The 72,089-nt window shown below is 35.2% G+C and overlaps 1 protein-coding gene across 1 annotated transcript; it reads right to left on the bottom strand.

The window, feature by feature from the left end:
• Nucleotides 1-28,037: 28,037 nt before the first annotated feature.
• On the bottom strand, nt 28,038-28,385 carry LOC116738361 (orexin-like). The gene has a single exon (XM_032595084.1). It carries the CDS (start codon nt 28,383-28,385, stop codon nt 28,038-28,040), a length of 348 nt encoding a protein of 115 aa, XP_032450975.1.
• Between the last annotated feature and the right edge of the window lie 43,704 nt (nt 28,386-72,089).

Genomic DNA, 72,089 nt, shown 5'->3' with positions numbered 1-72,089 from the left:
CTATTGAAAGTATTAAGTGTGAATTTTACAGTATGTTTTAAAAATCTAAAACATACCATATTTTTGCTCAAATTATAATAAAACTTACAGGGTAATATGAATCACATTCCTTTATTATATATGTAACTATATTATAATTATTGTAAGTTTATTAATATATCCCATTGATGGACTGACAATGTAGCTATTCTTTAACTCCATTTATATTTTATTTGAATTTTACTTCCAATGTTATTCTCTTTTTTCTTTTTCTGCACTTCCGTTTTTTGGGCTAATTACCTTTTTGGATTATCTGTTTTTATAAAATGTTATGTGGATTTATCACTAGGAGACAAGAAAGGAAAACACCTTACATGCTTTACTGTCTTGGCATAGACTGAATAACAGACACACATGACTAGTCATTGACAGACTGTGAGATAAGTGACATGATTGATCACGGATCATGATCTGTTATTTAGAAGCAGTTTGTGGATTGAAGAGTTAGCAGTGAAGTTTGTGCAATTACTCACAGTCTTGTTCAACTGAAATTTGAACCATGTTGCTGGGGAACTGGTGGTGTTTGACCAAATAAGCCAACTGAAATTTGTGTGTATTGGAATTTTGAGGGTTGCTTGTATATCATTAAGTGAAAAATGCAAGTTGTTTTTTAAAAATAAAAGTAAATGTATAGTCACAGAAAGCAGTTCTGGAAGGATATATATTTAACCATTAACTATGGTTATTTCAGAAGAGTAAAAGTTCTTTATAGTGTTCTTGTACCCATTGTGTGATTTGAGGCTGTTTTACAGTAAAAGATATAACATCATAGGGGTGCCTGGGTGGCTCAGTTGGTTAACCCGACTTCAGCTCGGGTCATGATCTCATGGTATGTGAGTTCAAATCCCACGTCGGGCTCTCTGCTGATAGCTCAGAGCCTGGAGCCTGCTTCAGGTTCTGTGTCTCCCTCTCTGTCTACTTCTCCTCCACTCACACACTCTCCCTCTCTCTCAAAAATAAATAAACATTAAAATTTTTTTTTTTTTTTATCAGGGCGCCTGGGTAGCTCAGTCAGTTGAGCGTCTGACTTCGGTTCAAGTCATGATTTCATAGTTTGTGAGTTCGAGCCCCATGTCGGGCTCTGTGTTGACAGCTCAGAGCCTGGAGTCTGCTTCGTATTCTGTGTCCCTCTCTCACTGTGCCCCTCCCTCGCTCATGCTCTCTCTCTCTCTCTCAAGAATAAATAAAACATTAAAAAATTTTTAAATAAATAAAAAAATAAATTTTTTTATCATTATATAAAGTATTTGGCATGCCATGAGATACTATGTTATCTGTTAACACCAATATAAAAACCAGACAATAAAAAACAATATGTGATTTGGATATTTGAATTTAAATAGAAAATGGGCATTTTAAGTAGAAAAGGAAATTTATATTATAATTAATACATTGAAGAAATTAGAATTGAGAAAAAAAGGTAAGAGATGGAGAATTTTATCTGAGGCTTGAAATCTTAAAAAAAAAATAACCAAATGGAAATTCTGTAAGTAAAATATACAATACTCCAAATTAAGAACCCCATAGATTTAACAGCTCCTTAGACACAGCAGAAGAGAAGATTAGAGAACTGGATGATAGTAGATAATAGTAAAATGCCACCTGCAGATTTAGAAAACTCTGTAAAACCCAAGTGTGATGAATACAAAGGAAATCACTCCCAGATGTATCATAGGACTACTGAAAAACCAAATGGAAAATCTTAAAGGCAGCCCAAAGTGGTAAAATATCCATTAGTTTCAAAGGCACAGTAATACAATTGGTAGTGGACTTCTCAATAAAAATCATTCTGCCCAAAAGACAAATGAGAATTTAAAGTGCTAAAAGAATAACTAACAACGTAGAATTCTATTCTTCCAAAATATCTTCAAAATGAAAGTGTGAATCTTAAGTGAATTACATTTTAAATGATTTTTTTCTAAGTGGAAGAAGCCAGATTCAAGAAGCTATTGTATTATCCAGTGCATTTATATGACATTCTGGAAGAGACAAAACTATAGGGATGAAAACAAATCAGCGGTTACCAGGTGTTGATAGGGATTGACTATAAATGGAATGCATAAGAGAATTTTTGGGAGTGATAGACCATTCTGTATGGTAAAGTGGTGGTGGAAACATTACTCCACACATCTGTCAAAACCTGTAAAACTAACACCACAAACAGTGATACTATACAGTATGCATAAATACTATACAGTATGCAAAAATTCAGTCAGGATTCAGAAGAATTCCAAGATGGAATGCAGACTGTGAAAATATACGTAGCTGTTTCACTAACATATGACATCACTTCAGGGAAAGAAATGGGTGAGAAAAGAAGTTGACTTAAGTAACTTTGAGAAACTGTATTTTGACTAGATACTACAAGGATAAAACCAAAAAGGTACATAAACACTGTCTCTAGTTGGTAAATTTGTTTCTTGTGGGAGTAAGACTGAAACTACAGGTATGCTAGGGTTGAACAAATTAGCAAACTGTAATGAGGGCTAGGTAGAATGTTTTTCTCTGTTGAAGGAAGAAGTTACACATAAGCAAGAGGAGAGGCTAGAATGAGCTCTGTGGTGCTAGATTAGAGTTGGAGGTCTCACTATGAACTTATGATTTCATTATATGCAGATAGAAACATACAGAATTATAGACATACATATGTACATGGGTTATTATATTCTGCTGGAAAGGCCTAAAAATAGTGACAACTCAGTATCAGCAACTATATATAGTGCCCAGATCTTGGTTCTAAATATCATTATCTAATAAAAGCAACCAGGACTTCTTGGAGAAATGGTTATTCTAGGGTTGGGCATCTTGTAGTGCTGCAAAGTATGAAATAGCATGTCAGAAGGATACAGAGGCTAGCCTGAAAGAGCTCCCCATGGACAAAGCTGGAACAATTTGGGCAATGAAATAAATAAGAATAGTATTGGATTATAACCCAAAGAATAAACTAAATATCCATTATTTCCTACTAATAGAAATAAATGATTGAAATAAATGGGGGAGACAATAAATCTTCTTTACGGGAGATTACAATTAACGTAGGAGAAAGGAGAGAAATAGAATATTGCCCTTAGAACATTACAGTAATAGCGGCACCTGGGTGGCTTAGTCGGTTAAGCATCCGACTTCAGCTCACAGTTCCTGAATTCAAGCCCCACATGGAGATCACTGCTGTTAGCACAAAGCCATCTTTGGATCCTCTGTCCCCCTCTCTTTCTGCCCCTCCCTCTCTTTCTCTATCTCTCAAAAGTAAGTAAACAATAAAAAAATAAGAAAAAGAACATTACAGTAATAATTGCTGCAGGCAGGATCCACTGATGAAGGCTAAAATTAGTGGATGAAACTTATAGGTGAAATAGAATAGTTGTATAGTCACACAATATCTTCCCCAAATGATTTGGTAAGTTAACTGTTTTTTTCCCCCAAGGTTTTATTTATTTTTTAGAGAGAGAGAGAGAGAGAGAGAGAGAGAAAAGGAGGGGCAGAGAGAGAGGGGGGCAGAGGATCCAAAGCGGGCTTTGTGCTGACAGCAGCCTTCTCCATGCAGGGCTTGAACTCAGGAACTGTGAGATCATGACCTGAGCTGAACGCTCAACCAATTGAGCCACCCAGGTGCCCCTACTGTTTTTTTTTTTTTTTCCTTTTTTTAAATTGAAGTATAATTAACATACAATGTTATATTGGTTTCAGGTATACAACATACTGATTCAACAGTCTTGTATGTTACTCATTGCTCACCACAATCAAGTGTCCCCATCTGTCATCATACTATGTTATTACAATATTGTTGACTATCTTCCTCATGCTATACTTTTCATCTTCATGACTTATTTTATACCTGGAAGTTTAATACATCTTAATTCCCTTTATCTATTTCATCTATCCCTCCACCCACTTCCTCTGTGGAAAACACCAGTTTGTTCTCTGTAGTTAAGAGTCTATTTGTTTATTTCTTCATTTGTTTTGTTTTTTAGATTCCACATATAACTGAAATTCTATGGTACTTGTCTTTTGGTATCTGAATTACTTCACTTAGCATAATACCCTCAAACCCATTCACACGGTCCCAAATGATCTCATTCTTTTTTTTACGGCTGAGTAGTAGTCTATTGTATATTCATATCACATCTTTATTTTTTTATTTTTATTTATTTATTTTTTTAATTTACATCTAAGCATATAATGCAACAAAGATTTCAGGAGTAGATTCCTTAATTCCCTTTACCCATTTAGCCCATCCACCCTCCCACAACCCCTCCAGTAACCCTCTGCTCTCCATATTTAAGAGTCTCTTATGTTTTGTCCCCCTCCATGTTTTTATATTATTTTTGCTTCCCTTCCCTTATGTTCATCTGTTTTGTGTCTTAAAGTCCTCATATGAGTGAAGTCATATGATATCTGTCTTTCTCTGACTAATTTTGCTTAGTATAATACCCTCTAGTTCCATCCACATAGTTGCAAATGGCAAGATTTCATTCTTTTTGATTGCCGAGTAATACTCCATTTTACACACACACACACACACACACACACACACACACACACACACACACCACATCTTTATCCACTCATCCATTCATCCGTTCATCCATCGATGGACATTTGGGCTCTTTCCATACTTTGGCTATTGTTGATAGTGATGCTGTAAACACATGGTGCATGTGCCCCTTTGAAACAGCATCCCTTGGATAAATACCTACTAAAACAGTATCCCTTGGATAAATACCTACTAGTGCAATTGCTGGGTTGTAAGGTAGTTCTAGTTTTAATTTTTTGAGGAACCTCCATACTGTTTTCCAGAGTGGCTGTACCAGTTTGCAAAAGTGCAGAAGTGTTTCTCTTTCTCTGCATACTGGACAACATCTGTTGTTGCCTGAGTTGTTAATGTTAGCCATTCTGACCACGTGAGGTGGTATCTCATTGTGGTTTTGATTTGTGTTTCCCTGATGAAGAGTGATGTTGTGCATTTTTTCATGTGTTGGTTGGCCATCTGGATGTGTTCTTTGGAGAAGTGTCTGTTCATGTCTTTTGCCCATTTCTTCATTGGATGATTTGTTTTTTGGGTGTTGAGTTTGGTAAGTTCTTTATAGATTTTGTATACTAACCCTTTATCTGACATGTCATTTGCAAATACCTTTTCCCATTCTCTTGGTTGCCTTTTAGTTTTGCTGATTGTTTCCTTCGCTGTGCAGAACTTTATTCTGATGAGGTCCCAATAGTTCACTTTTGCTTTTGTTTCCCTTACCTCCGGAGATGTGTTGAGTAATAAGTTGTTGCTGTCTTTATTTATTTTTTAATTTTTTTTTTTTACATCTTCTTTATCTTCCTATTAGTGGACACTTGGGTTGCTTCTATATCTTGGCTATTGTAAATATAGTGGTGCATCTGTCTTTTTGAATTAGTGGGTTTTTTTTTTCCTTTGGGTAAGTACCCAGTAATAGAATTACTAGATCTTATGGTATTTCTATTTTTAATTTTTTGAGGAATCTCCATACTGTTTACCATAGTGGCTGCACCAATTTACCTTCCCACCAACAGTCCACAAGGGTTCCTTTTTCTCCACATCCTCACCAGTACTTGTTATTTCTTGTCTTTTTGATCCTAGGCATTCTGACAAGTGTAGGGTGATGTCTCATTGTGATTTTGGATTGTGTTTCTCTGATGATTAGTGATGTTGAGCAGCTTTTCATGTATCTGTTGATCTTTTGCATGTCTTCTTTGGAAAAATGACTATTCAGGTCCTCTGCCCATTTTTTAGTTGAGTTATTTGTGTTCTTTTTGGCTTTGGGTTATATACATTCTTTTAAAATAAATCTATAAATATATGGATTATATATGTAATTAATGTTACACTAGTTTCAGGTGTATAACAGTGATTTGACAAGTTTACTTTATGCTTTGCTCGCTACATGTGTAGCTACTATCTGTCACTATACAACATAATATAAGTTCTTTATATCTTTTGAATATTAACCACTTATTAGATATATTATTTGCAGATATCATCTCTCATTCAGTAGGTTGCCTTTTAATATTGTTGATTTTCCTTTACTATGCAGAAGCGTATTATTGTAGTGCAGTCTCAATAGTTTAGTTTGCTTTTTTCCCTTATCTGAGGAGACATATCTAGAAAGATGTTGCTAAGACTTATATCAAAGAGATTATTGCCTATGTTTTCTTCTAAGAGTTTTTTGGTTTCATATCTCACATTTAGGTCTTCAATCCATTTTGGGTTTATTTTTGTGTATGGTGTTAGAAAGTGGTCCAGTTTCATTCTTTTGTGTATAGTTGTCCAGTTTTCCCAGCACTATTTGCTGGAGAGACTGTCTTTTCTCCATTGTATATTCTTGCCTCTTTTGTTGTAGGAATCAAGAGTCAGGCACTCAACCGACTGAGCCACCCAGGTGCCCCCAGATATTTTCTTATAATTGATTTCTAGTTTCATAATATTATGCTCGGAAAGGATGCTTGATATGATTTCAGTCTTTTTTAAATTATTGAGACTTGTGGCATAATGTGTGACTCCCCTGCTACAGTCTTTGTTTTAAAGTCTATTTTGTCTGAGGGGCGCCTGGGTGGCTCAGTTGGTTGAGCATCCGACTTTAGCCCAGGTCATGATCCCACACTTTGTGCGTTCAAGTCCCACATCAGGCTCTGCTGACAGCTCAGAGCCTGGAGCCTGCTTCAGATTCTGTGTCTCCCTTGCTGTCTGCCCCTCCCCCACTCTGTCTTTCTGTGTCCCAAAAATAAACATAAAAAAAAAGTCTATTTTTTCTGATACAGGTATTGCTACACTGACCCTTTTTCCCCCTCCATTTGCATGTACTATGCTTTTTCAGCGCTTCACTGTTGGTCTGTATGTATCTTTAGGTCTGAAGTGAGTCTCTTTTAGGCAGCATATAAATGGGTCTTGTTTTTTAATCTGTTCGGTCACCTCTACATCTTTTGACTGGGTCATTTAGTCCAGTTACATTTAACGTAATTACTGATACTTGTGTATATATTGCTATTTTGGTCATTGTTTTCTGGTTGTTTTTTATAGTTCTTTGTTCCTTTCTTTTTCTCTTGCTCTCTTCCCATGTCATTTGATGGCTTTCTTTAGTGTTTTACTTGGATTACTTTCTTTTTGTGTGTGTGTGTATCTATTATAATTATAGATTTTTGATTTGTGGTTGCCATTAAGTTCATATATAGCATCTTATGTGTATAGCAGTTTATAGTAAGTTGATGGTCACTTAAGTTTGAACACACTCTAAAAGTACTAAATTTTACTACCTCCTCCACATTTTATGTATGTCATATTTTATGTCTTTTTATTCTTTGTATCCCTTTGATTTTTGTAGATATAATTGATTTTACTACTTTTGTGTTTTAACCTTCATACTAGTTTTATATGTGATTAATCCTACTACCTTATTATATGTGAAAATTTTTTCTTTTGTAATTTTCTTCTAAGCTATGACCTTTCTTTCCCCACTCTTAAGTATTTCTTAAACATTTCTTAGAAGGCTGGTTTCTCCTTCTATTCTGAATGACAATCTTGATGGGTAGAGAAATCTTGCTTGGAGGTTTTTTCCTTTCAGCATTTTGAATATATCATGCCACTTCCTTCTGGCCTGCTAAGTTTCTGCTAAAAAATCATTTGATAGCCTTGTGGGGTTTCTCTTTTATATATCTATTTTCTTTTCTCTTGCTGCTTTTAAAATTCTTTATCATCTTTTGCCATTTTAATTATTAACATATCTCTGTATGGACCTCTTTGGGTTAATCTTGTTAGAATCTGTCTGTAATTCCTGGATGTGGATGTCTGTTTCCTTCCCCAGTTCAGGAAGTTTTCAGCTATTATTTCTTCTCCTCATTCTCTCTCTTCTCTTTCTGGGATCCCTATAATGCAGATGTTCTTACACTTGATAATGTTGTGAGTTCTCTTAATCTATTCTCATTTTTTTATTTTTTCTTTTTGCTCTTCAGCCTGGTTGCTTTTTATTACCTTGTCTTCAGATTGCTGATTCTTTATTTTGCATCCTCTAATTGGTTGTTGATTCCCTGTAGTGTATTTTTTTTTTAATTTCAGCTATTGAATTCTTCCTCTCTGATTCTTTTTTTTTTTTATTTAAAAAAAATTTTTTTTTAACGTTTATTTATTTTTGAGACAGAGAGAGAGAGCATGAACAGGGGAGGGTCAGAGAAAGAGGGAGACACAGAATCTGAAACAGGCTCCAGGCTCTGAGGAGACACAGAATCTGAAACAGGCTCCAGGCTCTGAGCAGTCAGCACAGAGCCCGACGTGGGGCTCGAACCCACGGACCACAAGATCATGACCTGAGCCGAAGTCGGATGCTTAACCGACTGAGCCACCCAGGCGCCCCTCTGATTCTTTTTATATTTTCTCTTTATTAAAGTTCTCAGTGAGTTTATCCACTCTTTTCTTAAGTCTAGTAATATCTTTAAGACCATTACTTTGAATTCTTTATCAGGGATATTGCTTATCTCAATTTCATTTAGCTCTTTTGCTGTCATTTTGTCCTATTCTTTCATTTGGGACATACTCTTCTGTTTCCTCATTTTGTCTAACTCTCTGTATTTGTTTCTGTGTATTAGGGGGTTCAGATACATCTCCAGGTCTTGAATTTAGTGGCCTTGTGTAGAAAAGGTCCTGTGGTATCCTCTAGCACAATGCCCACTGTTCACCAGAATAGTCATTCCTAGGGTGTTTCCTGTGTGGGCTACATTTGCCCTACTGTTGTGGCTGAGTTGCATTTGTCTTTAGTCCAGTTGGCTGTAGTGACCCGTTTTGCTCACTGTGAGTACACTGGGTAAGTTCGGTTCCTGCACTGTTTTTCATTTTTCATTTTTTTGTTTTTTAAGTAATTTCTATTCCCATTGTGGAGCTCAAACTCAAGACGTTGAGATCAAGAGTCAGATGCTGTACCGAGTGAACCAGCCAGGTGCTCCTGGTCCCTACACTATTGAGGGACATGTCTGAGGCTGTCCCAGGCTTGTAGGGGTGGCAGGGGCAGTAGTCAGGCTAGTTGTTGGCAATTAGTCTCTCTGCCACAGCTGTGGGCACTCAGAATGGCGGGACTTTCTCCCTGCACAGCCAGCTAAAAGGCTTAGCTGCTATAACTACAGATATAAAGGTGTGTGTAGTTGTCTTCCCATCTCTCCAGGGCAGGAGTCACTTTGGAGTGGTGCAAGTCCCTGCCAGGGCTGCTTTCAGGGTGTGGCAGGTCAGGAGCTGCTTTGGAGGGATGTCTCTTGAGTAGGGTGAGTTGGATTGGGTGAGTCCTCAGAGGAAGTGGGGGGGGGGCATTCTAGCAAGATAGGTGGAGAGTGATAGTGCTGGTTTTCAAAAGTGACTGGCTATCTAGACTGAGGGAGGGAAAGGGAAATAGTGCCCATGAGCATTTTTGTTCTTGGAGAAGCTCCTGAAGATCTCTGTCCCTCAGTGTACATCCTGAGATTAGTAAATAAATCTTCTTCACTTATACGCCATGTGCTTTTTATGCTACTTCTGTGCTGTGTCTTGGGCAAGTTATTCATTACACTGGCTCTTTAAGGGTAGACACTCAGTTTCCTATTGCCCTCTGGCTTTCTTGGAGGTAAGCCTGCTGATTTTAAAGTACCCAGAGTTAAGCCCCACTGATTTTAAAAGCTTCTGTAGTTAAGCACCTGCCTTGTTTTCAAAGCCAGGTGTTATGGGGACTCATCTTCCCAGTGCAGGTCCGCATTGCTTGGGGTGCCTGGTATGAGGTCTGATCCTCTTGCTTCTCCATGCCTGTAGTGTCCCTTCCATTTGTGGTTAGTCTTGCTGAGGGTTTGTTCCCATCTTTGTCTCCACCTTTTCTACTTTTTAATGTGGCTTCTTTCTGTGATTAGCTGTGGAAGGTCTCTTCTGCCAGTCTTCAGGTTGTTATCAGAGTTAGTTGGTCAGATGTCGTTGTTATCATTGTGTGGATTGGGATGAAACGAGCTCAGGATCCTCCAACCTCACCATCTTCCTGACCTAATCCCTAGTGTGGTGGTTTTATACTTGTTCACAAATTGTCTGATAATTGTCCTTCAAGGAAGTGTAGTTTAATTTTCCCTGTTTTGCTTGCACTAAGTTCTAATGACTAGATGATACAAAGGGAAAATAAGTTACTGTGCAGAAACCTGACAGATACCACCTTAACTAAGTGATTAAAGTTAATGTCTTTAGAAATAATTCATGTGGTGTCAACAATTTGTGTGAATATCAAATATTCATGATATGATATGATGAGAAGGAAACTTTACCTCTATACTATTCTTCCCCCAAATGTATTCTAATAATGAGAAAAATATCAGAGAAACCCCATGTGTGGGACATTCTACAAGGTATCTCAATAATACTTGTCAAAAGTGTCAAAGTCTTAAAAAAAAAAAAAAGGAACTGAGAAATTATCATAGACAAGAAAAGCTTAAGGAGACATGATGACTAAATGCAACATAGTGTCCCATATTGTCCTGGAACAATTGGTGGAAAAATGAATAAACTCTAGTGAAATCTGAATAAACTCTGTAGTCTAATTAATGGTATTGTAACAATGTTATTTTCTTACCTTTACTTATGTAAGATTTTAATGTTATGGAAGCAGGGTAAAGGGTATATATAAACTCTACTTTCTTTATAAGTCTTCTGTAAATCTAAAATTATTTCAAAATAAAAATTTTGTAAAAAAAATTCAGACTTTGAAACACTGAAAGTCAAGAAACACTGTAGTACAAATTAAGGGTTCTTTTTTTATTTTAAAGAGATATTAAGCATGTAAGACTGTATTTGGTCATTATTTAACATTTACTATGAATTTACTGTGCCAGGTTTTAGAGATTATAAAACCTTATAAGCAAGGAGTGCACAATATACTATATGGAGAGTATGGATAAGGACATGGCTAACTTTACTAGGTGGGTAATGAGAAAAGCGTCATGGAAGGAGTAACTCATGTAGAGATTATGAATGAGTAGGAATTTGGGGTCAGTCTTTCTAAGGGTCTATCAGTTGTGTTAGTCTTTTGAAGGAATTAAATTTTGGCATTGCTGATTTTCTCTATTGCATATTTGTCTTTTATTAATATTTGCTCTTTCCTTATCTAATTTCTTTTTTTTTTTTTTTTAGAGAGCGAGAGCAAGTGGGGGAGAGGGGTGGGAGGGAGAGAGAGGGAAAGAGAGAGGGAATGAATGAATGAATGAATGAATCTTAAGCAGGCTTCACATTCAGCATGGAGCCCAATGTGGGACTTGATCCCATGACCCTGGGATTACGACCTGAACTGAAGAGTTGGGCGCTCAACCTACTAAGCCACTCAGGCTTAGTGGCTCTAATTTGGTGTCTCTAGACATTAGGTGTCTCTAATTTGCTATTCTTTTTGTTTTGAACTTTTGGAGATGGATATTTAGTTAATTAATTTAAACATTTTTTCTTTAACATAAAGCACTTAAGGCTAAAATCTTCTCTCTTGGCATATGGCTTTAGTTAAATCCCACATATTTTTATATATTTTATGTTCATTATCACTCAGTTCAAATTATTTTCTTATTTCCATTGTAATTTCTTCTTTGGCTCATGATTTATTTAGAAATATACTACTTCTTTTACAAATATTTTCTTTTTTGTTAACTTTAAACAATTGATTCAAGCATAATTTTGTTATACCAGATAATATGTTCTTTATATAATCTCAGTCACTTAATATTTGTGGAGTTTTGCTTTCTAGCCAAGCATATAATCAATTTTGGTAAATATGCCAGCATAAATGAACTTGAAAACAACACATACTCTTTTTTTCTTTCATGCAGTGTTCTATGAATATGAATTTGGGCAACTTTGTCAATCTTGTTCAAATCTCCTATGTCATTATTGAGTGTTTTGTCTATCTTTTTCTTTTTCCTTTTCTGTCCATGTTTCAGTCTTTTTTTTTTTTTTTTAGTGTTTTTATTTTTGAGAGAGACACAGTATGAGCGTGGGAGGGGCAGAGAGAGACACACACACACACAGAATCTGAAGCAGGCTCCAGGCTCTGAGCTGTCAGCACAGAGCCTGATGCAGGGCTCAAACTCATGAACCACAAGATCACGACCTGAGCTGAAGTTGGACGCTTAACTGACTGAGCCACCCAGGTACCTTCAGTCTGGTTATTTTCTTCTGTCAATTTACTAATCTCTTCAGTTTATTTAATCTACTGATAAAGTCCGTTTATTGAGTTCTTAATTGCACTTGTATTTTTCAATTCTGAAATTTCTATTTGGCTTTTCTTTTATAATTTTCATTCCTGTGCTGAAATTAATTTTGTCATATAATTTATTTAGCATATTAGTTTTATATATTTTAAAGTCTGTGTGTACTCCAATATCTGGACCTCTTACAGATCCATTTCTATTATGTCTTTTTTTTCTCTTGGTCATTTAGCTTACCTCCTGGGATGTAGGGTAAATTTTGATTGAATGACTTCATTTGTACATGAAATATTGCAAAGAAAATTTGAGGCTTTGGATGATGTCATCTTCATCTAGAGAGTTTCATTTTTGCTTTTGGAAATTAGGATGGGCCAGATCATTTTACCCATCAGAGACTGAGCTTATTGGAAGTTGTTTCCTTGTAAGGGATAGTTTATTTCTATCTTCTTTTTTTTTTTTATGAAATTTATTGACAAATTGGTTTCCATACAACACCCAGTGCTCATCCCAAAAGGTGCCCTCCTCAATACCCATCACCCACCCTCCCCTCCCTCCCACCCCCCATCAACCCTCAGTTTGTTCTCAGTTTTTAACAGTCTCTTATGCTTTGGCTCTCTCCCACTCTAACCTCTTTTTTTTTTTTTTTTTTTTTCCTTCCCCTTTATTTCTATCTTCTGTTCTAAGAGTGTAGTTCCTTGGGCTTCCAAGTAAAATCATAGGGTATTTTCCAGAATCACTCCTTCTTGGTGGGTCCTGAACACTAAGTCAGTCAGTCCCCATACGACTGCTGGTGAATCTGCCTCAATTTCTCAACCTCTAGTGATCTGATAAATGGTGATTGTCAGGGTCATCTTTCTGTGCTTTCTTCTCTCTATGATCTTAGATTAGTCTTTTCTTCAGGATCATGAAATTATAGAATTTTAGAGGTGGAAGTGACTTGAGATAGCTTCTAGTCCAACCTAAAACCCAGAGCTTTTAAGAGACTAGTACTCTGACCTCTCTACTCCTTGTCTAAAGCTCTTTCTTTAATATATATAATAAATTAACTGGAGTGAATAATGCAGTGAACATAAAATTAGGCCATACCATAAAGGGTTAGATAGTAAAGTTTCTTTATTTTTTTAAGTTTATTTATTTATTTTGAGAAAGAGAAAGAGTGCCATGGGTGGGGGGCAGAAAGAGAGGGAGAATCCCAAGCAGAGATGCAGGGTTCAAACTCACAAAACTCTGTGTTCATGACCTAAGCCAAAATCAAGAGTGGGACGCTTAACTGACTGAGCCTCCCAGGTGCCACAGTAAAGTTTCTTTAAAGAAGCAAAATACAATAGATAATAAAATAAAGTCAAAGAAAGAGACTTTCTTACTCCACTAAACTGTATTTAAGTACCTAACTATACTGTAATTAACAAAGTTACTCATTTTTTTTTACATATGGATCTAAATTGGTGATGATATTTTTTAAAAGTTCGAATGTTTTATTTTTTTTTTTTAATTTTTTTTTTCAACGTTTATTTATTTTTGCGACAGAGAGAGACAGAGCATGAACGGGGGAGGGGCAGAGAGAGAGGGAGACACAGAATCGGAAACAGGCTCCAGGCTCTGAGCCATCAGCCCAGAGCCCGACGTGGGGCTCGAACTCAGGGACCGCGAGATCGTGACCTGGCTGAAGTCGGACGCTTAACCGACTGCGCCACCCAGGCGCCCCTAAAAGTTCGAATGTTTTAAATTAATGATCTTTTTTTTTAAGTTTATTTATTTTGGGGGTGGGGAGCAGAGAGAGAGGGAGAAAATCCCAAGCAGGCTTTATGTGGGGCTTGATCCCACAAACCATGAGATTATGACCTGAGCCAAAACCAAGAGTCAGACACTTAACTTACTTAGCCACCCAGGTGCCCATAAAATAATGATCTTTAAATAAATAATCTGAGTCAACAGATAAATTTATATTGAATCCATAATGTATGTTTTTTAGAAGTTAGACAACAATTCTTGTGATTCTCTTACCAGATTATAGAGATGAATCTATAGCAGAGGGGTCACAAATTCAGCTTCCTTTAGATAGTTGATATGTGATACCAATAGGGCAGGAATTGTGTTGAAGTAGAGAAGCTCTGTCTTCAGTTTGACCTATATTTGTCGTTCAGCTCCCAAAATGTGTTGCCATATAGAAAAATGGGCTCTGTACTATCATTTCTTCTAATTATTGAAGAGAAACTAGAAATCTAGACTTTAATATGAAATCTATTCGATTCTAAAAATAGGAAGTGAGTTGAAAGTTTTTAAACAAAATTATTTCTTTTTTAAAATGTGTTTATTTTGAGAGAGAAAGAGAGAGAGAGTAGGGGAGGGGCAGAGAGAGAGGGGGAGAGAGAATCCCAAACAGGCTCTGCCTTATCAGTGTGGAGCCCAGTGTGGGGCTCCAACTCATGAACCATGAGATCTGACCTGAGCCAAAATCAAGAGCCAGATGCTTAGCCAACTGAGCCACTCAAGCGCCCCAGAACAAAATATATTTCTCAGCCAAATCATCTATACAATGAGGATAAACAGATCTCTATCTAGAACTTTCACTTTTAAAATATACATTCATTTGATAACCTTTGAAAAACCTCTACTCAGTCTTGCCCTAAGAGAATTTAAAATTTACTCATCATGACATACCATGCAAATTAATTACTATAGTTTCACATAGTATATATTATGTATGTAATAGAATTTTGAAGAAAGTATGGGAGTTGAGAGAAAGCACACATTAAATATATTAAATATCTGAACAGAAGGAAAGCTTAGAAGTTTAAATTAGCAATAAATAAAAGGCAGTGGAAATTTGGGTTTTCTAAAATAGCAATGATTTGCTAAGGAAATTGTAAAGGAAAACTGGGTATAATTAATGGCATAGTGTGTGGTAAATAACATTAAGTAGCATTTTAGTGCCCCATAAAATTAGTTATGTTGTGAATAGAATCATACCTGTTTGTAATTATAATGATTTGTAGAATATATATCTCTACACCAGGAAAACTGATAAAATGGGTGTTATCTACAATACTGAAAGGTAACATTATAATACACTTTTACTCCATTAGGATTCTAACTTAACTTCATGATTTATAATTAAAAAGTATCTTTTTATTGGAACTTTTCATTTGTATCTTTCATTCTTTAAGCAGCTCTCAAAAGTTATTAATAAAAATTCTTACTGTCAATGAGAAAAATGTATTAAATTTGGTAAGAAAATCCCATCTGTAACTTCAATAAAGTATCCAAGAATATAGAACCTTAAAAGTGTTTATTTTTTATTATCTGCCTTAGGACTACAAGGATTTAAGTGTTTTTATAAAAACAATAAAAGAGGAGTAATTTGATGGTTTATTTACTCTTTATAACCTTTAGAAAGTGTCATGCTTTTTTTAAAGTGCTTGCTTCAGGCTGTAGTTTTACAAGATGTGCTCTGTATTGGTCAGGCCTCTTCAATTCTTGACCCTGAACAGATTTAGGGACATAGTACATACAGCAGGCACATGTCCAAGCAGCCCAAACTGTAACTGGGTACTTTTATTCTCATTTTCAGACTCATAATCCACCTCCTACGAAATTGCCCTGTTCAGTTTCTCATGTTGTTTAATAAAATACTAATCTCTCTTTGATTAGCTACAAAGTATTCAAGATAAATATCACTAATAGGCATGGAATAGCTTAAAAGTTCATATTTTACAAAATTTCTTTCCTAATCAGAATTTAAGCTACTGTTTTCATATTATTCAACTTAGTCTATTACAAAGATTTCTATTACAAAGAAATAGAAAATATTTAATATGAGAATATTTGTAGGAATTCTTAAATTTTTTGCTTTTCCATTCAACAAATATCTCTGGTTGTTATTTTGAAATGTTCTACCAAATTAATAATGTTTTACCAAATAAAATAGGTAATATGGGGGTACCTGGGTGGCTCAGTTAAGCCACCTGACTCTTGTTTCAGCTCAGGTCATGATCTCACAGTTTGTGAGTTTGAGCCCTGTGTTGGGCTCTGCACTGCTGGTGTGGAGCCTGCTTGGGATTCTCTCTCTCTCTCTGTCTCTCTCTCTCTCTCGCTCTTTCCCTCCGTCCCTCTCCCTCTCCCTCTCCCCTCTGCCCTTCCTGCTTGTGTGTTCTCTCTCTCAAAATAAATAAACTTAAAAATAAAATACGTAATATGATCTTGAGTGTCTTGCTAACTTCTGTGTGACGTGAAGATTAAATTCTGCTGTCCAACAGTACCCACAGTCTCTTAAAGGTAATAAAGTGGTATGTTTAAGAGACTCTGGAGACAAATCCTATAGGTTCAAATACTGACCCTGATGTTTACCTGCTATGTGAATTTAGGCAAATTACTTATTCTCTTGCTAACCCAGTTTCCTCTTCTATAAAATGGTGATAATAAGAGTACTTACTTCAGAAAATTATAACTAAGATTAAGTTAATTAATATATAAAAAGTGCTTAGAACAATATCTAAATTGTAAACAGTAAGATGACAGAACCCATTTAGCCACTAAGAGAGAAGTGTATAACCAGGCCCACATGAAGAAAGCAGTATCTTGCACATTTTCAATCCAGCTGCTTTGGGAAGATACACATGTAATAGGAACCCCATCTCCAAACAAATGTATATATACTTATTTTATTTTTCAGTATGTTCTGACCATAGATAACATATTTTGCAGGAGCTTCTATTTTCTCATCACTTTGTTTATTGCACTGCATACCCTATTGGTATATATTCCCTTGCTTATTCCATGTTGGAAGAACTGTGATTGTGTCTTAGGGTCCACCTTTCACCAATGTGAGTCAGGTAGATCCTGACTGATCTTAACTACACATAAAGGTCCAGTGTATTCCCCTTGTCAATGACTGGTTTAGGAGTGGGCACGTGACCAGGTTATGGCCAATGAGATATTAGAAGATGTGTTGAAAGTTTCTGGGAAAAGTTTATTTTTTATTTTTTTTAATGTTTATTTTTGAGAGACAGAGCACTAGTGGTGTAGGAGCAAAGAGAGAGAGGGAGACACAGAATTCAAAGCAGGCTCCAGGCTCTGAGCTGTTAGCACAGAGCCAGATGCAGGGCTTGAACTCATAAACCAGGAGATCATGCCCTGAGACGAAGTTGGATGTTTAACCAACTGAACCACCCAGGCGCCCCCGTTATTCTTTTTTTTTTTTAATTTTTCTTTTTTACATTTATTTATTTTTGAGAGACAGAGAGAGACACAGCACAAGTGGGGGAGGGGCAGAGAGAGGAGACACAGAATCCAAAGTAGGATTCAGGCTCCGAGCTGACAGCACAGAGCCCAACGCAGGGCTCAAACCCACAAACCGTGAGATCATGACCCAAGCTGAAGTCGGACGCTCAACCGACTGAGCCACCCAGGTGCCCCGCCTGTTACTCTTTTATTAAGAGATTACACTTTTTCTACTGCGGGTTAATGTCCTTTCTGTCCATAATGCTTTCAGTTAAAGCAGCCATGGGATGTAAAGCCTTAGGAAAATCACTTAGATAATGGCAAGATGAAAAGATGAGCAGAATCGTAGTCCTAAATGATATTGTTGAACCACTGAAAGTCAGTTTTAGAAGCACTCTGCATTTAAAGTCATTGTCATATGAGGTAAGCCATTGTGAGTTGGGGTTTGTTGTTGCTCCTTGCTGCTGAAAGCATTTTAAATAAATGAGACAACTTTTGTGAAAGCCTATCTTTGAATACGATAGCATGAGTAAGTGTGTTTGTGTAAAAAAAAAAAAAAAGTCATAAGGAAAATATTTCATAACAAAAACATGTATTTTATATGTTAACATTCTCTTTGATTTCTCTGAAACATTTCATTGTGGAAATTGTCCAGCATACAGCAAAACTGAAAGAATTTGACAGTGAACACTCAAACACCATTAACATATTACTTTACTTGCTTTGTCACCTATCTATCCATCAATTTATCCCTCTTTCAACTTCATTTTTTGTGATTTCAGAGTAAATTGCAGACATTGGTGTTCTTCCAAGTACTTCAGACTGCGTATCATTAAGTGGAGTTCAATATTTGTTTACAGCTTTTTCCCCCCCTTAAATTTACATACAATTAAAGACACAAATCTTAACTGTACGTTTGGTGAGATGCATACATCTGATAATGTAAACCCTTATGAAGATACAAAATGTTTCTATCCATTCAGAAAATTCCTTCATGCCCCTACTTAGGCCAGTTCTACCCTTACTTCCTCCCCAAGAGGCAACATTCTTTTGATTTTTTCCCACAGTCAATTAGTTTTTTTTCCCCCCTAACATTTCATATGAATGGAATCATACAGTATGTACTCTTTTAGGTAAGGCTTCTCATTCATCCATGTTGTTGTATCTATCAGCATACAGATCCTGAACATGTTCTTTAAGTACACACCTATGTATTTCATTTTCTCTGGAGTGATTATAAGTTGTGTTTTAAATTTTGTTTTCTGTATTTTTATTGTTATTGTATAGAAACGTGATTGATACTTTAGGTGTTGCTCTTGTATCCTGAGACCTTGTTGAATTCAGTTATAAGTTCTGGGAGATATTTTATGGATTCCTTGGTTTTCTTTGTATACAATTATGTTATTTATAAATAGAGACAATTTTACTTCTGATTCTTTCCTCCTTTCTTTTTTTTTCTCTCCTTCTCTCTTTGCCTCTCTTTCCTCTTTCCCTTTCCTTGTCTGTCTATCCATCCATCCAGTCTTTTATTATTGAATATGATGTTCAGTGTAATGTTTTTATGAATACTCTTTATCAAATTGAGATAATTCTCTCTGTTCCTAACTGAGAGTTTTTATTATGAATGAGTGTTGGGTTTCATCAGTTGCCTTTTCTGTGACAATTGATGTGGTCATGTGATTTTTCTTCTGTAGGATATTGATATGGTGAAAAACATGAACTTACTATTGATATTGAATCAGCCTTGTATATGTGGAACAAATTCTACTTGGTCTTGGTGTATAACATTTTATACATTGTTGGATTCTGTTTGCTAATATGTTACTGAGATTTTTTCATCAAAACTTGTGAGAAGTATTGGTTTTAGTTTTCTGTTTTTGTACTCTCTTTGTCTAGTTTTGGTGTCATAGTAAACAGGCATTATAAAATGAGTTGAGGTGTGTTTCTTCCTCTTTTATTTTTCTGGAAGACTGTATAAAAGTGGTGTTAATTCTTTATGTATTTGGTGGAATTCTCTAGTAATGAAACCATGTGGGCCTGGACATTTATTTTTTGGGAGCTTTTTAACTAGTGGTTATAGGGCTATATAGATTGTCTATATTGAGGTTTGAAGAATTGATCCATTTCTGTAAGTTGTCAAATTTATGAGCATAAGCTTGTTTGTAGCATTTCCTTATTAACTTTTTAATGTTGCAGTATCTTTGTACGCGGTTTCTTTTAGCTCTTAGAGTGTATTTAAATTGTTGACATAAAGTCTTTGTCTTGCTCAGAGACCATTCTTTTTAACTTTTTATTTGCTTGTATAGGGATCACACTTTCCTGTTTCTTTGCATCCCTTGTATTTTTTGTTGAGAACTGGACATAGACATTTTGAATGTGTGGCAGCTCTGAAAATCAGATATTTTCCCCTCCCTACAGTTGCTGCTTATTGTTGGTTTAGTGACTTTTCTGAAATAATTTTGTAAAGTCTGCTGTTTCTGTCATGTGTGGCCATTGAGGCCATTCTGCTCCTAATTTAATGATCAGCTAGTGCTTTGATTGGCGGAGATTTCCTTAAATACCTGAAACCAAAAGTAAAAAACTCTGTTTTTACAGAAGTGCTTTCTCTCTGTGTTGGGGCATATCTTCAACACTACAGGCACTTTTTCTCTTGTGATACCTTGTGTTTATGGGGTAGGCTAATTCATGCGTATTACTACGTGATTTTAAACAAAATCAGAGAATTTTTCTAAATAACTACTTCCTGCTTGGCTTTGGGTCTTCCTTTTGTGCTGCTTCCCAGAGAGAATCTGTCTTTGCAGCCCTCCCAGCTGATCTCCCTGTTCTTTTTATTTGATGCTTGTTCTTCAGATGGTGGCTGCAGGTGGGGCAGTAGGGGAATTCTCTGATTTTATTAAGCTTCAGTTCTTAGGTTCTGCGTCTCAGGGTGAGGTCTTCACAGGGGTTCTGATCCCTCCTTTGTTTTTAATGCTGGACCTCCCACGTATTCCTGCTCCTACCCCAGTGATAGAGCTGTTTTCTTATTTTCCTAGCCTATTTCCAGCTACAATGGTTTTCCACAGGTGCTCTCCTACTGTAGTTTTTATTGTCCCTCCTTCTGTAAATTAGGCTTTTTTTCCTTATGGGAGATGAGGAAGACAGGGCTGTCTAGGTGGAGTTTTCAATGGTGGCTCTTACTCCCCTTTACCAGCTGCAGAGGGTTTCCACTAGTGTTCTTAGATATAGTTATTGTCTTTCCCTTGCAGATTAAGATTCTTGCTCTGTAGGGGAAATAGGGAAGATGGGTTGTGACTGCTCTTCTCTTCCCCAGCTAGTACCACAGGGCAGAGCTTCTCAGGTTGTTGGATTCTTCCCATCCTTCCTTGTAAGCACCTGGTGGGCTTCCTGGAACAAAAACCTGATAAAAGATATAACACCTCCTTATTTCTGGGGTCCCTGGGAATTCACATTCTTAAACTAGTACACATTTTGCCTTTAGCAATTTATGAAGAGCTTGTAGCTGAATTTTCTTATCACTACTCAGTGGTTTACATCCCAGGTAAGTAAATGCTTTAGTTCTGTTCTTCCTGCAGGAGAGAGTTATCCAGAGCTTGGATTAATTGATCTGGAGCCTCAGTTCTCTGATAGGCTTGTCTATTTAATTTGCAGTTTGTCCAGACGTGGGAGGATATTTTAAGTGTGTGATGATGCTCTTTTTTTTTATCTCTCTAGAAAGAGCTGAAATGAAAAGTTTTAAAGTCCTAATTTTCCTAGCATTTTTCTTTTTGATTTAGGAAACAGAAACTCAGTATGAAGAACAGATTGGTAAAATTATTGTGGAGACACAAGAACTTAAATGGCAAAAGGTAAGTATTTTTAATTTTTATTTGAGATTAGTGTTTTTAACATCTATTTTAAAATGTATTCTAATCCTTAATAGCAAAATTAATTTTTAAATTTCCTAAACATATTTGGGGGATTGTGCATCATTTTAAACAAAGTCTCAAGAGGGGTGCCTGGGTGGCTCAGTCAGTTAAGCATTCGACTCTTGATCTTGGCTCAGGTCATGATCTCACAGTTTGTGGGATTGAGCCCCATGTTGGGCTCTGTGCTGCCAGCTTGGGATTCTCTCTCTCTCCCTCCCTCTCAAAATTAAAAAAAAAAAAGTCTCAAGAGAATTCTCATTAAAATTGTTTTAATAATATTTGAGCCTCCAGAACACTGAGAATGAAAGTTATTTCCAGGCTTTCTGATGATATTGCTAAAATCTACTATGATCTATTTAATACCCGAGAAACACATGTGTTATAGAGGAGTCAAAATGTTTTTTAAGAAAACCTCAGAATAGTACTTTATTTTCACAGGCTGTCGTTACATGCTGTAACTAAATATTAAAAAACAGTATCAAATCTAATTCTCTTTTAGCCGATCTATATAGAAGCAGTTTTGATAGTGCTTCTCATGTGTTTCCACCAAAGTAATCTTAATAGCTAAAAATTGAAATCTTAATTTTGATGGCCCCCTCTTTTCACTGTTTGGCAATATTGAAACAGGAATTTAGAGGTAGCATATCAGAATCAGAATTCAAGTGACAGAGGATAGCTCAAATTGGAAATGATGGGAATTTGAAACCAGACAGACCCACAGGTATGTAGAATTTGGGAGTAAAACTAGAGTTGGATTTTATGAGGCACAGGTCTGAATCCTGTCTGTGGAGAGAAAAAAACAGATAAACATCAAATACAAACAAACTCCATGCTGATTTCAAAATGTAAAGTCATATCTTGCTTTTGGGTAGAGAGAGTCAACAATATAAAGTTATCCAAGTCCTTGAGTTAGTAGGTTTAATACAATCCAATTTAAACATGCAAGAGTGTATTTGTGGTAGTTAAGTTGATTCTAAGGTTTATGTGGGAATAAACATATAGGAGTGTCTGGGAAGTTTTTAAAAGAGAACAGGATGAAGTAGCTACGCTAGATTCTTAAATATATTATTATAAACTATAATAATAATTAAAGGAGCTTGGTGCTACTTTAATTGTCTACATGGATAGATATTACTTGGCTACTTTAATTGTGTACTTGGATAGGTATTCCTTGGAACATAATAGAATCTCAGAATAGATCCAGATCATAAGATAAATTAGTGACTGATAAAGGTGGCATTGCAAATTAGTGAGGGGAAAATAGATAATTCAAGAAATGGTATTAGAACTGCTTTTTCCTGAAGAAAAATAAAGCTAAATTCCTACCTTACTTTACAAAGTTGTAGGAAATAGGAACTTTCATATATATATTCTTGTTGGCAGTATAAATTAGAAATGCCTGAGTGGTTCAGTCAGTTCAGCATCCAACTCGATTTCGGCCGATCATCATGGTCTCACAGTTAGTTGGTTTGAGCCCCTGCTGTGAGCATGGGGGGGTGAGGGGAGGGCTGGGGGGGCTGCCTGGGAACTTCTCTTACCTTCTCTCTCTCTTCCAACCCCACTTGCGCTCTCTCTCTCTGTCAAAAATAATAAAAAAAGAAGTTCCTTGTTGTATTCCTAATAAAATAAAACTATTTTTATTAGAACTCATTGCAGTGAGAACATTACCTTGACAGTCTTAGTATGTCTCAAAAGGGGTAAGTCAGAATTGGGATATATAACAGGTTATTGGGGTGTAGGCTCAAGTGGCTTCAGGAAGATCTTTTTCTCCCAATATTTTTTATTGTGGTAAAATACACATAAAATTTGTCATCTTAACCATTTGGGGGTATACAGTTTAGTGGTATTAAATATATTTTTAATGTCCTGCCATCATCACCATTCATCTACAGATGACTCTTTTTACTTTGTAAAACTGAAACTCTATACTCATTCATTAAACTCCCCCATCCTTCACTTCTCCCCAGTTCCTGGCAAACACCATTATACTCTGTATGATTTTGACTATTCTAAGTTTCTTAAGTAAGTGAAATCATACAATATTTATCTTTTTGTGACTAGCTTATTTCACTTAGCATTAATGTCCTTAAGGTTCATCCATGTTGTAGTATATGTCAAAATTTTCTTCCTTTTTTTTTTTTTAATTTATTTATTTTGGGAGAGAGAGGGAGCACAAGCACACAGGAGGGGAAGAGAGAGTGAGAAAGAGAGAGAGAGAGAGAATGAGAATGAATCCCAAGCAAGCTCAGCACTGACAGTATGGTGCTCAAACCCAAGAACTGTGAGATCATGACCTGAGCCGAACCTAAGAGTCAGATGCTTAGCCAGCTGAGCCACCCAGGTGCCCCAGAATTTTCTTCCTTTTTAAGGTGGAAATAATATTCCGCCTTAGACATTTTGTCTATCCATTCTTCCATAGATGAACACTTGGTTTGTTTTCATGTTTTAGCTTTTGTGAATAATGCTGTTATGAACATGGATACAGAAATATTTGTTTGAGTCCCTACTTTAATTTCTTTTGGGTATATACTATGAAGTAGAATTGTTGGATCATATGGCAATAATATTTCTAGTTTTTTCAGGACCATCCATAATGTTTTCCACAGCAGCTGTACCATTTTAAATTCTCACAATTATGCCCAACGGTTCTAATTCCTCCCATTCTTGCCAGCACTTGTTGTTTCCTGTGTTTTGGTAATAGCCATCCTGATGGGTATGAGGTAGTATATTATTATGGTTTTGCTTTGCATTTCCTTAATAATTAGTGATGTTGAGCATATTTTCATGTGCTTTTGGCCATTCACATATTTTTTTTGAAGAAAGTCTATTCTTGTCTTTTGCCCATTTTGAATAGGGTTTGTTTTTTGTTGTTACGTTCTAGGAGTTCTCTATATATTTTGAATATTAATATCTTATCAGAAATATGATTTGCACATCCTTTCTTCCATGGGTTGCCTTTTTACTTTGTTAATAGTATCTTTTGATGCACAAGATTTTAAATTTTTCATGGAGTCCAATTTGTCTTTTTTGTGTGTGTTGCTTGTGCCTTTGGTATCATGTCCAAAAGATTTTGCCCTATGTTTTTTTCTAAGAGTTTTATGGTTTTAGGTCTTACATTTAGGTCTTTGATCCATTTTGAGTTAATTTTTATGTGCAGTGTTAGGTAAGGGTCCAACTCCATTCTTTTACATGTGTATATCCAGTTTTCCCAGCCCCATTGTCCTTTCCAAGACTAATAGTCATTTAACCATGTACATAAGGATTTATCTGTGGGCTCTTTATTCTCTTCTGTTGGTGGATGTGTCTGTCATTATGCCAGTACCACACTGTTTTGATTACTTGAGAATCCTAGAAAGTTTTAAAATCAGGAAGTTTGAGTGCCCCAGCTTTATTCTTTTCTGAGATTGACTATTTGGGGTCCCTTGAGATTTCATATGAATTTTAGAATGGATTTTTCCATTTCTGCAAACAATGTCATTTGGACTTTGGTAGGGGTTGCACTGAATCTGTAGATAACTTTGGGTAATATTGACATCTTCACAGTATGAAGTTTTCTTTTTTTTTTTTTTTTTTTAATTTTTTTAATGTTTGTTTATTTTTGAGACAGAGAGAGAGCATGAACGGGGGAGGGGCAGAGAGAGAGGGAGACACAGAATCGGAAGCAGGCTCCAGGCTCTGAGCCATCAGCCCAGAGCCCGACGCGGGGCTCGAACTCACGGACCGTGAGATCGTGACCTGAGCTGAAGTCGGACGCTTAACCGACTGAGCCACCCAGGCGCCCCTGAAGTTTTCTAATCCATGAGCATAGGATTTGTTTCCATATATTTGTGTCTTCTTTAGTTTCTTTCAGCAGTGTTTTGTAGCTTTCATTTTATAGATCTTTTATCTCTTTGTTAATTCCTAAGGGTTTTTTTGTTTGTTTGTTTGTTTTTTGGTGCTATTGTAAATGGAATTATTTTCTTAATTTTGTTTTCAGCTCATTTATTGTTAGTATATAGAAATATAAGTGATTTCTGTGTAACTTTGTCTCTTAGTAGGTTTTGCTAGTTTGCTAAACCCATTTATTCTAGCATTTCTTTTTGTGGAATCTTTAGGGTTTTCTATGTTTAAGATCATATCATCAGCAAACAGATAATTTTAATTTTTCCTTTCCAATTTGGATGTCTTTTATTTCTTTTTCTTGCCTCATTGCTTTGGCTAGGACTTACAGTACTGTGTTGAACATAGTTGTGAAAGCAGGCATCCTTGCCTTGTTCCTGATCTTAAAGGAAAAGCTCTCAGTCTTTCACCATTGAGTATGATGTTTGCTATGGGTTTTTCATATATAGCTTATGTTGAGGTCATTACCTTCTGTTCGTAGTTTGTTGACTGTTTTTATCATGAAAGGGTGTTCAGTTTTGTGATGGTCATGTGCTACCCCCTTCATTCTGTTAATGTGGTGTGTATTACATTGATTGATTTTCATATGTTGAACCATCCTTGTATCCCATGGATAAGTCACTTGGTCATGGTGTATGATCCTTTTAATATGCTGCTGAATTTGTTTTGCTAGTGTTTTGTTGAGAATTTTTGCATCAATGTTCATCAGGGATATTGGTCTGTAGTATTCTTGATGTGTCTTCATCTGGCTTTGGTATCAAGGTAAAACTGGTCTCAAAGCATGAGTTAGGAAGTGTTCCCTCCTATTCAAATTTTGGAAAAGTTAGAGAATTCCTGTTAGTTCTTTTTAAAATGTTTGATAGAACTCACTGTGAAGTTATTAAGTACAGAACTTTTATTTCTTGGGATATTTTTGATGACTGAGTCACTCTCCATACTAGTTAAAGGCCTATACAGATTTTTTCTTTGTTATTTGGTGTTGGTAGGTTTTGCATTTCTATGAATTGTCCATATTATCTAGGTTATCCACTTTCTTGGTATACAGTTCGCAGCACTCTCATACACCTGCCTAGTTCTCCAGAATCAATAATGATGTCCCCACTTTCATTTCTGATTTTAGTAATTTGAGTCTTTTCTTGGTCCATCTAGCTAAAGGCTTGTCAGTTTGATCTTTTCAAAGAACCAATTTTGGTTTTACTGCTTTTCTCTATTTCTCTATTCTTTTTTCTATTTATCTCTGCTCTGATGTTTATTATTTTCTTCCTTCCACTACCTTTGAGTTTAATTTGTTCTTTCTGTGTAGTTCCTCAAGGTATAAAGTTAGATTGTTGATTTGAGATCTTTCCTTTTTTTTTTAATGTAAACATTTATAGCTATAAATTTCCCTGTAAGCACTGATTTTGCTGCATCCCATAACTTTTGGTATGTTGCATTTTTGTTTTCATTCATCTGTAAATATTTTCTAATTTCCTTTGTGATCTTTTCTTTAATCCATTGGTTAAGAGTTTGTTGTTTAACTTCCACAAATTTACAGATTTTTCCAAGTTTCCTTCTTCTATTGATTTCTTCATCCCATTGTGGTCAGAGAAGACACTTTGCATGATATATATCTTTTCAAATGTGTTGAGACTTAATTTGTGGCCTAACGTATGATCAATCCTGGAAAATGTCCCATGTGCCCTTGAGAAGAATATGTATTCTGTTGTTTTGGGGTAGGGTGTTTTTTATATCTGTTAGCTCTAGTTGGATTACTCTGTTGTTTAAGTCCTCTATTCCTTTACTTCTGTCTGTTTGTCCTATCCATTATTGAGAATGTGTTATTGACATTTCCAACTATTATTGTAGAATTGTCTGTCTCTCCCTTCAATTCTGTCCATTTTTGCCTATTTTTATAGGTTTATCATTAGGTGTGTGTTTGTAATTGTTATATCTTCTTGTTGTATTGAAGCTTTTATGAATATATAATATCCTTTGTCTTTTGTCACCTTTTGAAAAATTTTTTAATTTTTTTTTTTTTTTTTTTTGAGAGAGAACGTGTGTGTGTGCATGGAGGAGGGGCAGAAAAAGAGGGGGACAGAGAATCCAAAGAGGGCTCTGTGCTGACAACAGTGAGCCGGATGTGGGGCTCTAACTCATGAACCATGAGATCATGACCTGGGCTGAAGTCAGAGGATTAACCCACTGAGCCACCCAGGCACCCCACCCTTTTTTGAAGTCTATTTTCCATTGTGTCTTTTTGTTTTGTTGTTTGGTTATTTGCTTGGAATATCTTTTTGCATACTTTTACTTGTAACCTGTTTGTGTCTTTGGATATAAAGTGAATCTCTTATAGTTGAGTTATGTTGTTTATTCATTCTGCCAATATTTGGTTTTTGATTGGAGAATTTAATCTATGTACATTTAAGTAATTCCTGATAAGGAGTGACTGCTTTCTTTCGTTTTGGTATTTGTTTTTTAATTGCCTTACCGCTTTTTTGTCCCTCATTTCTTGCATTACTGTTACCTTTTGTGTTTAGTTGTTTGTTGTAGTAAAACATTTAAATTTAATTCTCATTTCCTTTTGTGTATATTCTGTCGCTGTTTCTTTTTGATTACCATGGGAATTATAGTTAGCATCTATCATCAACATTCTAATTTGAATTTATATCAGCTTAACTTCAACAACATAAAAGAACTCTGCTTCTTTACAGCTCTATCCAGTTGTTGATACTACATCTTTATATATTGTGTGCCTCATAGCATAAATTAAAAACAATTTTTTTTTCACACTAACAGAGACTTGTCTTTTTTGCCCTTATTTTAGGGGCTGACACTGGGCAGGCAGCAGGAAGAGGGCAGGGCTAGGACGGGGCCTGAGCAAGGGCTCAGACCCCAGACTGCCCTGGGCACTACAGACAGGGCAGCTGCTGCGGGACAACTGTACCAGGGGCAGGGGTGCCCGGCTGGCTCTGTGCTTGCACAGCAGCCCTTGGTCAAGATGCTGGCTGCATGGTTACCATTGGCCTGCAGGAGGTGCAGCAGCTGGCCCTGAAGGTCCAGGGGCCCGACTGCCTCTTGCCCAGTGGTGTGGTTGCCCGCGCAGTGCAGCAGCTCCTGGAAGTGGCAGCTGGGTAGGGGCTGCGTGGCTGCATTGGATGACAGCAGCATGAGCCGAAGCAAGAACAGCAGCAGTGTCACCATAAATTAATAATCTTAAAAATGCATTCGTCACTTAAATTATGTAGAAAGCAAAGTGTGGACTTGCAAACCAAAGTTATAATAAAACTAGCTTTTTAAATTGCCCGTGTATTTACCTTTACTGAGATCTTTATTTCTTCTTATGCCTTTGACTTACTGTCTCCTGTCCATCCTTTCCCATTCCTAAGGGAGAGGTTCCATTATTGAGGACCTAAATTATATAGAGAGATGTCATTTTCAGAAATGTTTGGAACCCAGTATCTATAGTGGCTAATGAAATCCAGAAAACTTAATTGTCTGTTAGTAATCACCTTCTTATTTATCAGGAATGATAGATTTATCCCCACTGGATAAATCATACCCTAAATAATGTATTTTATTCTGACAAAATTCTAAACTTTCTTTGGAATTTGCATGTCCTTTTTGAGCTAAAGCAGTAAGTAGTTAAATGGAGTTAGTTTTAGAGCTCTTCTCATCTTTAGAATAATGAAAACTTGCCCATATATTGTATAAGAGTAGAGTTACAGAGAAATTTAACTTCCTTAAGCTTCTTCAGTAAACCCTTGAGGCATAGCTATCTAGATAAATTGTTGACTTTCCCAAGACAAAATAGTCACACCATCTTGATCTAAAGGGACACTATAGAAAGCAGAATGTGTATTTATAGTGGTAAAGTATGTAAAGTCGGGTAGCACTGAAGATAAAATAGTATTTGGGCTTAGTACTGCAAAGAATTGGGGCCACGGTTATTTTATTTATTTGTCTTGAACAGATCTTTATCTTCACCCTTTGAGTTTCTTGACTGGAAAACAACAATGTTCAAAGACTGGCATAAAGTGTGATTCATCCGTTCTCTATTAGGTTTTGGACTATTCATTTTAATTCTTAACTTCTGGTTTTAGAGATATTATGTAAAGTTAGGTGGAGGTTTGCTGCTAATATCAGTAAGACATTTTGCCCACAAAGAGTGCCACTTCATAGAGATCTTAATTTGGTTTGATCATGTCAAAGGTACCAGTAGTCAATATTCAAATATAGCTGTAATCTGATTACAAATAGAAAAATCCTCAGAGATCTAAAAAAAAAAAAAACAAAATCAGGCAAGAATTTAATTTTTCAATTCTAGTTTACATACTAGATTCCTTTCTCCGATGCTAATGGGTGTGGTGACATAAAGGAGAAAATAATATGTCTCACTTGAGAATCCAAGGATAACAGTTGTAGGCTAAAACAGTAGGGAATATCTCTGGATTATTAGAGATATTCACTATCTGAGTAGTTCATTGACTCTGAGGAAGAGATTATGTGATGATGGCAGGATTAATGGTATGAGTAAAATGTTTGCAAGGTTTCTTTTAATATTTAGAGAAATTTCTCTTTGCAAGTTTGAGGATAAAATGGGAAGTTGGATACATGATTTTCCCTCAGAGCAGTATCATTGATTTGTCCACTTGATTTTTTCCCCCTTCATTTTCTTAGCTAGTTCAGGAGAGTTTTTTCCCCAGTGGCCTTTCCGATTATAATAAATATCTACAAGTGTCTTTACCAAAAGGCTCACTCCTTCAGTGCTTGATGACTGAAGTGGGAACATTAAGCTGTTTTATCTGTAAGACTTCCAGTTCATTTTGCTTTTGTTGTAAGGCTTTTTGAACAGCTGGATTTGGAGATCTAGTGATGGGGCTATTTCCCATTCTAGTTTTGGTTGCGCATTAAATCTCCTATTTCCAGATTTAAGGCTGTTCACAAAAAAGTGAGGAGAAAGCTAGAGGTCACATGTACTTCAGAATGTACTCCTCAACGAACTGTCCCTGAGGTCTTCAATAAATTCTTTTCTTGCTTGCGGGAGTGCTTTAGAGTGTAAATTATTTTCACAGAAAACTGGCCAACAGCCTCTGAAAGATTTTGTCCAACATCTACAGCTTGTCTAAACCTATCTGGTTTCCTGTGCGGTTTGTGATTTCCTAAGCCATTCTTGGGATCTTCTCACTTTGCTTTTTCCATTCAATTTAGTTTTTCATTTGAGAATATGAATCATTGGTACACATCTGGGAACTGGCAGTATTATTTTTAAAATTTAGCCTGTAAGAATTAAAATATTTTTTTAATTTTAATTTTTTTTTTTTTTTTTTTTTTAGTAATCTCTATACCCAGTGTGGGGCCCAAACTCACGACCCCAAGGCTGAAGAGCTACTCAGATAGTGAATATCTCTAATAATCCAGAGATACTCCCTATTGTTTTAGCCTACAACTGTTACCCTTGGATTCTCAAGTGAGACATATTATTTTCTCCTGTAGGTCACCACTCCCATTAGCATTGGAGAAAGGAATCTAGTATGTAAACAGAAGTAACATGTTCTTCTGACTAAGCCGGCCAGGTGCCCCAATAATTAAAATATTTTAAAGTAATTGCTAACTTTAGAAAAAATAAAAAGCTGTGTTAGATAGAAATGTAATTATGGTATATTATATGGCTGAGCACTGAATAAAAATTGCACAGTCATGATAGTATAATTATTGAAAAGTGAAATCACAATTTTTAGTGACTGTTGGAAGAATAGAGGGAGCAGATGTTAGGTAATGGTTGTACAAGAAAGCTAAACTCCCACCTATCATAATAGGAAGTCAGTAGATAAAATTTTTAAGTAGATAAATCAACATATACTTAGAAACACGGAGTCAAATAACAGAAACATTTGAAGTGGTTCCCACTTTCAGATCTAATGGCTTTAAATTATGAGAATTATTCAGTAACATAGAAAAAGAAAGTTTGAAGTCATCTTGAATCTAAAGGACAGAACACAACTTCTATCAAAAAAGGAGGGAGAGAAGGAAAAAAAAGAAATGGAATCATATATGTGTATTTTTAAAAAATGCCCTGTAGTGGTTTTGGTTTTATAAAAAATTATTTTGGTGAATTTAAAGAATTATGTCGTCATGTGAACATTTGTGCCTAGATAATAAAATGGGTTTCTTTGGGAACTCTAAAGGATTATAGGCTAATTGTATACTATTAATTTTAATAACTTTTGATGAAAGGTATTTTCTTGAAGAAAGCTTTGGAGTCAGGCATGTTTAGAGTTGTTTAAACAATTTTATTTTTTTTTTTTAATTTTTTTTTCAACGTTTTTTTATTTATTTTTGGGACAGAGAGAGACAGAGCATGAACGGGGGAGGGGCAGAGAGAGAGGGAGACACAGAATCCGAAACAGGCTCCAGGCTCTGAGCCATCAGCCCAGAGCCTGACGCGGGGCTCGAACTCACGGACCGCGAGATCGTGACCTGGCTGAAGTCGGACGCTTAACCGACTGCGCCACCCAGGCGCCCCTAAACAATTTTAAATCAATGCGTTTTATCATGAAAAGCAACTGGAAGCAAAATTATTCTATGCTGATTCCATGACAGGTAAAAAATCATAGACTTGGATTAAAGTTGCATTTCAAGAGCATACAATAATACATACAATAAATATGTTTAATTTTTATTTAAATTGTGAACTCATTAAAAGTTAAAACTTTCAGTCGCTCAAATTTATGTTTTAACTTTTCATGATTTTTAAAATAGGAAACTCTTCAGAATCAAAAGGAAACATTAGCAAAGCAACACAAAGAAGCAATGGCAGCTTTTAAAAAGCAGGTAAAGGATAGACAAACACCAGTTTCAAATATTTCATCTCCTGTACTCCCATATGAATATTATGCTAAGTTCTGCATACTCACTGAAGACAAAAGAGTACTAATGGAAGCAGGAAATAAAGTCATTTTGAATCACAACCGACAATAAAGAGTAATGTAGTTAGAAAGAGCTAGTTAAGGAAACAAATTAGAAAATTGTTTTCTTTGGAGATATGTTTTCATCTGTCCTAAGTAAATTAGGTTAGTTTTTGTGTGCTCTTCCTTCTCTCCATTCTTCCCTTTCTCTTTGGTTAGAGTATCCTAGGATCTTACCTTTTTTGCTTTCTTCCTGTATCCAGGCCAGAAATAGAATGAGATGCACGTAGAGCGATGTGAAAGATGAGCAGATGTGACTATTATGCACCGAAATCTCCATAAATACTATCAGCATCTAAGAAAGAGCAGAGAAAAACATATACATACATATGTACATACATATGTATGTATGTATGTAAAAGATTTTTAAAAAATGAATAGCAACTCCTTCAGTTGTTTTGAGTTTTATAGTTCTACTACTTCAAATGTGCTCATGGAAAATATTCTCAGGAAGTGTTTTTCCTTATAGCCATTCTAGCATCACCATTTTCCCCCTTTTTCCTTCCCTCTCTTTTGTCTTTATTTAAGTGTGTGTGTGTGTTTAGAAAGAGAAATGCATAAAAAGAAATACATCCTGTATAAAGTAAGTCACTAGTTGACCAAAGTTATTTGTAATTCACACTGTAGTGTGGTTTTGTTTAAGCAGATGATAAACTTTCTTCCTTTTAGTCTGAGATGGCCTCACCAAAGTTATGGAAGTTTTATTTGAAGACTAAGCCAAATATACCACATAGTATTCTCTAGGAGAAGGCAAGTTTGTGTCTCTCTTACTTATCACAGGGGACTTTGGGCAAGATAAGAATATCCAGATATCTGAATGGTAGTTTAAAAGTGCTCTTGAGCTCTTTTTCTCCTATGTTTTTGTTTGTTTTTTCTCCTCTTCTCCCCTACCTACCACTCTCCATTTCTTGATTCTTGAATGAGCACTGTAAGGGATATGGAAAATGAGACGGAGAAATTCCAAGGAAAATTGTACTTCTTGACAGTCTTGCCTGGTATCCTTGTGTTGCTTGGGATATTTAATTAGTTTTCTTTGTCATGTTGACTTTGGTTCCTCTGTTTTAGAATATCCCTATTTATTTATTAGACTGCTACATGCATATTTTAAAAAATTTCAGAAAATATGTCAATGCCAATTCAAATGATAGTCATTTCATAAAAGTGTGCCTTCAGAAAATGTTGCATGTCATTATTTATGAGTAGATGGCAAAATATTGAAACATCGAAGAAAAAAAACTTCTGGAAGGAAAAACTAAATTTTCAAGGGTGATTGGTGTCTCTAATAAATTTGATTAAATTGTTCATTTCTTTTGGTGACTGGCTTTTTGCCCCCTTTTATATATTTCATTATTTTCTCATGTGTGAAAGTAGCACATTCACGTTGTATTAAGTTCAAACAATATAGATGTGTAAAATATTTTTGTAGTCTCGCTGACCAGTGTAAATCACTGTTAACTGTTTACTTACCTGTATTTTAATTTTTAAAATTGTTTATCAGTTGAAAATGAAGATGTGTGCCTTGGAAGAAGAAAAGGTACTTACTAATTTTTTAATAATTTAAACCATAGTTAAATGCATTCATTATTAGTTGTGCACCATAATGAAAAACATTAATAATAGACAAATGGAGAATGTTAATTGTTTGAAATCTTAGAAACGGAAAGACCCAAGGAACTCATGTTACCTGTTAGTTTACAGTTGATAATACTGAAACCTAGCAAGATTAAAGAACTTGCTGAAGCTCCCATTTTAAAGTGGCAGAGTTGAGACTAGAACCCATATCTCTTCAGCCTCCAAATTAATGCTCTTTATACTCTATTGCAATGTTTCTGTTAACCATATTTTTAGTGCTTTATCAATGTAATTACCTATTTAAAAAAATTAAAATGATTTTCATCTGGATGCAGACCAGATGCAACTGGAAAAGAAGATACAACCCTGAGCAATCCTAGAAATTCACCTGGCATTAAATATTTTCCCTACTTAATAGTTAATATATGTTTTTTATTATATCAATGAACATACTATTTATAAACACCTTTTAAAAAATTCTCCTATATCTTTATAAGACAAATATACTTGTATGTATCTTATTAATTAGGATATATTTATTCTAGCTATATGAATTAAATAATTATATAGTGTCCATAAATTCTCAGGAATGCTCTACTGATAAAATGATTTGTTATGACTTTTCATTTCATGATATTTGTCACCTTGTAAAGGCCTTATGGTAATTTCATGATATTTTGAAGTCATTAGAAATGTAAGTTTTGGTGCAGATCCAGGTTTAAAGCCTGCAAGGTGTTAAAGTAGAGGTTTTGGTTCTTGAGCTTTTGTATTTTCCCCATTAATAATATTTCATTTACACTGGAAAATACTGAAATATAGGTTTTTTTTTTTCTTAAAGGGAAAATATCAACTTGCTACAGAAATAAAAGAGAAAGAAATAGAAGGATTGAAAGAAACATTAAAAGCATTACAGGTAAAGTAACTGAGCATTGCTTTAAAAAATAGTTTGGTGGGGCGCCTGGGTGGCGCAGTCGGTTAAGCGTCCGACTTCAGCCAGGTCACGATCTCGCGGTCCGTGAGTTCGAGCCCCGCGTCGGGCTCTGGGCTGATGGCTCAGAGCCTGGAGCCTGTTTACGATTCTGTGTCCCCCTCTCTCTCTGCCCCTCACCCGTTCATGCTCTGTCTCTCTCTGTCCCAAAAATAAATAAACGTTGAAAAAAAAATTAAAAAAAAAATAGTTTGGTATTTTAGCATGGTATTAGTAAAATGTCCACTAAACATGTAAATTAGCAAAACAAAGCTGGTAAAAGTTCGTATACAATGGTAATTTTTTCCTGAAAGCCTTGAATTTCAAATTAGGATTTTTCCTCATCTTTTATTTTATAAAGAAATATTAGGGGCACCTGGGTGGCCCATGGGTTGAGTGTCTAACTCTTGATTTCTACTCAGATCATGATCCCAGCCGGGGCTGTGGGATTGAGCCCATGTCAGGCTCCATGCAAAGTGTGGAGCCTGCTTAAGCTCTCTCTCTCTCTCTCTCTCTCTCTCTCTCTCTCTCTCTCTCTCTCTTTCTCTCTCTTTCTCTCTCTTTCTCTCTCTTTCTCTCTCTCCCCCCATCCCCAGTTGTGTTTGCTCTCTCTCAAATAAAAATGTAAAAAATGACAAAGAAACATTAAAATAACTTCATTATTTCTTACTATAATATAATTAAATAGACGTGTGTTATTTTTAACACTCTGTAGATGAAAAAACCAAGTCAGGCCTATATATTAAAACTGATTACCTGTGGTCCTTAAAAGTTAAAATAAAATAGCATTAAGCAAGTCATCATTACTTTCTCAGTACTGTGCTTATTTTCTGCCAATACCGAGATGACAAAAACATCACATTTGCCTTTAGGTTGTTCACAGCCTCATACAGAATATAGATGATATCAACTGATGATAATCAACTCATCAATTATCAACTAATGATGATTCATTAAATATACTTATTGAAGGTGTACAGTGTGCCAAGCAGTGTTCTAAGCCCTGGAGATATAACAATGATAAAAAGGGACAAAAATTTTGCTTTTATGGAGTTTCCATTCTAGGGGGGAAAGATAAGCAATAAAATGAGAGACAAGGAAAAACGAAGATTGTTGGGGGAGAAAATACCTGGTTTTGAAGTATCACCCTATAGGGCACTTGTACCCCAGTGTTTATAGCAGCACTCTCAACAATAGCCAAATTATGCGAAGAGCCTAAATGTCCATCAACTGATGAATGGATAAAGAAATTGTGGTTTATATACACAATGGAGTACTACGTGGCAATGAGAAAGAATGAAATATGGCCCTTTGTAGCAACGTGGATGGAACTGGAGAGTGTGATGCTAAGTGAAATAAGCCATACAGAGAAAGACAGATACTATATGGTTTCACTCTTATGTGGATCCTGAGAAACTTAACAGAAACCCATGGGGGAGGGGAAGGAAAAAAAAAAAAAGAGGTTAGAGTGGAAGAGAGCCAAAGCATAAGAGACTCTTAAAAACTGAGAACCAACTGAGGGTTGATGGGGGGTGGGAGGGAGGGGAGGGTGGGCGATGGGTATCGAGGAGGGCACCTTTTGGGATGAGTGCTGGGTGTTGTATGGAAACCAGTTTGACAATAAACTTCATATATTGAAAAAAAGTATCACCTTATAGATAACATTAATTACAAAGAGTAAAATATGTTTTTATGATGGAAGGATCCTGATGGTCACTACCTTAATCAGGTAATTCACACCATAGTGTGGATTTGTTTAAACGTATGATACACTTTCTTTCTTTAGTTGATTAAGGTAGGACAAAGTTTCCCTTTTCTTCACATTCTCACAAACCTTGTTATCTCTTGTCTTTCTGATCATGCCATTCTAATAGGTGTAAGGTGATACCTCATTGGGTTTGACCTTGTATTTCCCTGATGAGTAGTGATGTTGAGTAACTTTTCATATATGTGTTGGCCATTTGTATGTAGTCTTCCTAGAAAAATCTTTCATGTCCTTAGCCTGTCTTTTAAATTGGTTTTGTTTTGTTGCTGGGGAGTGTACAAGCTCCTGATACATTGTGGATGTTAACCCCAGTCAGATACATGGTTTGCAAATGTTTCTCCCATTCTGTAGGTTGAGTTTTCAGTCTGTTGATTATTTCCTTTGATTGCAGAAGCTTTTTAGTTTCATGTAATTCCAGTAGTCTGTTTTTGCTTTTGTTGTTTGTGCTTTTGGTGTCATATTCAAAAAATCACTGCCGGGGTACCTGGGTGGCTCAGTCGGTTGGGCGTCCGACTTCGGCTCAGGTCATGATCTCGCGGTCCGTGAGTTCGAGCCCCGCATCGGGCTCTGGGCTGACAGCTCAGAGCCTGGAGCCTGTTTCGGATTCTGTGTCTCCCTCTCTCTCTGACCCTCCCCTGCTCATGCTCTGCCTCTCTCTGTCTCAAAAATAAATAAATGTTAAAAAAATTTTTTTTTAAAAATCACTGCCTAGACTAATGCCAAGAAGTTTTTCTCCTATGGTTTTTCTTCTGGTAGTTTTATGGTTTCAGGTCTTATGTTTAAGTCTTTAATCCATTTTGAGTTGATTTTTGTATATAGTATGAAATTTTGTATATGATGCAAGATAAGGGTCTGATTTCATTTTTCTGCAAGTGGATATCCAGTTTTTTCAGTACCATTTTTTGAAGAATATCTTTTCCCCATTATATATTCTTGGTACCCTTGTTGAAGATCAGTTAGCTGTAGTTGCATGGATTTCTATTCTCTCTATTCTGATCCATTAACCAGTATGTGTGTTTTTGTAGCAGTATCATACTGTTTGGATTACTATAACTTTGAAATGGATTTTGAAATCAGGAAGCATGATGCCTCTAGCTTTGTTCATCTTGCTCAGGATTGCTTCAGCTATGATTTTCTGGTTTTAGGGCCTTTCGTGGTTTGTATGAATTTTAGGATTATTCTTTGTAGAAATCAACGTTGTGATTTTGATGGGGATTCCATTGAATTGGTAGATCATTTTGGGTAATAGGGACATTTTAAATATTAATTCTTCTATCCATGAACATAGGATGTTTTTCTTCTTATCTGTCTTTTTAAATTTCTTTCATCAATGTTTTATAATATTCAGTGTACAAACATTTTACTTCTTTGGTTAAATTTATTCCTGAAAAAAATTTTAATTACTGTGAATGAGATAGTTTTCTTAATTTCCTTTTTGGATAGTTTGTTGTTTGTGTTAGAAATATGGCTGATTTTTGTATGTTGATTTTGTGTCCTACAACTTTACTGTATTAATTTATTCTAAGAGCGTTTTTGTTGAGTCTTTAGGGTTTTCTACATATCTGATCATGTCATCTTCAAATGAATAATTTCACTTCTTTCTGATTTGGATGCCTTTTATTTCTTTTTCTTGTCTAATTGCTCTAGCTAGGACTTCAGCACTGTTTTGAATAGAAGTAGTAAGAGTGAGCATCCATGCCTTATACTGAATTGATTATGATGTTTACTGTGGACTTTTTGTAGGCTTTTATTGTGTTTAGGTGTTACCTTGTGTACCTATTTTATTGAGAGTTTTTATCATGGATGGGTGTTAAATTTTGTCAAATGCATTTTCTATATCATATTGAGATGAACATGTGGATTTTTTTTTTATTTTGTTAATGTGATATATCACATTGAATGATTTGCATATGCTGGACCATCTGGCAGCTCAGGGATAAATCCCACTTGGTCATGGTGTATGAAACTTTAACATGCTGTTATTTGGTTTGCTAGAATTTTATTGAAGATTTTTGCATCTGTGTTCATCAGGTATATTGGCCTATAGTTTTCTTTTCTTGTGTTGTCTTTGACTTTGTTATAAGAGTGATGTGGACCTCATAAAATGAGTTAGGAAGTATTCCCTCCTTTTCTGTATTTCAGAAGAACTTAAGAAGGGTTGGTGTATTAATTCTTCAAATGTTTGGTAGAATTCATCCATGAAGCTATCTGGTTTGGGGATTTTCTTTCTTGGGAGATTTTTAATTACTGATTCAATTTCCTTCTTAGTTACCACTATATTTATGCTTTCTGTTTCCTCTTTCTTCAGTTTTGTTAGACTGTGTGTTTCTAAGAATTTATCCATTTCTTCTAGGTTATCCAGTTTGTTGATGTGTGGTTGTTTCTTTTTATTTATGAGTCATCCATTGTGATGTCTCCTTCCATTTCTGATTTTATTGATTTGGATCTTCTCTCTTTTTGTTTAATTTATCCTTCCAAAAGAATAACTCTTAGTTTGGTGATTTTTTTTCTGATTGTTTTTCTATTTATTATTTATTTCTGTTCTAATATGTATTATTTTCTTTTGCTGGTTTTGGGATTCTTGCTTTTTCTAGTTCTTTGAGATGTAAAATTAGATTGTTTATTTGAAATATTTCTTTTTTCAAGGTAGGCATTTATATTATAAAAACACCCATTAGTACTGCTTTTGCTGCATCCCATAAGTTTTGGTATGTTGTGTTATTGTTTTTGTGTATCTTAAGATACTTTTTAAATTCTCTCTCTTTTTTTTTTGACATGATTGTTCAAGAGTGTTTAGTTTCCACATAGTTGTCAATTTCCTGTTTGCTTACTGTTGTTGATTCTTGTTTCATTCCACTGTGGGTAGAAAAGATATTTGGTATGATTTTGATCTTCTTAAATTTGTTAAGACTTATTTTGTGACCCAACATGATCTATCCTGAGAATGTTTCATGTGTACTTGAGAAGAATGTATATTCTGCTGTAGGGTGAAAAGTTATGTGTATATCTGTTAGGTCTGTTTGACCCATAGTGAGGTTTAAGTCAACTGTTGCATGATAGATTTTCTGTCTGGATGTTCTGTACATTATTGTAAGTGAGGTAGTAAAGTCTCCTACTATTATTGTGTTTCTGTCAATTTCTCCCTTCAGGTCTGTTGATATTTGCTTTATGTATTTAGGTGCTCTGATGTTGAGTGCACATATAATTGTTACAGCTTCTTGTTGAATTGACTGATGATTTAGCATTATATAATGACCTTTTTTTGTCTCCAGAGACAGTTTTTGACTTAAAGTCTATTTTGTATGATGTAAATATAGCCACCCCTGCTTTATTTTTGGTTTCTGTCTGGTATCTCTTTCATCTCTGTACTGTCAGCTTATTAGTGTCCTTAAATCTAAAGTGAGTCTCTTGTAAGTAGTATAGTAGTCCCCCTTTATCTATGGAGGGTATGTTTCTAGACCCCCAGTGGAGTCCTGAAACCATGGAGAGTACTGAACCCTAAATATACAATGTTCTTTTTCTACACATAAATACCTATAATCAAGTAAATTAGGCACAGTAAGAGATTACCAAAAATAACTAATAATATAAAATAATTATAATAATATAAATGTTATGTGAATATGATTTCTTTCTTTCCCTTTTTTTCCCTCTCTCAAAATGTCTTCTTGTACTAAACTCACTTTTCTTGTGATGATGTGAGATGATAAAATGCCTATGGGATGAGATGAAGTGAGGTGAATGATGTGGGAATCAGTGACATAGTGTTGGGCTCCTATTAACCTTCTGATGACACATAAGAAGGGAATCATCTGCTCCCAACTGCATTTGACTGTGGGTAATGAAACCATGGGAAGTGAAATCACAGATAAGTGGGGACTGCCATATATCACTTGATCATGTTCATTTTTTGAAACCATTCAATCACTCTATGTCTTTTGGTTGGAAAGTTTAATCCATTGACATTTAAAGTAACTATTGCTAGGTGTAGAATTACTGATATCATTTTATAAATTGTTTTCTGTCTGTTTTGTAGTTGTTTTGTGTATCTCTTCTTTTCGTCTTCCTTTGTTATGTGATGTTTCTGTAGTGATTTTGATTTTTTTCTCTTTATCTTTTGTCTATATATTGTAGGTTTTTATTCTTATGCTTATATGAAGACTTACATAAAATATTTTGTAGTTATAGTTGCTTTAAGTTGGTAACAACTTTAATTGCATATGAAAACACTACACTTTGACTACCCCTGAACTTTGTGTTCTTATAGACCAGGGTTTGCTTCTTTTTATATTGTGTATTCATGAACAAATTTCAATTTTTGTAACTTTTATATAAGGGTTTTATAAGTACATATAATTTATGTACTAACATATCAGTCTTCAATTATTCTGTATTTGTCTATATGTTTACCTTTACAAATGAGAATTATTCTTCCATATGCTTTTGCATTACTGCTTGGCATGTTTTTGTTTCAATTTGAAGAACTTCCTTAAGTATTTTTTTTATAAGGCAGGTCAAGTGGTAACTGATTCCTTAGTCTGTTTGGGAAAGACTTTATCTTTCCTTCAGTTTTTAAGTGATAGTTTAAAAACTAGGTATAGTTTTCTTGCTAGGTATAATATTCTTGGTTGGCAGATTTTTGTTTTGGTACTTAGAATATATCCTCCCACTCTCTCCTGGCCTGTAAGGTTTCTGCTGAGAAGTCTATAGATAATCTTATTGGAGTTCCCTTAAATGTGACAAGTTGCTTTTCTCTTGCTACTGTCAGAATTCTCTCTTTGACCTAGACAACATGATTATAATGTGTCTTATTGTATTCTTCTTTGGGTTCATTGTATATAGTCCTCTGAGTCTCATGAATCGGGATCCATTTCCCTCCCAAGATTTGGGAAGTTTTCAGCCATTTTTTTTTAATGTTCTTATTTATTTTTGAGACAGAGACAGAGCATGAACGGGGGAGGGTCAGAGAGAGGGAGACACAGAATCTGAAGCAGGCTCCAGGCTCTGAGCTGTCAGCACAGAGCCCGATGCGGGACTCGAGCTCACAGATCGTGAGATCATGACCTGGGCCGAAGTCGGAAGCTCAACCAATAGCCACCCAGGTGCCCCAGCCATTATTTCTTTATATAAGCTTTCTGCCCCTTTCTCTTTTCTCCTTCTGGGACTCCAGTAATGCTTATATTGATTCCTTTGATGCTGTTTCGTAAATTTTGTTGGCTTTCTTCACCCTCTTTCAATTGGTTTTCTTCTCTGACTGAATAATTTCAAATGATGTCTTCAAGTTCAATGGTTCTTTCTTCTATTTGATTCAATGTGCCCTTGAAGCTCTCTGTTGCATTTTTTTTTTCATTTCATTAATTGCATTTTCCATCTCTACAATTTTTTTAGTTCTTTTAAAAATGATTTCTGTGTCTATTGAACTTCGTTTTATACATATATTTTCCTGATTTTGTGGAATTTTCTATCTATAGATTTTAAGTAAATTATTTTTTCCTATTAATGACTTATTACATGATCCTGTGGTAAGACACTTTGTCTTTCTGAGCCTCAATTTTCCTTCAGGTAAAATGAAGAAATTGAAATACATCAGAATTTCTCAAATAAGTTCGCTTCATGAACCAGTAGCATATCTACATTATTTACTCTGGATGTCAGGAATATGGAATTTTGGGAGAGGTATTCATTCATCCACCCAAAAGAGACATGAATAAGAGAGCATAGATAGAAGGTGGTAAAAGTTGGGTTGGGAGTAATGACCTGTCACGTTTTCAGGTCTATAGCTCTATGATGTCATGTTATTTCACTAAATTTTAAACTTACTGAATTTTATAAATTAGGATAGTAATTATTCCTACAGAACTGAGGGCATATTTAACACATAATGTATTATTTGTACTATTGGAAACACAATTTTATTAGGCCTTACCTAACCACAGTGACAAAAGGGAATTAAATTATAGTAATGTGTACATTTATCCATAAGGATTTCTTAGACATTTGGGTACTTTTATAGTTTGGAGAGTCATAAACTTACAGAGGTGTTGAAAATACAATACAAAGAACTTTTTTTTTTAATTATTTAAGAGTATTTTGCCAATCTAATACCCTTTTGCCCCCAAAACTGTAGTTTATCTGTCCTACAATCAAGGACATTCTTTTAAAAAACCCTGACAACATCATCAAAATCAGCAAGTTAACATTAACACATAACTATAATCTCTCAGGCCCCAGTAAGGTTTTACTAGTTGTCCTAATAATGTGTTTTATAGCAAAAAGATCTAGTTTAGAATCTTGTGTTGCATTTATTTGTCATACCTCTTTAATCTCTTCTATCTAGACTAGTTCCTCAGTCTTTGTGTGATTTTTATGACTTTGATACTCTTGAAGATTAAAGACCAGTTGTTTTGTAGAGTGTCCCTCCGTTTCTGTTTATAATGATGTTTCCTCATGATTAGATCAGTTATATATCTTTGGTGGTAATATACAAAGAAATGTTTTGTTCTTATAATTGAATCCTATCAGTTCATAATTTTAATTTCCCTATTGATGATGTTAACTTTGTTTATTTGTTTAAGGTAGTATCTGACAAATTTCCTCACTGGAAAGGTACTCTTTTCCTCTTTGTAATCAGTATTTCATAGGGAGGTACTTTGAAATTATGTAAATATTCTCTTTCTCACCAAACTTTTAATATATTCATTTATTTATATCAGTATAGACTCATAGTTTTTATTTTATTTAGTGGATTAAAATCTATGACTGTCATTTATTTCGTTGCTCAAATTACCCTTGATTTGGCTACTGGGAGTCTATAAAGCTGATTACTGAGTCTTTTGGATATGCCTTCATTCTTTCAGCATTTTCCTGCTTTTAGATAAAAACAAATATGCCAGGATCATTTTATAATTTATCTGACCTCACACTGGAATGAGCCATTTTTCCATTTTCTATGTTGCCATGGTTCCTTTTAGTGGAAAATAATATGTAGAAGCAAAGATCTGGGCACTATTACACTTGTTACTATTGATATGTCACTGCTTTCAGATTTTCTTGGTGGACAGAGATCTACGTATGTATTTACATACACACAGATATCATTTATATTTGTGTTTATTTATAACTTATAATGTTTATTTCTCTAACAACCTAGGTATATAAAAAAACATGAATTCACATTATCTCCAATTTTAATACAAAACCACAAGGTTAATTTTCATTTATTTTCTCCCTGTATGTGTACATTTATTTCCTCTTACAGTGAGAAATATGACATTCTTTATCCTTAACATATTTACTTGTTCAATAAACTACCCTGTGTAAACCAGTTTACCATTTTGCCGTGCCTTCCTTCCTAAATGAATGCCTTCTTTTCCCTACTTGGACTCTGACCCCTTGAGCTGGGTTGCCCTTTTTCAGTGTTGCCCTCCTCACCCTCCTCAGCTTTTTAAATTTTATTTTATTTTCATTCCAGCTTAGTTAACATAAAGTGTTATATTAGTTTCAGGGGTATAATATTGTTATTCATCCATCCTGTACATCACTCAGTGCTCTTTACAACAAGTGCACTTCTTAATCCCCATCACCTTTTTTGCCCATCTCTCCCTGCCCCCCCCCACCCCCGCATTTCCTCTCTGATAACCATCAGTTCTCTATAGTTAAGAGTCTGTTTCTTGGTTTCTTTCTCTCTCTATCTCTCTCTCTTTTGCCTTTACTTATTTGTTTTGTTTATTAAATTCCACATGATTGAAATCATATAGTATTTGTCTTCCTCTGACTGACTCATTTTGCTTAGCATTATACTCTAGCTCCATCCATGCCATTGCAAACAGCAAGATTTCATTTTTTTTTTTATGGTTGAATTATATCCCACTTACACATATATACAACACTTGGGTTGCTTTCATATCTTGGCTATTATATGTATCCCTTTGAATTAGTGTTTTTGTATTTTTTGGGTAAATACCCAGTAGTGTGATTGCTGGATCAAATAGTAGTTCTGTTTTTAACTTTTGAGGAACCTCCATACTATTTTCCACAGTGACCACACCAGTTTACATTCCCACCAATAGCGCATGAGTGTTCCTTTTTCGTCACATCCTCCCCAGCACTTGGTGTTTCTTGTGTTTTTGATTTTAGCCATTCTGACAGGTGTGAGTTGGTATCTCATTGTAATTTTGATTTGCATTTTCCTTATGATGAGTGATGGTGAGCATCTTTTCACGTGTCTGTTGGCTATCTAAATATCCTCCTTGGAGAAATGTCTGTTCATGTCTTCTTTCCATTTTTAAATTGGATTATTTGGTTTTTGGGTGTTTTATAAGTTCTTTTTATGTTTTGGATACTCACCCTTTATCAGATGTGTCATTTGCAAATATCTTCTCCCATTCTGTAGGTTGCCTTTTAGTTTTGTTGATTGTTTCCTTTGCTGTGCAGAATCTTTTTATTTTGATGTAGTTCTAACAGTTTGTTTTTGCTTTTGTTTCACTTGTCTCAGGAGACATATCTAGAAAAATGTTGCTATAGCTGATGTCAGAGACATTACTGCCTGTGGTCTCTTCTAGGATTTTTATGGCTTTAGGTCTCACATTTAAGTCTTTAATCCATTTTGAGTTTATTTTTGTATATTGGTGTAAGAAAGTGGTCCAGTTTTCTCAACACTGTTTGTTGAGGAGACTGTCCTTTTTCCATTGGGTATTCTTTCCTGCTTTGTTGAAGATTAATTGACCATGTAATTGTGGGTTTATTTCTGGGTTTTCTGTTATGTTTTTCTGATGTATGTGTCTGTTTTTATTCCAGTACCATACTGCTTTGATTACTACAGCTGTGTAATATAACTTGAAGTCCAGAATTGTGATACTCCCAGCTTTGCTCTTCTTTTTCAAAATTGCTTTGGCTATCAGGGTCTTTTGTGGTTCAATATAAATTTTAGAATTGTTCTACTTCTGTGAAAAATGATTATGTTATTTTGATAGGGTGGCATTAAATGTGTAGGTTGCTTTGGGTAGTATAGGTATTTTCACAATATTTGTTTTTCCAATTCATAATCGTGGAATGTCTTTCTGTTTATTTGTGTCATTTTGAATTCATTTATCAGTTCTAGTAGTTTTTTGGCAGAGTGTTTTGGGTTTTCTTTTATTTCTTTTTTTTTTCTTCAGTAATCTCTGCACCCAACATGGGGCTCTAACTTGTGACCCCGAGATCAAGAGTCGCATGGTCTTTGGACTGAGCCAGCCAGGTGCCCTTAGGGCTTTCTGTATATAGTATCATGTCATCTACATATAGTACCCTACTCAGCTTCTGATTCCTCACAATAGATTTCCCTCAGTTGGGATTGTCTTCCCCATTCAGGCCTGATACCATGTTCTGGACTGCTGCTACTACGACCTGTTCACCCCTTTCCCATGGATACCTACCTTGCCCTACTCTACCCCCATTGACTTAGGACTGAATTGTTCAGGAAAAGGGGAAAGGTTAAATACTTTTTAACATAATTTTGAGGGACTTTATTCCCAAGTAACATAAAGCCAGTTAATGGAAAATTAATGGGAAAATAAGGTGTGCTGTAAAGAAAGGTACTTTACAGTCAGTTTTTCATGATATTTTCTATAAAGTAAGGGATAACTATAATAGCAAAACATTTGTACTCTGTCTTTGAAATTGGCTTCTGTAGTTAATAATTAGTGTCAGTATAATTCCTGTATTAGAAAGGTGTCTGTATCTGATACTATAATCCAGTTCAGTGTAATTTAAAAAAAACTATTTTTAATGTTTATTTATTCTTGAGAGAGAGAGAGAGAGACAGAGCACAAGCGGGGGAAGGGCAGAGAGAGGGAGACACAGAATCTGAAGCAGGCTCCAGGCTCCGAGCTGTCAGCACAGACGGAGCCTGATGCGGGGCTCGAACTTGCAAACTGTGAGATCATGACCTGGGCTGAGGTTGGATGCTTAACTGGCTGAGCCACCCAGGCGCCCCCAATTCAGTGTAATTTTAACATGAAAAAAAAATCATATATATATGTAGCCTGCATAAAAAGATTTCATGTCAGCCTAATTATATTGCTTTCAAATTCTACTTATGTTTCATTGGAACACAACTATGTGGTAGCTTTTTAAGGTGGAAAGTGCTCTAGAAATGTTGATAAAATAGAGCTATGAATCATGATTCAGAAAGAATTAATGTTTGAAGAATAGTGACCAGAAAGAATTTTGTAAATTTGCTCTAGATGTATGGCTTTTATCTTTAACAGATGGTAGCTGTGTTAGGGTTCTTCAGTGAAACAGAGCCAATAGCATATATATATTGGGAGAAATTTATTATGAGGAATTGAGTCACCCAATTATGGAAGCAGAGAATTGCGATAGTCTAATGATTCCATTGCTTCAAATGCTGATCTCATCCAGAAACACCCTCACAGATACACTCAGAAATAGTCTTTTGTTTCAGTTAAGTTGCCATATAAAATTATCACATTAGCAGATACGAAATTCAGGGTTAGAGTGAAAGTGTTTCTCTCTTATCTTTCCAGATGACTTCTATCCTTTTACTTTTCTTTTGTCGGAATGCCTTAAAAAATACTCTGATCTCATCCCATCTCATGTCTTTCAAATGGGACGTATGTTCAAGACTTTCAAATATGTATCTCCAGCCTAGATTGACATGAAACATGGTATGTTCAAAATCATAAACATGATTTTTTTGTTTTAGAAAATATTCCCCTACCAGGGTGCCTGGGTAGCTCAGTCAGTTAAGCATCCAGCTTCGGCTCAGGTCATGATCTCCCTGTCTGTGAGTTCAAGCCCCATATCAGGTTCTGTGCTGACAGCTCAGAGCCTGGAGCCTGCTTTGGATTTTGTGTCTCCTCTCCCTCTGCCCCTCCCCTGCTCGCATTCTCTATCTAAAAATAAACATTTAAAAATAAATAAATAAATGATAGAAAATATTCCACTCCTAAAAACTAACTTCTTTGTCTTTTCTTTCCTTAGTAATTATGTCTCCTTTTTTTTTTTTTTTTTTTTTTTTTTTTTCATTTTTGAGAGAGACAGAGACAGAATACGAGTGGGTTAGGGGCGGAGAGAGAGAGGGAGACACAGAATCCGAAGTGGGCTACAGGCTCCGAGCTGTCAGCACAGAGGCCGACTCAGGGCTCGAACTCACGAGCTGTGAGATCATAACCTGAGCCGAAGTTGGATGCTCAACCGACTGAGCCACCCAGGTGCCCCTTATGACTCCTTTTTTTTCCTGTTGCAGATTTGTCAACATTTCCCTCAGATTATATCCAGTTCTGGCGACTTCTTACTACATCCATTATTAAAACCCTGGTCCTCTTTCATTATCTTCTTTCATCTGGATTATCACAGTGGCTTATTAACTGGTTTTCCTGCTTCCACTTTTGTTCCCTGTTAGTGTTAACATAACACTCAGAGTGATCCTTTAAAAAAGTAAGTCAGGCTATGTTATACTTGTGCTTAGAACTTTTCAATGTCTTCCTGTCTCATTTAATATAAAAACCTAAGTCTATATCCTGCATTACAAGACCTACAATGAATTGGCCCTCTCCCCACTCCTACTTTTCTCTGAACTCCTCTATTGCTGTTCTTCTCTTTGCTTATTCACTTCCAGCCACACTTTCTTGTGGTTTGAACACACCAGATGTTTTCCCCACCTTAGGGCCTTTGCACTTGCCAAAATACTCTTCCTCATTCCTGTCAAATCTGGACTCAAAAGATGTCAACCTAGAAAGAATTTTCTTGCGTATCTCATGTAATCTCTTTCCTTGATTTATTATTTTTCTTTACTGCTTATCAATATTTAATAGACCTTATATTTTAACTTATTTATATTGCTTATTTTCTACAATATCCAGAATTTAAGCTGGATGAGATTTTTTTTGGGGTTCAATATTATACCCCCTGTGTGTACATTAATTATTTACTTATAGTATGCATTCAATATTTGTTGAAGAAATAAATCACACATAACCTCTTCCAAAAAAATAAAAGAAATAAAATTATCAGCTTATTCAAGGCAGCATGCTAAAAAATTGATTTCATAGGAAATGTGAAGTAATTTATTTTTGCTTAAAATTTAACAAATATAAACAGAGTTTAAGAAAATGAGTACTCATACACAGCTGGTTGGAATTTAGCTTGGTCAGACATTCTGGAGGACTATGTAAGAATTGTTAAAAGTCTATAAAAAGGAACAAATATTAGGAATTCTGCTTATTGGAATTTATTGTGCTAAAATACATAACTACAGTTCTTAGTACAAGCATGTTTATCTTATAGTAGTATCATAAAACTGTAAACTGGGTAAACCTACAAAAATGAGAGTGATTTGGTAAAGTGGAATACTATGTAACCATTAAAAAGTTGTGTTGTAGATTAATTCGTCATAGAAAGGTGTTTGTTATATATTAGGAAAAAATAGGCTACAAAATAGTTCATATATTCTTATTCCACTCCCCACTCACCCTCTTTTAAGGTGTAAATGCATAGCAAAATAACTGAAGTACCAAAGTATTAATGATTGTTATTTTTGGTTTCTGAGATGATTTTTTTTAAAACAGCTTTTTCCCTATGCTTTTCCATTTTATCAGATTTTCAACAAAGATCTGATACTAAAAAGCAAACTCTCCTAGAAATGCTGTTGCTATCCTGCTTGCTTTATTTTTCTTCATAGTTGTCACTCTCTAACTTCTGTACTTTTTACTTATATTTTATTGACTATCTCACCATTACCCTCACTAGACAAATTCTAAAGGGTAGGGACTTTGTCTTGTTCAGTGCTGTATCCCAGAGTGCTAGGAAAGTGGCTTGTATATAGTAAGTGCTCCATAAATATGTGTTGAATAATTAATGAATGTATTGGTTTTGTTTTAAGGAAGAAAGCTATGGTAAATATCATCTTGAAAAAAATGTCCTAAGAAAAAAATACTGCATGGGAAATGAACACCACATTTTATAGCATACGGTTTTATTTATTTTATTTTTTTAAAGTTTACTTATTTATTTTGAGAGAGAGAGAGTGATGTATGAGTTGGGGAGGGACAGAGGGAGAGAGAGAATTCCAGGCAGGCTCTGCACTGTCAGTGTAGAGCCTATCACGGGGCTTGATCTCACCAACTGTGAGATCATGACCTAAGCCAAAATCAAGAGTCAGACACTTAACTGACTGAGCCACCTAGGCACCCAATGGCATACAGTTTTAATTTCAGGCAGAATTTATAATAGATAAAGATTTATAATGAATTTTCTCTTTGTTTTTTCAAGGTTTCTAAATATTCTTTACAGAAGAAAGTAAGTGAAATGGTAAGGAAATTATAGAATATACACCCACTCTCCAGATTGGCACATCATATGTGTTGTATTTTTGTCAATATAAATGTGGCATTTATAGTAAAAAAAAAGTAGTTTGCAATTGGATATTAATATCCCATTTAAAGAACTGAATTACAGTTTAAAATATAGCTTAAATTAATGTATTTCACAAATTTATTTCCAGATTACATAAATTGTTTATATATCATAAAATAAATTTAACCCAGTCCCAGATTACTGATAGAGGTCTTATTTCAATATCAAACAACAAGGAAATAAGAATAACAAAACCTCTTATTTTATTATTTTTTCTAGATATTTATACAAACGTAATTATTAACGATTGCCTGAAAAAATAATATGAAGTAACATTTGAATACAACACTTGGGCTATGGTACTCATTCTTTACTCTTCAACAAGTGTTTTTCACATATTTCTCTTCTATATATTAAAAATTCATATTTGTATTTTTACAGCATAGTATTTTATGGAATATTTAGTTGATACTCTCTCTATCCCTCTTTGATTCAGAAGGACTTTTTTCCTGTATTTTTGATTAAGCAAAATTCTCCCATATCCACTGAAATCTTCTGAGGGCTTTTGGGTAGGCTTATGCTATTTCAGTTGTCATCTTTGGAGCAGACTGTAAGGCAAGTAAAGTAATTTTTGAGTAAGGTTTATATATTATATATATGAGAAGTAAGAAATGAGAGATCACTCCTTATTAAATACAGAAAAATAAAGTAACTGTTTTGCTTCTTGAAAATGTTTTTGGTGTGTTAGAAAATAAAAAAACATAGAAAGATTGCTAAGCTTGATTGAATAAAAGATGTGAAAATTCTGTCGCTGTTCAACTGGAAAGAATAAAGATAATATTGTCAGACTATTTTAAACTATGATTTTAATTAAGAAGCTGAAAAACTAGATTCCAGTTTAGCTTTAAGTACCATGACATTTGTACTGAAAGTCATCTTCAACGCTACAGTGGTTTTACACAAAATATAGTGAAATTGAATAATGTGCACTCTGACCTGGGAGATAAGGCTACAAGTTAAAGATCAAAGGCAACATAAAATGTATTTATTTTATTCCACTTGAAAATTTCATCAGATACTTATAGTCTTAGAAAAAATGGAAACAAGTTTTTAGTAATTTCTGAGTATTTTGTTAATATGAATGACAACCTCTTAAGAACCTTTTAAAATGATATTTGAGTTATAGTTATAATGTTATTTTCTAACAGTTCAAAGCATTAAATAATTTTGCATTAAAGTAATTTTATATGTTGATACGTACATTTAATATTTTATGTCCATTCTGGAAGAGTAGTAAATGTATTTTAGATAATTGATTAAAGAATTTAAAATAATCTTTTTTTATAAGCAGTCTTACATTATTCTTTTTACATTATTTTTATATGATTCAGATGACCTGTATTCAAAGTACTGTATTCGGTAATTAACTTAATCTTATTTTATTCAAATAATTTTTCTTTTATGTAACTTAACTCTGTGGTAATTTCTTTTAGGAATTCAATAAGTTGATTTGTGTATAGGTGGTAGAGGTGGTGATATGTCTCTAGATAAATTAACACAATTATGAATTGAAAGATTTACCTATCTCTACAAGTACCCTAGCCTTCTATGGAGCCAATGATCACATTGATCATTACGAATAGAAAGAATGCAACAAAAAATAATAAAAGTAAACTGTAGAACATCAAATTAACTGTTATTGTAATTTGATCATTGGTGAAAATCTTTCCGGTTGTGTTCTTATCGTTAGGTGACTATGTTGTATAACGAGTAGCTGATAGGACTTAGTAAATGAAGTAAGAACTTATCTAGCTGGCTCTTATTTATGTTTTGTTTTTTTGTGTATTGCTTTCCTTTAAAGAAAAGACTTATAAGAAAGATTTCTTTTTCTTTATTAAATTATAGTTTAAATACTGAAGGTTTCATATGATTTAAAATTACTACATTTTTTTCTTCCATAGTAGAATGTTTTTAGAATGAAGACTTATCTGGAAAAATTATAAATATTATGTATATCTGTACACACAAAGTATTGTAACTTTAAGTTAGTTTTTTTTTCATGTTTATTTATTTTTGAGAGAGAGAGAGAGAGAGAGAGAGAGACAGCATGAGCAGAGGAGGGACAGAGAGAGGAGACACAGAATCCGAAGCAGGCTCCAGGCTCTGAGCTGTCAGCACAGAGCCCGACGCGGGGCTTGAACTCACAAACTGTGAAATCGTGACCTGAGCTGAAGTCAGACGCTCAACTGACTGAGCCACCCAGGCACCCCTAAGTTAGTTTTTTAAAGTAGTATATACCTTCTCTTTGTGACTAAAAAAGGTAAAAGTATCTTTTAAAATGTTTAAAACATGAGTTTTATAACCCCAAATTGATTTATTTTGGGTTCATATTGAAGAAATTGAAAGGTAAGTTGCAAAATAGTTTTGAAGAATGTATGAAGTTTATTTTTGTGCTTTTATCTTTTTCCCTAAAATTAACTTAAAGTTAATTATTTTAAGGCAAATTGTTTTTATAAAGGTTTTCAAGTTGGTCTTCATAAGGAAATAAGAAAGGGGGAAAATGAACAATTATGCTTTTAATTAGTAAATATAGTTGTAAAAAGTTGTAATTAGTAAAGACAGTTGTATAAATACTATTTTTTAATTATTCCTATTTTAAATGTCTTGAGGCTTCAAAGTAATCTTTTAGACCACACACGCACACATACTCTTAATTATGCAGGAGCTGTCTTTTTTTCCTCTAATCTTGATATTCATAGATTAAGTTTGTTAAAATTTAAGTTTGTATTTGGAAAGCAATGAATCCTAACATTTTCTTATGGACACAGTCCTTGCATTTAGTAGTAAAATTGTGTTAAAGAAGAAAATAGCTTGAATCAATTCACAGAGTTAAAAAAACCCAAAAAAAAAAAACAGTATGTTCTTAACTATTTCTTAATCATCTCAATAAAATTATCTTTATTTATTATATCATGTGTAATATTAAAGTTTTTTTTTAATTTTTTTTTTAACGCTTATTTATTTTTGAGACAGAGAGAGACAGAGCATGAATAGGGGAGGGTCAGAGAGAGAGGGAGACACAGAATCTGAAAGAGGCTTCAGGTTTTGAGCTGTCAGCACAGAGCCCGACACAGGGCTTGAACTCACAAACTGCGAGATCATGACCTCAGCTGAAGTTGGATGCTTAACCGACTGAGCCACCCAGGCGCCCCTAAAGTTTTAATAATAAGACTATAAAGTTATTTATATTAGTCTTTAAACAGAGTAATTCTATTCTTGGGTTTCTCATGCAAGTGTCACCAATCTGTTTTTGTTGTTGCTTCCCAAAGAATTTAAGCTATTTGCTGGCATGCAATTAGTGACAAACTTGACAACTGGTTTCTTCATCTGATTATCAAAACTAAATCAGAGCAGCCAACTAGGTTCATATGTGAACAGTCCCATATGGGCCTGTGTGGGCTAATGAGCTGTAGGTGCTCATGTAATTTGAAAGTCTTTATAGTATTTATCATGGCAACTGAATAGGCTAATATATTTGGAAATTATGTAATGCAAACAAATGAAACTGCATTTTACTTGAATTGACTTTGGCTTCAAGCAAAGGATGTTGGATTAGAGTATATCACAAATTATTTTATGTAGAGAAAACCTATGAAATCACTTTAATCTTTGCTCTAGTTTTAGTTATCAGGATTGTTAATCTTTGCAGGCATTGACAGCCTATTATGACTTTTTAACTGAAAGATTGAGGAAACCTATATTAATATGTAGTGGACAGTAGTCATAAAGGCTATATAAAAATAGATCTAAACTGAAAAATTGAAAAATTCCTGGTCAACAATGCTATGAAACTAAAAGTCAACCACAAGAAAAAAATCTGGAAAGACCACAAATACATGGAGGTTAAATACCATGATACTAAACAATGAATGGGTCAATAAGAAATTAAAAAGTACATGGAAACAAATGAAAATGAAAATACAATGGTCAGAAACCTTTTGGATGCAGCAAAAGCAGTTCCAAGAGGGAAGTTTATAGCAATACAGGACTACCTCAAGAAACAAAAATCTGAAACAACCTAACCTCATACCTAAAGAAGCTAGAAAAAGAACAAACAAAACCTGAAACCAGCAGAATGAAGGAAATAATAAATTTTAGAACAGAAATAAATGATCTAGAAACTAAAAACAAAAAACAATAAAACAGATCAATGAAATCAGAAACTGGTTCTGTGAAAAGAATCAATAAAATTGATAGACCTCTAGCTAGACCTATCAAGAAAAAAAGAGAAAGGACTCATAAAACCACAAATGAGATGAGAAGTGACAACCAACACTGCAGAAATACAATTAGATATTATGAAAAACTATGTGCCACCCTAGAAGAAATGGGCAAATTCATAGAAACATATAAACTACCAAAACATTTAAATCAGAAATAGAAAATTTGAACAGATTAATAACCAGCAAATGAATTGAATAAGTAATTAAACTCTGAACAAACAAAAGTCCAGCACTAGATGGCTTCACAGGTGAATTCTACCAAATATTTAGAGAAAAGTTAATACCTATTTTCAAACTATTTCAGAAAATAGAAAAGGAAGGAATACTTTCAGATTCATTCTATGAAGCCAGCCTTATTCTGATACCAAAACCAGATAAAGACACCACAAAAAAAGGTGACTACAGGTCAATATCCCTCATGAACACAGATGCAAAAATCAATGAAATATTAGCAAACTGAATTCAACAATACATTAAAAAAATCATTCACCATGATCAAGTGGGATTTATTCCTGCATTGCAAGGGTGGTTTAATATTTGCAAATCAATCAACATGATACATCAGCAAGAGAAAGGTTAATGACCATTTCAATAGATGCAGAAAAAGCATTTGACAAAGTATAATATCCATTCATGATAAAAAAAAAAAAACTTCAACAGTTAGGCTTAAAGAAATATCTAAACATATTAAAGACCATATATGAAAAACCCACAGCTAACATCATCCTCAGTGGGGAAAAACTGAGAGCTTTCCCCCTAAGGTCAAGAACAAGACAAGGATGTCCACTCTCACTACTTTGCTTCAACATAGTGTGGGATGTCCTAGCCACAGCAGTCAGACAACAAAAAGAAAAGGCATCCAGATTGGTAAGGAAGGAGTAAAACCGTCACTATTTGCATATGACAGGGTACCATATGTAGAAACTTGAAAGACTCCACCAAAAATCTGCTAGAACTGATAAATGAATTCAGTAAAGTCACAAAATAGAAAATCAATGTGTGTTGCATTTCTATATACCAATAATGAAACAGCAGAAAGAAATTAAGAAAACAACCCCATTTACAATTGCACAAATAATAAGATCCCTAGGACAAACCCAACCAAAGAGATGAAAGACTTATACTCTGAAAACTATAAAACACTGATGAATGGAATTGAAGATGACACAAAGAAATGGAAAAACATTTCTGTGGTCATGGATTAGAAGAAGAAATACGTAACGTTTACTTATTTTTGAGGGAGGGAGGGTGGGAGACACAGAATAGAGAGCAGGCTCCAGGCTCTGAGCTGTCAGTGCAGAGTCCAATGCAGGGCTCGAATCCATGAACAATGAAATCATGACCTGAGCCAAAGTCAGATACTTAACCAACTGAGCCACCCAGGTACCCCAGAACAAATTTTATTAAAATGTCTATACTATCCAAAGAAGTCTACAGATTTAATGTAACCCTATCAAAATACCAACAGCATTTTTCACAGAACTAGAACAAATAATTATAAACGTGTATGGAACCACAGAAAACCCTGAATAGCCAAAGCAATTTTGAAAAAGAAAAAGCCGGAGGCATCACAATTCCAGACTTTAAGTTTTATTACAAAGCAGTAGTACTCAAAACAGTATGTTACTGGCATAAAAGCAGGGGAAATGGGAAAAGGACAGTTTCTTCAGCAAATGGTGTTCCAAAATCTGTACAACATGTAAAAGAAAGAAATGAATCACTTTCTTACACCATACACAAAAATAAATTCTAAATGGATTAAAGACTTGAATGTGAGACTTGAAACCATAAGAATCCTAGAGGAGACCACAGGCAGTAATTTCTCTGATACCAGCTGTAGCAACATTTTTTTTAGATCTGTCTCCTGAGGCAAGAGAAATAAAAGCAAAAATAAACTATTGGGACTACATCAAAATAAAAGTACTTCTGCACAACAAAGGAAACAATCAACAAAACTAAAAGGCATCCTACAGAATGGGAGAAGATATTTGCAAATGATACATCTGATAAAGGGTGAGTATCCAAAATTCATAAAGAACTTCTAAATCTCAATACTCAAAAACCAAATAATCCAACTAAAAAATGGGCAGAAGACATGAACAGACATTTCTCCAAAGAGGATATTTAGAAGGCCAACAGACACATGAAAAGATGCTCAGCATCACTCATCATCAGAGAAATGCTAGTTACAATGATATCAACTCAGACCTGTCAGAATGGCTAAAATCAAAAACAAAGGAAACAAGTGTTGGTGAGGATGTGGTGAAAAGGGAACACTCATGCACTGTTGGTGGTAATGCAAACTGGTGCAGCCGCTGTGGAAAAGAGTACAGAGGTTCCTCAAAAGTTAAAAAGAGAACTACTGTATGACCCAGCAATTGCACTACTGGCTATTTATCCCACAAAGTCAAAGGGAAATATGCACCTGTATATTTATAGCAGCATTATTTATAATAGCCAAATTATGGAAGTAACCCAAATGTCCACCAATAGGTGAATGGATAAAGAAAAAAATGTGGTGTGTGTGTATATATTTAATATATGTGTCTGTGTGTATACACACAGTGGAATATTATTCAGTCGTAAGAAAGAATGAAATCTTACCATTTCCAACAACATGAATGGAGCTAGGGAATATAATGCTAAGCAAAATAAGCCAGAAAAAGACAAATACTATATGATTTCACTCATATGTGGAATTTAAGAAATAAAATGAACATAGGAAAAAGACAAACCAAAAAACTGACTCTTAACTATAGAGAACAAATTGATGGTTACAAGATGGGAGGTGGGTAGGGCGGATGGGTGAAATAGTGATATGGATTAAGGCATACACTTGTTGTGATGAGCATCAGGTGATGTATGGAATTGTTGAGTGACTATTGTACACCTGAAACTAATGTTACACTGTATGTTAACTAACTGGAATTAAAGTAAAAACTTAAAGAAAAATTCCTTGAATTAAAATAATGCTTTTAGACTAATTTTAGTGAAATTGTATTAGGTTTCTACCCATCTTCTGAAAGCAAATATAATTCTCTACATTAGAGAATTAAGTGGTGTCTTTAAAAAAATTTTTTTTAATGTTTATTTTTTTTTTGAGAGAGAGAGAGAGAGAAGAAACAGATCCCAAGTGGGGGAGGGGCAGAGAGAGAGGGATACACAGAATCTTTAGCAGGCTCCAGGCTCTGAGCTGTCAGCACAGAGCCCAATGCAGGGCTCGAACTCACAAACCATGAGATCATGACCTGAGCCGAAGTCAGATGCTTAACTGACTGAACCACCCAGGGGCCCCAATTAAGTGATATTTTAGAGGAATGGAATTTGGTTTATTATTGTTCATTATTTAGTTATTAATCATAGTAACTACCCAGATAGACATAAGATCTCTGGGGTAAGTATACTTGTCAGCTTTTTGCGTTAATAAATGCTATGTGATTAATTCAAATGACTCCACAGTGAATTTGAAGAGCCCACAGAAGTGCATAAGAAACTTTCAGTTGATCCGTTGTGATCATTACCAATGATATTATCACTTTGCTTAAAATCATTAAAAAGTGGGGTGCCTGGGTGGCTCAGTCCGTTGAGCGTCTGACTTCGGCTCAGGTCATGATCTCACAGCTCATGAGTTTGAGCCCCACATTGGACTTGGTGCTGACAGCTCAGAGCCTGGAGCCTGCTTCAGATTCTGTGTCTCCCTCTCTCTCTGCCCCTAACCTACTTGCATTCTGTCTCTGTCTCTCTCAAAAATAAACATTTAAAAAAAATTTTTTTTAAATCATTAAAAAGTATCTTTGAAAAAGTTAAGATTATTATCAAATTTGCCAAGATAATACAGTTAGGTACAACTTATGTATGTATTCTCTATTAATATGAGGGCTAATGTTATTCCAAATAAAACTACTGAAGGCACTTTTATTGGTTAAGGAGTAATAACAAAACATATTGTACTTATTCAGTGACAGGCGTTGTTCGTTGTGTTTTATTTGTATTATTTCATTTTATCCTCACAGCAACCCTCTCTGGGAGATACTTTTAGAATCTTTATTTTAAAGATAGGGTAGATTTCCCAAGGTCACACAGCAACTAAATTACAGAGGCAGGATTTAAACACAGGCCAACTAGCTTTTGACTAGTATACTGCCTGTACTTTGATTTTAAAGCAGTAGGAAATGGCTCTTTATTTTATGCGAAAGAGAATTTAGTGGAGGCATTCATAATCAATCAGAGAGTGAAGAATGGGTTTGAGAAAGAGCAGGGATCAGGGTAATTCCAGAGTTTGTGAAGCAGGATGTAGGAACCCGGGACAGAAGTCTTATCAGCTGGATAGGATCACTGCCAAACTTTAGTTTTATAGTCCTTTTTTGCTCAAGTTTCAGATTCCAAAAAGGTAGAAATCAGTTGGTTTATTTTGAGCAATATGCCCTTCACTTGACTAGGGGAGAAGAGAACCTGCAAATTTTAATCCTCCTAGATTATAATGAGGAAGAAATATTTGAAGTAAATACTTGAAATTGTGATAATATTGGATAGGGGAAACAGCTACTGGCCAGGTATATCTAACAAATTTTCACTGTTGGAGCCCCAGAGGACAACAACAATTCACTCATAAAACAATTACTGAGTGTCAGTCCATAGACATACACTGGTTTTTATCACTGCTTATCATCATAGGTGCTGAAGCATGTGACATAAATGAAGGAAAGTTGTGAAACCAATCAGTGAGTCTACTAGTACCAAGTCAAGATCAAAACCTTTAAAAAATGTTATTCTATTAACCTTATATTTCTTTTTAAAATTTATTAATGACTTTTTTTTTTTTTTTAGTAAACTCCACACCCAATGTGGGGCTTGAACTCACAACTCTGAGATTAAGAGGCATATGCTCTACTGACTGAGCCAGCCAGCCAGGCAATCCCTCTTTTTAAAATTTAAAGTCATATTTCTAAGTGTGACAAAACAATCTTCTTTAGCTGAAAGTAGTAAAGGCCCATATTATACCTTGGGTCCAATTTTTGCCAATTGTGTCTCTCAGCTAAGTAGACTTTCTACTATACTGTATTGCCTCCCTGCTTCTGATAGATATTATCCTCATCATTCAATTTTTTAAGTTTAGTTTTGAGAGAGAGAGAGAGAGAGAGAGAGAGGCAGATAGAGAATCCCAAGCAGGTCACATACCATCAGCACGAGCCCTACGTGGGACTCAAACTCATGAACTGTGAGATCATGACCTGAACCAAATCCAAGAGTCAGACACTCAACCAACTGAACCACCCAGACTCTCCTCATCATTCAATTTTTTAATGCAGTGAGAAGGTGCTATACTCATTAAAATTAAAAATACTTGAGTTTTGATAATGCACTCATAATTATGCCCCCAAACTTAGAAAAACAAATTATTTTCCTTAATTATAAAGAGTATTACTTTAATATTCTTGTGATTTTGCTTAGTGCTGGCTTGGACTGATTATCTTTTTTATAGGTGAAACCAGTTGCTTTTTTAAAAAGAAATTGTAAATAGGGGCAGCATAAATTTAAGTGACCATTTTGTTACAAGAAAAAAAATGTGCTTTAATTTTACACAGGTTTAGAAATATCTCCTAACATTTCCTCCTTGTTGTGTTCTCAGCACTTTTTCATGGCCTATTTCATAACAATAGTTACTAAAAACAGTACAATTGTATGTATGTTTAAACATGTGTATGTATATATATATGTGGGTATATTATAGGTTTATAACATTTAAAATAACTTCACAATAGGAACAAAAAGTCCAGTTACATCTTCTGGCTAAAGAAGATCATCAGAAGCAACTGAATGAAATTGAGAAATATTATGCCACAATAACAGGTCAATTTGGATTGGTAAAAGAGAATCATGGAAAATTAGAACAAAATGGTAGGTGTTACCTTATTTAAACTTATTTTTTTTTATTGAAAAAAAAATTTTTAATGTTTTATTTTATTTTTGAGACAGAGACAGAGCATGAGCAGGGGAGGGTTAGAGAGAGAGGGAGACACAGAATCCGAAGCAGGCTCCAGGCTCTGAGCTGTCAGCACAGAGCCCAACGCGGGGCTCGAACTCACAGACGGTGAGATCGTGACCTGAGCCGAAGTAGGAAGCTCAACCGACTGAGCCCCTAAACTTATAGTTTTAATAGGAGTGATTAAATGGGCTTACTTATAATGAGGAAATTGAAATTATCTGCTACTGGTAATAGTAAATAACATTTTAATAAATATTATTTATGTTCAATAATAATTATATATATTGCATTGAGGCTGCTTTCACTGTCCATTGTAGTGATACTTTCCTTAAAATGTATGTTGAATATAATATTTTTCTAAATGTTTTTCATATTGCAGTACAGGAAGCAATACAATTAAACAACAGACTTTCAGCTTTAAATAAAAAACAAGAATCTGAAATATGCAGTTTAAAGAAGGTATGATTGATACAGTTTCATAGTATTAGAATTACAGTGTAAAATAATTAGTTTTATGAAATATTACTAGAAAAAGTTGGGTAGATATTTTTTGATGTAAGAAAAATAAAATGTTTTAAATATAGATTCATAAACTATGAGTTATGATTCCTGTAAATGTAATGAATGAGTTTGTTCTAAACCATTCAAAATATTGTTCCTTGGGGCGGCTGGGTGGCTCAGCTGATTAAGCATCAGTTGGTTTCATCTCAGGTCATGATCTCATGATTTGTGAACTCCAGTCCTGCAGTTTGTGAGTGAGTTCAAGGCCTGCATTGGGGCCGCACTGACAGTGCAGAGCCTGTTTGGGATTCTCTTGCCCTCTCTCTCTCTGCCCTTCCCCTGCTCATGCTCTCTCTCTCAAAGTAAATAAACTTAAAAAAATATTGTTTGACTCTCACCAGTTGCATGCATTTTTATGGTGACATGAGCAGCCAATAAACATTTACTATATGTCAATCTCAGCACCATTTATTCATTCATTCTTTAGTATTTGATTGTGTCAAGTCTATGTAATGTAGCACTACAGGTACAAGTCTGAAGAAAATAACAAATTTTGCTGCTTTTTTGAGGTTTATAGTCCAATGGAGGAATTAGACACAAAATACATAATCACACAGATCAATTTAAAACTGTTATAAATGATATGAAGAAAAAGGATGTGATGACATTATAATAGGTGAATTTATTATGTTGGTGGTAAAGGGGTAGGGGAGAGAAAAGAAAAATGTTTCAGGCAAGGAGAATAGCATATGCAAAAGCCCTGAGACAGGGAAGATTTTTAGTAATAGCTTCTCAGACTTTTGGCTAGGATTAGGTATAGGAAAGAGTTTAGTATATGTGAAGGACTGGAGAAGTCTGGTATGGCTGGAGTATCGTGAGTGAAGGAGTACTTGAACATTGAACTCTAAATTGGCATAAAGCCATAAACATATTTTATTCCTCATATCACAGTCATTGGCTCAGAAGTGGACAGATGACCTTAGCTAGTGGCTATAAACCAATAAGAATGTAACCCTCACTGTGGCTCTCAGTCATTTCTCTACATGAGAAACCAAAAAGGAGGAACCTGACAATGTGGATGTCAGATTGGTGTGAAGTAAAGAAACCTGTTCTTTGATGACATTTTTGAGTCCTTGGATCCACCAACCCTACCATTCTGTACCTCTAGACTTTTCAGTTATGTGAATCAATAAATCCCCATTATTATTTAAGTTAGTTTGGTTTGGACCAGTTTAATTTTCCATTATTTGCAACTAAAAATACCTTCACTCATACAAGGTAAGACTGGTATTAGAGGAGGGAGAAATAGGAAGGCCTTATTCTTATTTTCTCAGCAAATGACCTCTTGTTTCCTTTCCCTACTCCCTTCAAAGCCCCATCTGAAATAATGCCACTTTGGACAACCTCCCTATCCCTGAGAGTATTATATTTTGTGTGTGTGTGTGTGTGTGTGTGTGTGTGTGTGTGTGTGTGTGTGTGTGTAGAGAGAGAGAGAGAGACAGAGACAGAGACAGAGAGAGATACCTATCTTTACTGACGCTCAGTAAATGCTCTAAACTAACATTTACTGAGTGCCACTTAAATATTTACTAGTAAGTTACACTTTGTAATTATTTATCAATGTGCAAAATACCTTCCATTTGTCCCTCCAGATTCAGATGTATCCATCCTTTTCTCCTTGTAAGGCTTACCTATGTGGATTCCATCAGTGTTCCCATATCTTCTGGCTTCCTGTTGAGTTGGGCCAGTGGAAAGCAGCCTGGACAGGAGATAGGAGGAAAGAGAGTGAATTAGAGGGAATTCCCTCTATGTGAGGTCACTTTAGTGTGGCCTTGTCCCTCAGTATATCACTAGTTCTCTCAAACTGGCCTACTCTGTGTAATGCTCTCTTTCTGGGTTCCAGTAACTTACCTTTTTGTTGTTTTTTGGGTCCAGTGTAGTGACATCTCCATTGCTGCTGGCCCCTAGAACTTGCACCATATTTTATGGTTCCTTTATATTGTGTCTACAGTTTTGTGAATAAATCATCTTCAAATTATCCTAATTTATGTGTACCATCTGTTTCTTGTTGGGATACTGATTATACACTTGGTCAGAGTGTTAACATTAGTGAGGCCAAGCTCCCCAATTCAGTTTCTGTATAAGCTGATTGGTTGATTTAGTACAAAGAAATTTCTTTTTTACAAGGATTATACCCCAAACCTCAATAAATCATTTTTGCAGTATGTATTTTGGACTCAATAAATAAATGAATATGGATGATATTATCCAGATACTTCATTACTTTTGAGGAAATTTTAAATTTTGGGTCAGTGTTGTTGTTGTTTTTTTTTTTTTAAGTTTATTTATTTTTGACGGAGATAGAGTGTGAGCATGAGCTGGGGAGAGCCAGAGAGACAGGGGGACACAGAATGCGAAGCAAGCTCCAGGCTCTGAGCTGTCAGCACAGAGCCCAACGTGGGGCTTGAACTCACGAACCATGAGATCATTACCTGGGCAGAAGTCGGACGCTCAACCGACTGGTGCCCCTGGGTCAGTGTTTAATCTCGGTTTTAAATGGATTCTGCTTTTAAAAGGGAAGAAAAATACCCCAAGCATTTATAGCTATATGTATACATTGAATTTCACTATTTTTATTTGTTGATTTAAATTAACAAACTTTATTTTTAAAGGGGTGCCTGGGTGGCTCAGCCTGTTAAGCTTGACTCTTAATTTCAGATCAGGTCATGATTTCATGGTTGTAAGCTTGAGCCCTGCCCTGAGCTCCATGCTGAGTGTGGAGCCTGCTTGCAATTCTCTCCCTCTCTCTCTGCTCTTCTCCTGCTGGTGTGCACATGCTCTGTCTCTCTAAAAAAAATAAAATGAACTTTATTTTTTTTAGATCATTTTTAGCTTCATAGCAAAATTTAATGGAAAGTATAGAGAGTTCTCATATACTCCTTGACCCACACATGTACAGTCTCTCTCACTGTCAACATCCTATACCAGAATGGTGCATTTGTTACAATTGATGCACCTACATTGACACATCAGTATCATCCAAATTCCATTATTTACATTAGGATTCACTCTTGGTTTTGTACTTTATCTGGATTTGGACAAATGTTTAATGACCTGTAACCACCATTGTAGTATCATACAGAGTAGTTTTACTGCCTTGAAAATCCTCTGTGCTCTGTTTTTTCATCTGTCCCTTCCTATAACCCTTCGCAACCACTAATCTTCCTACTATCACCATAGTGTTGCCTTTTCCAAACTGTTATAGAGTTGGAATCATATAGAATGTAGCCTTTTCAGATTGGCTTTATTAGTAGTGTGCATTAAGTTTTGTCTAATGTCTTTTCATGGCGTGGTAGCTCTTTTATTTTTTTAATTTTTATTTTTTTTTAGTACTGAATAATATTCCTTTGGCTGGATGTACCGCAAACTATCCATCCTCCTGTTGAAGGACATTTTGGTTGCTTGCAAGTTTTGACAGTTATGAATAAAGCTACTATAAATATCTGTGTACAGATTTTGTGTGCACGTGTTTAAAACTTTTTTGGATTAATACAAAGGAGCATGATTGTTTGAATTGTATGGTAAGAGTATGTTTCATTTTGTAGAAACTGCCAAACCTTATTCCAAAGTGACGATATCATTTTGCATGTCCACCAGCAATTGCACATTCTACATGGTTGTGTGGTGGTATCTCTCTGTTGTTCTTATTTACAATTCCCTAATGACATATGATGTTGAGCATCTTTTTATATGTTTACCTCCCATCTGCATATCTTCTTTGGTGAGGTGGCTGTTCAGACCTTTTATCCATTTTTTAATTTGGTTGTTCATTTATTGTTGGCTTTTAAGAGTTCTGTGTATAATTTGGATAACAGTCTTTTATCAGATGTATCTTTTTAAAGTACTTTCTCCCAGGGACGCCTGGGTAGCTCAGTTGTTAAACGTCTGAATCTCACAGTTCATGGGTTCAGACCCCACATGGGGCACTGTGGTGACCGCTTGGAGCCTGGACCCTGCTTCAGATTCTGTATCTCCCTCTCTTTCTCTGCCCGTCCCGTTTGCACTGTTTCTCTCAAAAATAAACATTAAAAATAAATAAATAAATAAATAAATAAATAAATAAATAAATAAATAAAATATTTTCTCCCAGTCTGTGGTTTGACTTCTCATGTTCTTGATATTTTGGAGATAAATATCCAAAGCAGAAGAGAGAGCAGAAGGTTTTAATTTTAATGAAGTGCAGCTTATCAATTTTTTGAGTATGTGGATTTTAACTTTGGCATTGTACCTAAAAAGTCATTGCCATACACAGTGTCAGCTGGATTTTCTCTATCTGTCTTATCTTCTAGCAGCTTTATAGTTTTGCATTTTACATTTTGGTCTGTGATCCATTTGAGTTAATTTGTGAAGGATCTAAGGTCTTGGTCTATAGTTGTGGGGGTTTTTTTGTTTTTTGTTTTTTGCATGTGAATGTCCAGTTGTTCCATCACTATTTGTTGAAAAGATTACTTTTGCTTCCATGTCAACTATCAGTGGGTTTTTTCCTGGGCTCTCATTTATGTTCCACTGATCTAATTGTCCATTCTTTCACCAATACCACACTGTATTGATTACTGTAGCTTTATAGTAAGTCCTAGAGTTGGGTACTGAAGGTCCTTGACTTTATTTTGAATTAGCTATTCTGGGTCTTTTGTCTCTCCATAGAATCACTTTGCTGACACTCACAAAGTAACCTGCTGAGGTTTTGATTTAGATTGTAATGAATCTAAGATCAAGTTAGGAGGGGCGCCTGGGTGGCTCAGTCGGTTAAGCGTCCGACTTCAGCTCAGGTCACGATCTCACACTCCGTGAGTTCGAGCCCCGCGTCGGGCTCTGGGCTGATGGCTCAGAGCCTGGAGCCTGCTTCCAGTTCTGTGTCTCCCTCTCTCTCTGCCCCTCCCCCATTCATGCTCTGTCTCTCTCTGTCTCAAAAATAAATAAACGTTAAAAAAAAAATGTAAAAAAAAAAAAAAGATCAAGTTAGGAAGAACTGACATCTTGAAAATATTGGGTTTCCCTATTCATGAATGTGGAATATCTCTCCATTTGTTTAGTTCTTCTTTGATATCTTTCATCAGAGTTTTGTATTTCTTCTCACATAGATCTTATATATAGTTTGTTAGATTCTTACCTAAAGATTTAATTTGGGGGGGTACTAATGTAAATGGTAACATGTTTTTATTTTCAAATTATATTTGTTCATTGCTAGCGTATAGCAAATTGTGAGATCATAGAAAATATTATCTACTCCCATTTTCAATCACTTGTGATTTCCTAAGTGATAAAAGCACTTACAACATCTCTTGTTTTAAGATATATCTGTATCTATATCATCTATTTCTCTGTCTCTATCTATCTATCTATCTATCTATCTATCTATCTATCTATCTATATAATTTAAGTTGGCTTCACACCCAGCATGGAACCCAGTGTGGGGCTAGAACTCATGACCCTGAGATCAACACCTGAGTTGAGATCAAGAGTTGAACACTTAACCAACTGAGCCATCCAGGTGCCCCAAAACATCTCTTGTTCTAATATTTGGTCTTTCACCCTGCCCCTGACACTGGGCTGCTAAAACCCTTATAAATTCCTAAGTGATAAAAGCACTAGGTGCATCATTTGTTCTAATAATGTTACTCTGGATGGGCTCCTGAATGGGGGCTGGTGACCAGAAAGAGCAAGCCATGATTAGAAGCTTAAAATTTTCAGCCCTGCTTCTTTCCCACCTCCCTCTACACCAAAAAGGGAAGAGGGGCTGGAAATGGCATTAGTAATTGATCATGCCTTCATGAGGAAGTCTCCATAAGATCCCAGTAGTGCCCATCTCAGAGGGAGGGTGACACACCTCAACTCCACCAGGGCAGAATCCCCTGTGCTTGGGACCCTTCCAGATCTTGCACTTTGGATATCTTCATCTGGCTATTCATCTATATCCTTTATCACATCTGTTAATAAACTGGTAAACTTAAGTATTTCTCTGAGTTCTGTGAGCTGGTGTGGCAAATTAATGGAACCTAAGAGGGGATAGTGGGAACCTCTATTTATAGTCAATTAGTCAGAAACACCTGGCCTTGAGATTGGCATCTGAAGTGGGATGGGAGCTGTCTTATGGGACTGAGCTCTTCACTTACAGGATCTGACACAGCCTTCAAGTAGATAGTGTCAGAACTGAATTAAATTGTAGGACACTCAATTGATGTTGCAGAGAATTGCCTGGGGCCGGGCAGCGGGGGAACACCCTCAAACCCTTGGTGACCAGAAGCATCAGAAGTGAAGTGTTCTGTGTAAAAGAGACACACAGGAAAAAAACACAGGAGGAAGAACTGGGTTTTTCCCTGCACCAGAGGGAAGAACTGTAGGTTTTTCCAGTACAGAAAGTGATTGACTTTTGTATATTAATGTTATATCCTACAACCTTATTATAATCACTTATTAGTTCCAGGAGGTTTTTGTTGATTCTTTCACATTTTCTACATAGTCAATTATGTCATCTGTGAACAAAGATAGTTTTATTTCTTCCTTCTTAAATCTGTGTATCTTTTTTTTTTTTTTTAATTTCCTTTTCTTATTGCACTAGCTAGGGCTTCCAGTATGGTGTTGAAAAGTTTTAGTGAGAGGGGATATCCTTGGCTTGTTCATAATCTTAGTGGGAAAGTGTGAAGTTTCTCATCATTAAGTATGATGTTATCTGTAGGATTTTTTTTAGATGTTCTTTAGCAAGTTGGTTCCCCTCTATTCCTAGTTCTTTATCAAGGAGGTTCCCCTCTATTCCCAGTTTGTTAAGAGTTATTATCACAAGGTGTTGGATTTTATCAAATGCTTTTTCCACATCTATTGATATCATGTGATTTTTTCTTTTGCCTGTTGATATAGTGGATTACATTAATTTTTGAATGTTGAACCAGCCTTGCATAACTGTGATAAATCCCACTTGGTCATGGTATATAATTATTTTTATATATCGTTGGATTTAATTTACTGTTATTTTGTTGAGGATTTTTGTATCTGTGCTCATGAAAAATACTAGTCTGTAGTTTTCTTATAATGTCCTATTCTTGTTTTGTTATTAGAATAATGCTGGCCTTGTAGAATGAGTTCAAAGTATTCTTTCTGTATCCATATTTTGAAAGAGATTATACAGAATTGGTATAACTTCCTCCTTAAATGTTTGATAGAATTCACCAGTGAACCCATTTGGGCATGGTCCTTTCTGTTGTAAGATTCTTATTGATTCAATTTCTTTAATGGATTTAGGTCTATTTAGATTGTCTATTTCTTCTTGTGTGAGTTTTGGCTTGGCAGATTGTGTCAAGGAATTAGTCCATTTCATCTAGGTTATCAAACTTGTGAGCATAGAGTTGTTTATAGTATTTAAAAAAATTTTCCCTTTAATGTCCACGGGATCTATAGTTACGTCCAATTTTTCATTTCTGATATTAGTAATTTGTGTCCCTTTTTTTTCTTAACCTGGTTAGAGGTTTATCAATTTTACTGATTGTTTCAAAGAATCAGCCTTTGGTTTCCTTGATTTTCTCTATTGATGTATTGTTTTCATTTTCATTTTCATTTATTTCTCTCTAATTTTTATTACTTATTCTGTTTACTTTGATTTTACTTTGCTTTTTCTAGTTTCCTAAGTTTAAAGTTTAGATGTTTTAGATTTTTTCTTTTTCTTTTTTAAATAAAATTGTATTTGACATATAATGTTACATTAGTTTCAGGTATAAAACATAGTGATTCAATAAGTCTATACACTGTGCTCTGCTCACCACAACTGTAGCTACTATCTGTCACCATACAATGCTACTACAAGACCATTGACTATATTCGCTATGCCGTATGTTTTATCCCCGTGACTTATTTATTCCAAAACTGGAAGCCTGCATCCCCTACTCCCCTTCATCTATTTTGTCCATACCCTAACCCGACTCCTCTGGTGACCATTAGTTTGTTCTCAGTATTTATGGGTCTGTTTCTGCTTTTTATTTATTTTTTTAGATTCCACATATGCGTGAAATCTTCTGGTATTTATCTTTCTCTTTTGACATATTTCTCTTAGCATAATACCTTCTAGGCCCATTGTGTTTTTGCACATGGCAAGGTGTTATCCTTTTTATGGCTGACTAATATTCCATTGTGTATATATATCACATCTTTATCCATTCATCTGTCATTGGACACTTCGGTTGCTTCCACATTTTGGTATTTTTTCTTTTCTAACATCTGCATTCAATGCTGTCGACTTCCCTGTAACCATTGCTTCCATTGCATTCCACAAATTTTGTTTAGTTGTATTTTCATTTAGCTCAAAATATTTTAAAATTTCTCCTGAGATTTCTTCTTTGACCCATGTGTTATTCAGAAGTGTGCTGTTTAAGCTCCAAGTATTTTCAAGCTACCATTTATTGATTTCTAGTTTAATTTTATTGTAGTCTAAGAGCAGACATTATATAATTTTTGTCTTTTAAATTTTTTAAGGTGTGTTTTACAGTCCAGACTGGTGAATGTTCTATGTAAGCTTGAGAAGGATTTGTAATCTGCTGTTTTTGGATACAGTGGTCTATACAGTTTACTGGACTGTGAACTTCACAGTACTTCTCAGTTTTTTTCTCTCGAGTGGTACAGGATGGTTGGAGGGGGCTGGATTTGGGTATCACCCTTTCCCTAGGTAGTTTAGGCTCAGGTCCAGTAGCTTCTCCTGAGGTCAGCCCTTGTTAGAAGAACAGAATGCCCTGGCATATTTCACAATGGTTCCTTGTCCCCTCCTCCTCCTGGAAGCAGGAGGAAATATTTTTTTCTGATATTCACTGTGAGAAGACTTGGAAGTGAAATTCACAAAAGTGTTTGGGCGGGGGGTTCCCCCATGACTATGTCCCCCTAATTTTTTTTTTGTTTTAACTCTCAGGGTTTTCCACACTGGGCCTCTGGTAGTCAGTCAGTCACAGTTCAGCTTTTCCTGTACTGACATTAGTTCTTGCAGAGGTTTCTGTTTGTGGATTTCTGCTCTGGTAGTTTATAATTCTCCATATTCACCCATCTGTCTCTCCAATCATTGAGGTAGCTGTTTCCTTTATGACCTCATTTCTCTGACAGATCTAAGAAGAGTTGTTGATTTTCAGTTTGTTCAGCTTTTATTTGTTGTCAGGATAAAGTTGTCAGGACGAAGTTTAAACTCCTTACTTGTTTATGGGGCGCCTGGGTGGCGCAGTCGGTTAAGCGTCCGACTTCAGCCAGGTCTCGAGGTCTCGCGGTCCGTGAGTTCGAGCCCCGCGTCGGGCTCTGGGCTGATGGCTCAGAGCCTGGAGCATGTTTCCGATTCTGTGTCTCCCTCTCTCTCTGCCCCTCCCCCGTTCATGCTCTGTCTCTCTCTGTCCCAAAAATAAATAAACGTTGAAAAAAAAATTAAAAAAAATAAAAATAAAAAAAATAAACTCCTTACTTGTTTGACTGGAAATAAGAAGCCCTCCATTTTTACTGACGGGCTTAGTTTTAATTTTACTGAAATTAAAACTAAACCTAGAGTGACAGACCTAAGTTTTGAAGAGGAGTGTTTTGTGCTGTGAGATAAATAACATATAGTTTAAAGCATAACTCAAGAAATCAGGAAATTTTGTTACTTTCTGTTTTAGCATCATTTCAAGGAAAGCAGGATTACTTAAAATAAAGATTGAAGTGGATTCTAAATGCTAAGCCAGAGCCCAAAGGCCATTAATATTTGTAACACTATTGTATCTAGTTCTTTGGTCTTATAACTTTCTTATAAGCCAAGAAAATGGTTTTATATTCCCTGGATTCTATCCTTATACCTGAAGCATCAGAAAGGAAGCGCATAGTGTAGCTCAGTATAAAACATTAGAAGCATATGTTCCTAGCCCTTGAAAGTTTTAAGTCTATCTAGAAAACTAGACGGTTTTTATGTAAAGAACATTTATTTTCAGTCACATCCTAGAATATTAAAGATGGCTTTTTTAATATAAGGAGAAAATATGTAATTTAAAATTTATAGTCTCAAAACAGAGGATTGTTAAAAGGACCATTCATTTTTGTCAATATTAATTGCGAATGCAAATAAATATAAATAACTAAATACTGACTACTTGTGCATAAGCACATTTTTGGTGATGTCTCTTTGATTCATTTATATTTTAATATTTTTCTCAGTGAGTTAATTGATTAGTCACATTAATTTAGTGATTATATTAAAATATTCATATGCTTTTGTTCAGTTTTTACATTATTTACATTACTACATTATACCTCATAAGTTTCTGTATTAAGTTATATGGGTTTTTTCCATTAAATAAGGACAAATGTTTCATTATAGCATAATAATAATATATTTCTAACATAGTTTAAGACTGGCCTGTAGATGGAGACGAGGCTCTTGTAAAACCATTGGCGGATTAGGTTAAAGAGAATGTCTCTTTCTTTGCACAGGTAGAATAGTGTTGCTCATGAGCACACTTACCCATTTTTCCCAGGTCTTGGAGCCCTACCAGGGCTAACTAAATGTACTGATGTGTCCTGCAGTGGTGGCCTATCTCTCTAGAGAGCATTACAGTCAGTGACCATGCTATTGTACCTAGTAGTTCTTGGAAGAGAGAGTGTACAAACAGGTAAAGTGAGAGGATTTTTTTACATTGAGAGTTTTAAGTCTGAGTAGCTGAAAGAGTAAAAATTTAAAAATACATTTTAATAGCCATTGGTAATATTTCAGGCATTCTAGGTATAAGAATTTTGTATTTTTTATGTAGTCTTAATTTTTAACTTTCAGAAAAGCTTTTTCATTTTTTATTTTCTTTTTCAGAAGCTAATCAAGTCTGGTAACATTGGCTATATCACTCACTTAAAACTTTTAATCATTTTCCCAAAGATAATTTTTATTTTTTTATTCTGTTCTATGATTTTATTTAGAACAGTTAAGCTATTGGTTTGTGATGAGATGGATTTTTTTTTTGGGGGGGGAAGCAAAGTTAAATACACCAAACTTAGCTGTTAGATTAAACTAGATATTACAGTTTTGAATGCTGGGTTCACTATTATGGCAATCATGAAGAATTCCTGATACTATCTATGAGCAGCATTCATAACCTCTGGTATTTGTCTGAGTAAACGTCAGAGCACTCAAGGAGATAGTGATATTTAACAGACTACCCTGTACCAGAAAAGGAGGGGTAAAGGAAAAAAGCACAATATTTATGACTCTAGGAACTATAAGTTGTAATTTAATGAGATCAAAGCTTGTGCTGTTTATTCGCTGTGCTAACAGCTTTGAATAAAATGGTTAGAAAACAGACAATGTACTAAAAGTTCAGGATATTTAAAAGCTATAAGGGCTATAAAATCAAAAGCATATTTTCAGTGGAAAATCATTTCGTGGAGGTCTCTGATTTTAATTTATTATGTTCTTAAGATTAAGTAATTAATATAAGAAA

Source organism: Lynx canadensis, chromosome D1 (assembly GCF_007474595.2).
Source record: "Lynx canadensis isolate LIC74 chromosome D1, mLynCan4.pri.v2, whole genome shotgun sequence".
Lineage (NCBI taxonomy): Eukaryota > Metazoa > Chordata > Mammalia > Carnivora > Felidae > Lynx > Lynx canadensis.
The sequence above is the reverse complement of the archived record's forward strand: the minus strand, read 5'-3'. Positions and strand labels throughout refer to the sequence as shown.

Excerpts from the sequence above, each read along its gene's own strand:
- LOC116738361 (XM_032595084.1), bottom strand. The coding sequence starts at position 28,385 with ATGCTGCTGTCATCCAATGCAGCCACGCAGCCCCTACCCAGCTGCCAC.